The sequence below is a fragment of the Akebia trifoliata genome, chromosome 11 (genome assembly GCF_017979445.1).
Source record: "Akebia trifoliata isolate Shusen 1 chromosome 11, ASM1797944v1, whole genome shotgun sequence".
Taxonomy (NCBI): Eukaryota; Viridiplantae; Streptophyta; class Magnoliopsida; order Ranunculales; family Lardizabalaceae; genus Akebia; species Akebia trifoliata.
Window position 1 is genome coordinate 15,680,205 of NC_141385.1, and position 72,089 is coordinate 15,752,293.

The 72,089-nt window shown below is 34.8% G+C and overlaps 2 protein-coding genes across 2 annotated transcripts; one reads left to right on the top strand and one right to left on the bottom strand.

The window, feature by feature from the left end:
- Window positions 1-21,285: 21,285 nt before the first annotated feature.
- Window positions 21,286-42,509, top strand: LOC147391043 (uncharacterized). The gene is made up of 17 exons (XM_086458522.1): window positions 21,286-21,568; window positions 24,427-24,512; window positions 31,785-32,176; window positions 32,311-32,432; window positions 33,085-33,227; window positions 33,317-33,639; window positions 34,167-34,222; window positions 34,613-34,707; window positions 35,537-35,639; window positions 35,772-35,866; window positions 35,957-36,019; window positions 38,595-38,670; window positions 38,775-38,883; window positions 38,973-39,085; window positions 39,670-39,728; window positions 40,918-41,026; window positions 42,067-42,509. The coding sequence occupies exons 2-17, from the start codon at window positions 24,478-24,480 to the stop codon at window positions 42,199-42,201; spliced, it is 2,028 nt and encodes a 675-aa protein (XP_086314648.1). The 5' UTR covers window positions 21,286-21,568; window positions 24,427-24,477; the 3' UTR covers window positions 42,202-42,509.
- Window positions 42,510-43,736: 1,227 nt separating this feature from the next.
- LOC147391044 (zinc finger CCCH domain-containing protein 1-like) lies at window positions 43,737-54,028 on the bottom strand. The gene is made up of 3 exons (XM_086458686.1): window positions 53,883-54,028; window positions 52,924-53,768; window positions 43,737-44,070 (listed from the first exon to the last, which is right to left on the bottom strand). Exons 1-3 carry the CDS (start codon window positions 53,917-53,919, stop codon window positions 43,966-43,968), a joined length of 987 nt encoding a protein of 328 aa, XP_086314812.1. The 5' UTR covers window positions 53,920-54,028; the 3' UTR covers window positions 43,737-43,965.
- Between the last annotated feature and the right edge of the window lie 18,061 nt (window positions 54,029-72,089).

Sequence of the window (72,089 nt, forward strand, 5' to 3'; positions counted from 1 at the left end):
TTATCAATATACAGGCTTACCAAAACACTCTCACTCTAACATAGGCCTAAACTCTCAATCCAAAAATTACATACATCCTGGGTGAAACTGACAATACTAAGGGATGTGCCCCTAGTGCTCACCGGGTAATAAACTCTGATCGTCGATCTAATCGACCAGATACTCTTCAATTATTGACTCTACGCCTGCCTCGGTAGCTGCAAGTGCTGAAACTAAAAAAAATAGGAAGGAAAGGGTGAGTAACAATAGTTACCCAGTAATTCCACAGCCAATTCCTACTAATAACCCTTCCTAAGCATGATCGAATAAAGCATACTGAACATCTTAATACATGCAAGGTTTTACAAGATAAAATACGATCAACTGGTACATATAGCCAGGGATGAGCAACTAAACAGTTTAAAAATTACACATAACATCAATTACCCATACTCATTATACATTTTCCATTTTATGCAAATAATGTTGACAACATTAAAATAATAGACATGCTTCTCAGTTTGTAATTCGAAATATAACAACAGATACATAATACAAGTGGTGGACTATTGAAATTAAAGAGTTGGGATTCACGACTGGATCTCTCCCAGTCAGGACATGATATTCCCCAATAACATCGTAGTTCCTGATTTTGTGGCTGGTCGTGTCTACCACGCTTGCGGAACCATTTATCCGGCTCAGGCTGGCCGTTTGACGTGACCGTAAGCAATGGGTCTCTTTTCTATGTGTCAGAACGTTCGACTACTACTAGATTGTTAGTGATCACTGACTAATCATCTTCGTCTATGCCTATCAGGCGTGCATGTGATTCCCAAATGACACTCCACTCGTATACGACCACCTTTACAATACACGTTCACTGGTAAAGATAAGAAAGGAATGGACCCGGATTCCAGTTGTGACTCCACTCTCATACGCGTCCCATACCACGTATGAGTTTGGTGGTCCCTACCGTACATCCTAGGATAGTGCACCCCTCCGGATGATATGACACACTATCCCTTCAGGCATTCACAAACCCTTTAACAGCTCACAAAATAGTTACGTATATATATAGTTTTTCATTTAAAACAAAAGAGAAATTAACATAACAGGGTTGAGAATGGATATCCAGTTCCTACCATGCAACTGTGACCACCCGGCCTAAAATAAATAACAATACTCAGCGCACGCGCTAACATAATCGGAAATAAACATGCAACCCTTTCATTAATAACCTGGATATCCTTTCACCAACATACACACAACATACAATGTAAAAGGCAGACATCACCCCTCGGGTGTGATTCTGACAATTTACCGTTTCATCCCTTTCCCATTCTTTCAACATTCTCATTTTTCGTCTTTTCAAATCAACCATCCATTTCCAATCTTTCAAGGTCATTATTTCAGTCTTTCCATTGAAAACCTTCAAAGTTTATTCACAAACAAGGTCCCGATGATGCACGGGGCAAAAGCTGTTAAAAATAATGAAAGCTGGTGAAATTTTGGCTAAGTGTCGGAAACTCAATTTTTCAAAGTTCTCGAAATTGAAAATGGGTTTTTCGAAATGAAAGTCTCGCTTACGAGATTCGACACCATATAGTTTTTGAAATCTAATTCAAAGTTACGCGAAAGTTATTACACTTTGAAAACTTGTCGAAAACGTCGAAAAATACGTTTTGTTCTTAAAATCAAAATTTGGATTTTGATCCTTTGAGATTTGGATCTTAAAACCATTCCCATTGTTCTGAAATGGGGGGTAAAACCTTAATTTCATTAAAGAACTTAAAGTAAATGGAAAGTAAAAGTTAAAGAGGACATTTACTTAAATGTTTTTGATGAAATGAAGGGTGAGAAATAGTGTATAAGGTGTGAGGAGGTCAAGCCAAGAGTCAGAATACTATTCTGGTCAAAACTGTGTCTGTCGGTAGCTGTCGGTGGCAGAATCAGAATATGCTGTCGGTGGAACCGACAGAATACACATCGGCAGGTGTCGGTGGGATCGACGGTCCTGCCGACTAACAAAGTTTTCAGCGGCTTCTTGATTTCGTCGGTGGCAGAAGCAACATTCTGTCTGTGGGACCGAAAATTGGCACCGACCCTTCCTAAATCATAAACAAAACACCTACTTCTACCATGAATTTGAAATCAAACACCAATTTCTACGATTTAAATGCAAACAATAAGTTTTGTTTCAAAATCCTAAATGCACATTTCGGAAATCTAAAGCTACCAATAAGAATTGGAAGTCCCTTACTTGTTTGTGGACGCCAATGGTGATGAATCAACACTAAGGATCAATGTTAGGCGGCTCGAAGTTCTGAAAGTGGTTGAACTCGGGTGCCAACGGAGTGGTTGGTTGTGAAACCCTCTTTGAAGGTGTTCTCCCCGCTTCCTAATGACCAACAACGACTCTCCTATGATATGGATGAGGTTCCAAGTAATTATACAAAAACTCACTTGCTGATTCTTGTGGGAGACCAAGAGAAAATAAGAGGAAATGGAGGTTGGATGGGGTGAGGACGTAGAGCTCGACAACGCCGACGACTTTGCCTTCTTCGTCGAGGTTCAATTCGGACTTGATTGGGATAGATCTTGATAGGAATGGGTTCAAACCCTAGGTCTAGAAAATGGCTGAGTTGAGTTCTTTGGAGAAGAGTGAAGAAGTAAAAGGAAATAAAGAAAGTGAGTTTTCTTTTATAAGAGGGTTGAGGGTATACTTGTAATTTCCCCATCATTTCTAGTTTCGATCGTAACTTAACTATTCGGACTCGGAAAACGACAAACGAATATACCATTTCGAATAATTTTTCACTACGGATCTAATGGTATCATCAAATCTTTTCAATTCTCGCTCTAACAAAATTCCACTATTTTGGATCCCACTTAACGCGAAATTCAAGGATTTGTTAACTTTTTCCTCCGAACTCGAATTCGAACTTGCTTACAAGCTAATGTATATATTCCGATCCTTTTGAATCTAATGGCGAAGTCGGTTTTCCTCAAAATTAATCATAGCAATATTCGAGTATTTTACTCTAAATCTCTCCTTCGACATTTTCCTCTAAATCTCACCATTTAATTTCCTCGAGACATGAGTTGAAAATCCGGGGTGTTACAAATATTGTGTATAACAAAATTTTTGAGTATGTCTATCAACTTATTAACAATAGTTTAATAACGTTGTTTAAATATTTAATTTATTAATTTATTCATTGTGTAGATCTATTCTAATTTTTACAATATTTATTGATTAAATATTTTTATATTTGCAGGAGATAATTTATAAAATAAAAATAAGCAGGTTGAACCAAACTATCAATATATTTCTTCTTTGAATCATAATTCTACAAATTGAATTTTAAAATGTCGGCTTGCACATAAAGGGGAGGAACATACCTATAATATAATAAAAGGATCTAGATCAGTCATGAAATTAATTTTCGTTGATGAAGAGGTCAATAATGTTTATATTTTTCTTATTAAAAATTATGAATAAATATTTTTATAAATTTATATTAATATTTTTTGTGTGTATTCGATAGGGCCATCAAATACAAGCTATTCTATTCAACGAATCAATTAAATTCTTTAAACTAAATTTAGAATGTAATTCATTTTATTACATTTATAACGGAATTATCAAAGAAGTTTATATCGAAATTATAATGTAACACCCCATGTTTTTAACTCGTATCTCGAGGAGATCAGATAGTATTTATTCGAAGATATTCTTAAAAGATAACTTAGAGTAAATTATTCGGATTAGGCTATGTTCATTTTTGTTGAAAACTGACTTTCCCATTAGTTTCAAAACGATCGAAATATATACTTTAACCTGTAAGCAAGTTTGAATTCAAGTTTGGGTGAAAAAGTTAACAAATCCTCGAATTTCGCATTAAGTGGGATCCAAAATAGTATAATTTCGTTAGAACGAGAATCAAGAAAATTTGATGACACCGTTAGGTCCGCAACAAAAAATTATTCTAAACGGTATACTCGTTTGTCATTTTTTGAGTCCGGATAGTCAAGGTTACGGTCGAAACTAGAAATTGATGGGAAAATTACAAGTATGCTATCAGCTTTTTATAAAAGAAAGCAAACTTTCTTTTATTCTCATTTGTTTCCCTCTTCTCTAAAGAACCCAAACTCAGATTTTTTTCAACCTAGGTTACCTCTCTTCACTTCAAGATTTGTTAAGAACGAAGGACCGTTGAATTCCGACGAAGAAGACAAAGTTGTTGGCGACGACGATAGCTACAACCTCACACTCCTTGTTAATCCATTCTCATTTGTTTTCTCCATCCTCCATCAAAAACCCAGTCGTGTGGTTCGAGTGAATCTTAACACATATTCCAAGGGTTTTCATCGAATAAGAGTTAGGTCCACCCTTCATTGTGGAAGCAAAGGAGAGTGCCGTGTCAAAGGGGTGCAAACCCTTGTCCTCTTTGCATCAAACTCAGCTCAACATCAATGTTTTACCACCAACTTTGATCATTTCTCGAGTTTCATCACTTTTGGGCGTCCACAAACAAAGTAGGGGACTTTCAATTCCTATTGATAACTTTAGATTTCTGAAAATATCATTTAGGTTATTTTAACAAAACTTATTGTTTGTTTTGAATCGTAGAAATGTTTGTTTGAATTGAAATTCATGCTAGAAATAAGGATTTGATGTGTTTAATCTATGTTTTAAATGTTGAATTCGTGGGTGGATTGAGGGGTTTGAAGAATGGAACAAAGATCCAAAGAAGGGATCGAAAAACCCAAAAATTGCAAGGAAGTTCAGTGCTATCGGTAGGACCGTTGGTCCCACCGTCACCCACCGACAGAATGAACCTTCTGCCACCGCTAAAATCCTTCTGTCCGCAGGAACTGTCGGTTCCACCGACAAAACAAGGTTCTGCTGCCGACAACATTATTCTGAGTCAAAAACAGACTCTGACTCTTGGCTTGACTTCCCCATTGACTATACTTGATTTCCCACCCTTCATTGTATTAAAAACATTTAAGTTAATGTCCTCTTTAATTTTTACTTTCCATTTACTTTAAGTAAATATCCTCTTTAATTTTTATTTTTCATTTACTTTAAACTCTTTAATGAAATTAAGGTTTTACCCCCCATTTCAAGACAATGGGAATGATTTCAAGATCCAAATCTCAAATGATCAAAATTCAAATTTTGGTTTCAAGAACAAAACGTAAATTTTGACGTTTTCGGCAAGTTTTCAAAATGTAATAACTTTCGCACTACTTTGAATTAGATTACAAAAATTATATGATGTCGAATCTCGTGATCGAGACTTTCATTTCGAAAAACCCATTTTCAATTTTGAGAATTTTGAAAATTTGAGTTTCCGACACTTAGTCAAATTTTCACCAACTTTTCTTATTTTTAACAGCGTTGGTCTCGTGCATCGCCGGGACCTTGGTTTTGAATAAACTTTGATGGTTTTCAATGGAAAAACCAAAAGAATGACTTTGAAAGATTGGAAATGGATGGTTGATTTGAAAAGACGAAAAGTGAGAATGTCGAGAGAATGGAAAAAGGGAATGAACGGTAAAATGTCAGAATCACACCCGATGGGTGATGTCTGCATTTTACATTGTATGTTGTGTGTAGGTTGGTAAAAGGATATCCAAGTTATTAATGAAAGGGTTGCATTATGTTAGCGCGTTTGCTGAGTACTGTTATTTATTTTTTAGGCCAGGTGGCCACAGTTGCATGGTAGGAACTGGATATCAATTCTCAACCCTGTTTTGTTAATTTTTCTTTTGTTTTAAATGAAAAATCACATATATACGTAGCTATTTTGTGAGTTGTTAAAGGGTTTGTGAATACCTAAAGGGATAGTGCGTCACATCATCCGGAGGGGTGCATTATCCTGGGATGTACGGTAGAGATCACCAGGCTCATACGTGGTATGGGACGCGTATGAGAGTGGAGTCACAACTGGAATCCAGGTTCATTCCTTTCTTATCTTTACCAGTGAACGTGTATTGTAAAAGTGGTCATATACGAGTGGAATGTTATTTTAGAAATCACATGCACACCTGATAGGCATAGACGAAGATGATTGGTCAGTGATCACTAACAATCTAGTAGTAGTCAAACGTTTTAACACATCGAAAAGAGACCCATTGCTTACGGTCACGTCAAACAGCCCGCTTGAGCCGAATAAATGGTCACCAGTGTGGTAAGTACAGCGACTGGGCACAAAATCAGGAACTAAAAATCAGATTTATATTGTAACATCATGTCCCGACTGGGAGCAATCCAGTCGTGAATCCCAACGTTCAAATTCCATTACTCCACCACTTGTATTATGTATCTGTGTTATATTTTGAATTATAAACTGAAAAGCATGTCTACTACTTCAGTGTTGTCTACTATATTTGCATAAATGAAAAATGTATAATGAGTATGGATGATTGATGCTATGTGTAATTTTTAAACTGTTTAGTTGCTCATCCCTGACTATATGTACCAGTTAATCGTAGCTTCAATTGTAAAACTTGTATGTTTTAAAATAATGCAGTATGATTATCCGATCACGTTAGGTTAGGTTATTAGTGGGAATTGTTTGTGGACCTACTTGGTAACCATTGTTACTCACCCTTTCTTTCCATTTTTTTTAGTTGTAGATCCTACAGTTAGCGCAGCGGGTGTTGAGCTATTAGCCGAGGAACACCTGGTCGGTCAGATCGACGATCAAAGTCCGTTACCCGATGAACATCATGACTACTTCTACTAGGAGTCTGTTCGTTCTAGGAGAGGTCTATGTTTTTGAGACCGAGTGCTAGGTTTATGTTAGAGTGAGAAAAATGTTGTAATCCTGTATAACTTTATCCCTTTTTGCGCAATTCTGACCTTGCTTTTTGTTGTTCATAAAATCTATCGTCTTCCGTTTCTTATTCATTGTGGATATGTTGCTGTATACAGGATTGTTTGGATTTTGTTTATCAGGTCTGAGTTCCGTGAAACGTTAACATAAACAGAGGAGACCATGCCGAAATTTCGATGCGCCACTTAATGCCTCAAGGCGGCCTTGGAATTTGTGTTAGCGTTTGGCGGGGCATCACATATAATATAGGAAATATAAAGTATGAAATCATACTAGAGAAAAGAGTCGATTAAACAAATTTGAAGATACGACAATGAGTACTTATATGGTTAAATACAATTTTGTAACCTTAGACTCATTGTCAAATTATGCATCATCAAATCAGCCATTGATAAGTAATAATTTTATTATATAATTAAGAACATTAATTTTATATTTTTTTAATTATTATCATTATTAATACAAATAAAATAAAATTGTAATAGATATTAATTTTTTTATATTGTAAATATAGTAGTTGTCATAATTGCCGTCAATACATCTATTAGTACTATTAGAATAAAAGAAGGAATGGAGGTTTTTCGACGTCAAATAACTTTAATAGATTCATCGTAAGTAAATATATTCTCTAAAATTATTAATTATGTATTTATCTTAAATTTATTTATTACTAATATTTATTTTTAATTTGATAAGTTCGTCGTCCCCAATACATTTGATATTATAGGCTAATTTAGCAAAAATTATTAGTGAAAAGTTCAGTCAAATTGTTAAAAGCAATCCAATAATAATTACAACATCTTTGAAAGTACAATCATTTAGAAGTACATATTTTAATATAATTTATTTAGAATTATTTAATATTAAAAATTCTCATTTTAATTCTTACATTACATTTAATGGATATATTATTTCTCATTATCTTATTTTCTTTCTTTACAGGATTTTCTCTTTCTCCTACTATACATTTAATGGATATATTATCTTTCATCATCATCTTTTTTTTTTACAAGATTTCTCTTTCTTCTACTACAAATTCAATATTAGAGATCAATTATTTAAATGAAGAAATCATCAAATTGAGATAATGGTATAAAATATTTTTTTTTTAATTTAAATTTTTTAAAGATTTTAATTAATCTCTCAAAATAGGTTTAACAAATCTTTTCCAACGACGAAGAAACAAAATTTTGAATTATTGAAATGCCAACAAACTAGAAAATATGAACGAATAACATTGAAAGAACTTCTTTCATTATCAGAAGATATTAAACATATAAGTATAACAATACTACAATAGTTTAATTATTTTTTAATTTAATTTATTATATTTTTTTATTGGTTTTTTTTATTTTTCATCCTTTATTTGAAGTTAAGATAGAAATTATTGAATTGAACAATACTAAAGACCCGTAGTATATGCATGCAAGATTTGCAATACAAAAGTTGTTCAAATTACAAGAAAATATAATTGCTATAAATACAAAAAACGAGTGTTAATATATAAACGATTTATAGTGAATTATTAAATTTTTTCTTGAAGAATTGTATTCATTGAAAAATAAAATATTAAATCTTATTGAAAAATAAAATTTTAATCTTATTGTTTAACAGGTATATGTTATGTTTATATGTTGCTGATGATACTGACAAAGTTTGGATGACACTATTTTATACTGAGGTAGAAAAGTTATTCAAATGTAATGTCAATGTTCTACGAAAATTAAAGATAATAAATATTTAAATTACACTATCTACTTCAAAATTAATTATTATTATTATTAATACTATTACTAAATATAGATTTAACTTACAAATTTTATATATGCATTTACATTTTTAGAAAGAAGACTTTTTAAAATTTAGCAATATTTTGAATAGTTGTCTATTCAAAAATTACTTTTTTGACATTAAAGTTCAGCAATACCAAAGTGACAGCAGTTTAAATCTATCATATACTTGTGTGGAAATAAAAAAATCTTAACAAATGAATATTTTAGATATATACGGAGTCAAATGAAGAATAAATGGAATATAACAAAAGGTATATGGGGATGTTGAAATATAATATTATACAATAACACTGGTGGAGGTTAAGATGATGTGGATTTTTAATTTATTGTAGATGACGGTTGATGGTTGATGGTGATTTTGTATATTGATGCTCATGTTGAGGCATTGTTGTATAATGATATGGGTTCAAGAGTTGACTATGATATACTATGGTTGTAGAAGTTATGTTTTAATATCAAGTTTCTCAATTCCAGGACTCCTTGTAGGTTTTTTTTATTTTTTTCAGAATTTCAATTTTTATCTTGTATCTGTTCCAACAAATGGTGATTGGTTTCTTTCTTGAAAGTCCTCGTGATTTTGTAAATTGATGCTCATGTTGAGGCATGGTTGTATGATAATATGGGTTCAAGAATTGACTATGATATACTATGGTTGTAGAAGTTTTATTTATAACTCAAGATTCTCAAGTCCTGGGCACCTTCTACATTTTCTTGACTCATCTAATGGGTATTGGGTGAGTGGCTCTTATCGTCATACTTTTGAGTAGATCTCCACTTATGTATGTATGAAATTAAAGATATAAAATAAAGAGGGTATTAAATTTAATCTCCAAATCCAATATTGCTTACTTAAATTAAAATCAAAATTGTCTAATTCATAAATATCCTTGCCTTACTAAACATATTATTTAATTCATTACTTTTTAGTTTGAATTTTGGATCATATAGCCCGCACGTGCATCGCACGTGTAGGGCCCACTAATCCTTTACCTCCTAAAATAGAAATTAATTTTCTTACATTTTCTCTATTAAAAATTAATTTACAAATATTTTTTAATAATTATTATTAACAAATCTCTTTTTTATTTCGATTCAAGCGGATACGTCTCTTCTTATAACGTTTCACTTTTTTTTTATTCAAACGGATACATCTCTTCTTAAAACGTTTCATGCATTTATCTTACGTTTTAAAAAAAAATTAATTTAAAAATACTTTTTTAATAATTATTATTAAGTAATTTTTTTTATTCTGATTCAAGCGGATACATATACTTTCTTACATTTTCTATTTAAAAAATTAATTTAAAATTATTTTTTTTAATAATTATTATTAACAAATCTCTTTTTTATTTTGATTCAAACGGATATATCTCTTTTTATAACATTTTTTTTAATTAATTAAAAATATTTTTTTAAAATTACTATAAATTAAAAAATTTAAAAATAATTATTTTAACTAATTTTTTTTATTCTAATTCAAGCGGTCTACCTTTCTTACGTTTCTCTCTAAATAAAAAATTATTTTAAAAATATATTTGAAACATTTTCTTATGTTTAAAAAAAAAATCTCTTTTTTATTTCGATTCAAATGGATACGTCTTTTCTTATAACATTTTTTTAATTAATTTAAAAATATTTTTTAATTAATATTTTTTAAATTAAATATTTTAAAAAATAATTATTATTAACTATTTTTTTTTATTCTGACTCAAGCGAACTACCTTTATTACGTTTCTCTTTTAATAAAAAATTATTTTAAAAATATATTTGAAACATTTTTCTTATGTTTAATTTTTTTTAAATAATAATTTTTTTACTAATTAATTTTTAAAATTATTATTAATTTTTTTATTCTGATTCAAGCGGATACGTTTACCTTTCTTATTTTTTCTCTTTAAAAAATTAATTTAAAAATATATTTTTAAATAATTATTATTAACAAATTTCTTATTTATTTTAGGAAATTAATTTCTTACATTTTCTTTTTTAAGAATAAATTTAAAATTATTTTTTTAATAGTTATTATTAAAAAATCTCTTTTTTATTTCGATTCAAGAAGATATGTCGCTTCTTATAATGTTTCATACTCTTTTTTATTTGATTCAAACGGATACGTCCCTTCTTAAAACGTTTCACACATTTATCTTACGTTTTAAAAAAAATTAATTAAATTTTTTTAATAATATTATTAATTATTTTTTTTATTTTAATTCAAGCGGATACATCTACCTTTCTTACGTTTTTAATTTAAAAAATTAATTTAAAATTATATTTTTTTAATAATTATTATTAACATCATCTTCAACATAAACATATTCCAAAACCACATTCTTTTTCTCATTTTCGATTTTGTATTAAATTTGGATTCCTCCCAAGTGTCAACAAGTTGTTACTTTGGATTGCTCGAAGGCGCGAACAAGCTGCTTCTTTGAACATAGTACTCTCTCTCTCCACAAATACAAAAATTAATTCATTTATGTTGTTTCTTGGGTACATTGTGTGGGTTTTGTTTCAATTTACTTATTTCTCGTATTATTTTGGTCGATCTGTTTCTTAATTAGGGATGATCAAGTTGTTTTTTGGTTGTATGATTTTTATACAAACTTGTTATTGAAATTTATTCTTTTTATGATTTAAGATCAAATCATGCTAGGTGTTTGATCAAATTTCTTTTATAAATTTTTGTTTTTTGGTTACATTGTGTGGATTTTCCTTGTTATTTATGTTTCAAACATTCGTGAACCAATGTAGTAAAAATAAAATCACTAGGATAAAGACCTTTAAAACGTTTGATGAGTCAGATATAGTATGAGAAAGGTGGCGCCAACTTTTGCCTAAATCAAGTTGATAGTCATTAAGTTGTTGTTGTGCCGAGGGAGATAAAAGGAGAAAGGCACTAAAGTGATAACGAAATGGGGATAAAGTAGAAGGAGTGACAACAATTGTAATGATAAGTCATTTCCTTTGTGCAAAAGAAAATACATCTTCGAAAACCTATTTCCTGTTAACTTTATATTTATTCAACTTTTTGTTGTCTCTATTTATTGGGTTAATGGATTACATATAAACATGCCACATTGCATACTATTTGAAGTCCACTAACTCATGAATGTATATTTCAAACCTTGGTGAACTAATGAAGTAAAATTATAGATTGTCATTGAGCTTTTGGCATATTGTTGATGAATTAGATAAGATAATGTTGAACAGTTTGAAGATGCCAACTTTTTAAGTATAAAATCGTAAGGATTTGGGTTGTTGGCTTGATATCAATACAAGAAAGAATGGTTATAGAGACGGAAAAACCCATCATTATAGGCCATAAATCCATCATTGTATGATATAACGATGACAAATCGACCCATCTCTAAAATTCATCATTCCAATCACTATTTTTTTAGGAGAATCAATTGATTTTCATTGTGAAATATAAAATTTTCTACTAATGCTCTTATATAGTTATTATAATTATGATATAGATTTTTTTTTCATCTCATATATATATTTTTTCCTTTTGAATTGTATATATATATATATATATATATATTTAAAAGAAGGAATTGAGGTTTTTCGACGTCAAATTACTTTAATAGATTCATCGTAAATAAATATATTATCTAAAGTTATTAATTATGTATTTATCTTAAATTCATTTATTACTAATATTTTTTTTATTTGATAAGTTCATCGTCCCCAATACATTTGACATTATGGCCTAATTTAACAAAAACTATTGGTGAAAAGCTGATTCAAATTGTTAAAAGTAATCCGATAATAATTGCAACATCTTTGAAAATACAATCATTTTGAAGTACGTATTTTAATATATTTTATTTTGAATTATTTGATGTTGAAAATTCTCATTTTAATTCTTACATTTAATTGATATTATCTCTTATCATCTTATTTTTTTCTTTACAAGATTTTCTCTTTCTTCTATTACAAATTTAATATTAAGATCAATCCTTCAAATGAAGAAGTCTTCAAATTGAAATAATGGTATAAAATATTTTTATACTTTTAATTTTTAATTTAATTTCTGAATAACATATTATTTTTTGAAGATTTTAATTGATCTCTCAAAATATGTTTAACAAATATTTTCCAATGATAGAGAAACAAAATTTTGAATTGCTGAAATGCCAATAAACTACAAAATATGAATGAATAACATTGAAAGAACTTCTTTCATTATCAGAAGATATTAAACATGTAAGTAAAATAATACTACAATAACTTAATTATTTTTTTAATTTAATTTATTATATTTCTTTTTATTGGTTTTTTTTCCAACTTTTATTCTATGTTAAGATAGAAATTATAGAATTGAACAACACTAAAGACTTGTGCTATATTGCATGCAAGATTTGCAATAAAAAAGTTGTTCAAATTATAGGAAAATATGATTGCCATAAATGCAACAAAACGGATGTTAATATTTTATATAGAAAAATTTTATAAAACTTAAATAAGAATATATTGAAGATATTATTTCATATAATTATTTATATTTTTAATTATTCAAAAATATAATTTTAATCTTATTGTTTTAATAGGTATATGTTACGTTTATATGTTGCTGATAAAACTGATAAAATTTAAGTGATACTATTTGATACTGAGGTAGAAAAGTTATTCAAATGTAATGTCGATGTTTTCCGAAAATTAAAGGTAATAAATATTTAAACTACAATGCTTACTTCAAAAATCTACTATTATTATTAATAATACTATTATTAAATATAGATTTTAACTTATAAATTTTATATGTGCATTTACATTTTTAGGAAGAAGACTTTTTAAAATTCAGCAATATTTTGAATAGTTCTTTATTCAAAAATTATCTTTTTGACATTAAAGTTCAACAGTACCAAAGTGACAGTCGTTTAAATTTATCATACACTTGAGTGGGAATCAAGAATCTTGATGAATGATTATTTTATTTCGATATAAAGATAATATCACATTGCTCTTTTGAACACCTCCTTATTTAGATTGATTAATACAACTTACCATTATTGATGTATACTTTCTAGATATGTCATTGGTGATTGGTTTTTTTCTTGAAAGGCCTGGTGGTTTTGTAGATTGATGCTCATGTTGAGGTATGGTTGTATGATAACATGAGTTCAATAGTTGACTATGATGTACTATGGTTGTAGGGTTTTTTTTTTATATCTTAAGTTTCTCAAATCCTGGACTCCTTATAGATTTTCTTGACCCATCCAATGAGTATTGGGTGAGTGGCTCTAATCATCATACTTTTAAAAATGTGTGGGTCTACACGTATATATTTGTGAAGTTAATGATATAAAATAAAGAGGGTATTAGATTTAATCTTCAAATCTAATATTGCTTGGTTAAATTAAAATCAAGATTGTCTAATTCATAAATGTCCTCACCCTACTAAACATATTCATTCATCATTTTTCTGTTTGAAATTTGGATCATACACACATCCAGGGCCCACTAGTTATTTAAATATAAATAAATGAGTCTGAATCCCTTGACTCATGAAATATTAACTAAATGTAGATTAATTTGACTCGTCCAAAGCTAAACGATTGGGACGAGTCAACTCGGATATGAGTAAATCATGAATCCTATTCTTTCGATACCATCCAGAAGCAGGTCATCTTTCCTCAATTGCAGAACTTAAGAATTTTCACGTCCATGTTTGTCTTTTCCTCTGAAACACTGCGAGGTATTGTTTCTTCATTTTATTTTCTCTCCAATCTCTATTACGTTGGTTCAATTTTATTTCTACTACAACAAACCCTATATCTGTTTTGAATATTTGATTACATTAAAGATTATAGAAACCTCCGATTTCATTCATCATTTTTTCTGTTTGAAAGTTGGATCATATACACATGCAGGGCCCACTAGTTATTTAAATATAAATAAATGTGTATGAATCCCTTGACTCATGAAATATTAACTAAATGTAGATTAATTTGACTCGTCCAAAGCTAAATGACTATGACGAGTCAACTCGGATACGAGCAAATCATGAACCCTATTCTTTCGATGCCATCCTGAAGCAAGTCCTCTTTCTTCAATCGCAGAACTTAAGATTCTTCACGTCCATGTCTGTCTTTTCCTCTAAAACACTACGAGGTATTGTTTGTTGGTTTTATTTTCTCTCCAATCTCTATCGCGTTGGTTTAATTTAATTTCTACTACAACAAGCCTTATACCTATTTTGAATATTTGATTAAATGGAAGATTATAGAAACCCCCGATTTCATTCATCATTTTTTCTGTTTGAAATTTGGATCACACACACATGCAGGGCCCATTAGTTATTTAAATATAAATAAATGGGTTTGAATCCCTTGACTCATGAAATATTAACTAAATGTAGATTAATTTGACTCGTCCAAAGCTAAACGACTAGGATGAGTCAAGTCAGATATGAGCAAATCATGAACCCTATTCTTTCGATACCATCCAGAAACAAGTCCTCTTTCCTCAATCACAGAACTTAAGAATCTCATGTCCATGTCTGTCTTTTCCTCTGAAACACTGCGAGGTATTGTTTGTTGATTTTATTTTCTCTTCAATCTCTGTCGTGTTGGTTTAATTTAATTTCTACTACAACAAACCTTATATTTGTTTTTGAATATTTGATTAAATTGAAGATTATAGAAACCCGCGATTTCATTCATCATTTTTTCTGTTTGAATTTGGATCATACACACATGCAGGGCCCACTAGTTATTTAAATATAAATAAATGGGTCTGAATCCCTTGACTCATGAAATATTAACTAAATGTAGATTAATTTGACTCGTCCAAAGCTAAACGACTAGGACGAGTCAACTCGGATACGAGCAAATCATGAACCCTATTCTTTCAATGTCATCCAAAGCAAGTCCTCTTTCCTCAATCGCAGAACTTAAGAATTTTCACGTCCATGTCTGTCTTTTCCTCTGAAACACTGCGAGGTATTGTTTGTTGGTTTTAGTTTCTCTCCAATCTCTGTCGTGTTGGTTTAATTTAATTTCTACTTGTTTTGAATATTTGATTAAATTGAAGATTATAAAAACCCCCGATTTTTTTCATCATTTATTGTTTTAATATCTAAATCTAAAGTACTGTTTGTTATCTGCTAAAGTATTTGATTTTAGGGACTTGAGTTGGACCCCTTGGATTTAGTTGTGTTCAAAAGGTAGATAACAGAATGTTTGAATAATTAAATTTTTTTCTTCCCAATAGTCATTTTCAATTTCAAACAGTCCTTAAGTGAGTTGTTTCACTTTATTAGTTCCTGTCTTTTTATTTTCTTGATAAGTGTAATAAAATTATTGAAAAAAAATATAGGGGGTTGAGATGATTATGAAGAAACAAAATTTAGGATGTTGTGGATCTCCCAGATTCTTCCAATAACAATTGATTTTGAGTTCATTCCTATTCAATCATTCAATATGAAAAAAATAGAGAGAACACAAGCGAGATTTATTTATGGTGTTCGTTGTGAAGCTAACGATTACGTCTCCACGCTCTCGAAAGAGCCATTCTACTAATTTTTAGCAAAATCCTGTTACAGGTCTCTCTTCCCTCATTTCCCATTACATGGGACATGCTTAAATATATAAATATTAAACCCAAGGAATCTTAATTCATCCTAATTACCTAGTCAATCCTCATCTATGTAAGGCCATTCTTCTCAATCAAGAGTGTTAAGATCACTTTTTTTTTTCTTTTTTGTGTCAAATAAGATCAAATCTCAGTCGTTCCACACGATAGATGATATGGTACAAGTCCTGGGATATTGAGCAATATACTCCTTGAGTTTTGTACTAAATCAAGTCCTTGATAGAGATTTGCATTGACACGTGTTCAGTCCGGATCAAGTGTAATTTTGTCCCTTTACAAGGACTAACCAAACATAGGGAAAGGAACACATAAAAAATAAGTCAACAATAGCAAAGAAGCCACAAATAAATTAGCTAAACATAAACCTTCTCATTTGTCTTTTCTATAAGTGTAATAGAATTTTTGAAAAAATAAATTTGGGTTGAGATGACCAACCCAGTATAGCAAAAAGAAAAGATCAACAATAACAAATAAACCACAAATAGTAATTAGTTTGTTTGTACTCGGCTGCGGCTTGGTTGGTCATCTCGACTAACCATACATTTTTTTAATGGATTTTATTTTAATTACCAAAAAAAGAAAAATCTTCGAAGAAGGCTTATTTGAACTCTTTAAACGCTTTTCACCAAAATCAAGAAAATAAAAAATGGAAATGATGATCTCTTGCACCGATTTCTCATTTCATTAGTGGAAGGAGCATTATTTTTGTACTTTGTATGTACCCTTTGGAAGGTGGGTTTTGAAACCATCCATCAAATTTCCAACTCTTAAACTTTACTAACTTACAAAGTTGAAGCTTTTCATTTTTTGGAACCAAGGTATCCGGTCCTCTCCTGAGGGTGGCCCGTAAAGGGATATTCGAACTGATGACCTCCACTTCTTGAGGCATGGGGGTTGAAGTTAGGACTTGCACATAGTATGTTCTCTTTTGCAAACCGATTGTGACGACATGTGTGTAATTATTCATTAACAAGCATATGAGTTGAATTATTTGAAACATACAAATGTGTTAATCTTTTCCGCAAGGACTTGCATGTTGATTAATTTTAAACATACACAACACTTTATATTTTAGAATAAATTGAATGTTGTTTTATCTCTAAATATTCTTCCTCATCCACACCTCATCCCAATCACTAGAGTTGGTGACACGAATTCTTGTTTTTTTATTATTTAACTGTCTCTTGAGCTATATCTTCATTTAATTGTTGTGCCTTTGTATCCTTTCTCACTATCTTCATCCACTTCACTCTTTGCCTTTAACACCTTGATTTGTAGCAAAACGTTTCTTCTCACTCATTGGTGGTGTTACTAGTTTTCTTTGCCCATTCCCAAACCATTTTAATCTTTATACACTCTCCAATTGGTGCTATTCCTGAATTCTCTCAATTATACTCATTTTTTTTACTGTTCATCTCAAGTCTCTGTTTGTGTTACACTTATTCTACGAAAGCATTGTTTAGCTTGTAAAGCATGTGCATTCGTAAATTGTGTCAGCATGTGTGTTCCTTGTTAGGAATGGACCTGTAACAAGGAGAAATGGCTCTCTATTAGGTCCTCCAAGACCACCTCGGAGTCTAATAGTTTCGAGTCTTTCCTGTTGCCCCCATTTGAGGGGCAAAGGTGCCTTCAATGATTTCTTTTTTTGCTTACCTAGCTGTCTCTAATAAGCTTCTCACCCTAGATCACATACTTAGTAGGGAATTCATTTCGCCTAACTTCTGTGCTTTTGTCATCCGAGTAGGGAATCAATTGATCATATTCTCATTCATTGCTCTTTCACGACAAAAATTTGGTCTTATTTCCTACAGTTGTTTGGAATTACTTGGGTCTTTCCTTCCTCAACTTTGTTTAATTTTCATAGCTAGAAACATAAGCTTTTTATTGGTAGGAAAAGATTTCTTTGGGCCTTGCTTCCCTTTGCAATTTGCCGAGGTTTGCGGAAGGGGAGAAATAGGAAACAAAATTCGGGGGTTGAGAAGTCTCACTATGATATGGTTCTATTTATTCTCGGGTTGTTGTTTTACTGGCATAAATTATATGGGGCTTTCAGAGGGGTGTTTTTGAGGAGTTTGTTTTTAGATGGGAGTCTCTTTGTAATGAGTAGGCTTTGTGTCGGTATCACTTTGTACTTTTGGTTGGTCATCTCGACCGCCCTTTTTTTAATGAAATTGTTTTGGTTATCAAAAATAAAATAAAAAATTACTTAGAAAATATTCTTGTTGCATAGAATCCCAATTTATAAATTCGATTTTATCCCCATTAAAGCTTTTCTAGGTTAAATAATAGCTAGAAAAACATCCCTTTTATGCCAAAATTAGATCAATATTTTTTTTTTCATTGCAACTTATCCTAAATTTCTTTTAGGCTTCAGCCCACGTTTGATTTTTTCATTCCACGTGAAAGATGATAAGGTACAAGTCTCAGGATATGTATCAGTATACTCCTTGAGTTTAGTACTTGTCGACAATCAATTTTAACAAATCTAACTCGAGATTCGTGAAATATGATTGCAAATAATTTTATTGATTTTTTATGAAAAGTAGATATAGATCTCAGTGTTTCCTTTAATTAACAGTCAAGTACAAAAAAATAGTGATGATGACGTATGTAGCTTTTCTTCTTTCCGAGCTTTGCACTTTATCGGTTGAGAATGATGTTTTGACGTTGACTTTGTTTTGTGCTTGATCTTCTGTAGAGGCTTCTGTAGATTTTCTTCTCTCCGGACTTCACGGTTTATCGATTGAGAATATTTTCTTAACTTCTGAAGAAGGGCTTTATGCTTGATCTTCTCTTTAGTTGGAGTCCGAATTTTTGAAGAACCTTGTTTTATCTCTAGAGGAAGGCTTGAGAGCTTCTTCTTCTCTAGAGGGAGAGCTTTTGTTTTCTAAGAGAAAGTGATCCAGATCCCCTCTTCATGAGAAAGTCTCTTGTATTTATAGACTTAAAGGTCATTTAGCTTTCCAATTATACCCTCAACTTAAAGAGGTTTAATTGCTTTATTTAAAAGGCTAAATTTATCCAAATTTAATTTTAAGGATTCTATGGGTTATTATTGGGCTAAACCCATTTATTTGGCTGTAGGGCCCAATATTTATGTGGATCACTTGGTTTTGTTTAAATCATGGGTTTTATCTGTGAAAATCCAAACTCAAACATATAGTGCTCGTCCTGATTAATGAACCCCCAATTTAGACTTGTGGGCCCAACTATGATGTTTAGGATTTTATTTTGATTTATAAAATTTATGAGGGACTCTTTAAAATTTTGGTGCCTACAAATGCCCCCTCAAGGATGCATGGTCGGTAATGCAGGTGGCGATAATGTATTATTGATTATGCTGTCAGACATGCGAATACTTTAGCGAAAGATTAACCTTTATGTTGGCATTCTCATCCTCACACTGAGTACAACTCAAGGATCTCCTTGTTGCACCTTTTAGTGTATTTGTCTTTCAAGCTACTGAAGCCTAGTGAAGATCTCAAATTTGAGATCGATCCCACTTTGCTTCTTTGATAATTTGTAGTCGGAGAAAGCAAGCGAGACGAACTTCTTCTATCTTTTCGACTTGGTCTTTTGAAAGATTTACTTGGTAAATTCATCGGGTTTACTTGAAAAATTACAAGTATCTTAGCTTAAAGGAGTTGGTAACGCACGGCTTTGATTTGCAATCATGAGAGAAACGACTTTGATCAATCCTCAAGAAAAGATTTTCTTGATATTTTGAACATATCTTTTCATGAGGATTTTTTTTACATATTCTTTCTTCGAACCATCAGTTAATTATTCCTGTATGCCTCGTTTTATCTTCGGTGTGGGCTTGGGTTATGTCTTCAAAGTGTTGGACTAAAACATTGTTTGTGAGGGTCATGTGCTGTATTACCCAATCATGGGTATTGCTTAAGAGATACTAAGGTCCATTGGCCCCCAAATGCTTAGACTCAAACTTGATGTACTTAGGGTGCATGCGGTCAAACCACTTCCACTCCTCACTAATGGAAGAGATTGGAGTACATTTTGTTTTACAACAACTAGGATTTGATATTAACGGAGGTAGTTGGTTATACGGTTTGAGTAGTGGAGTTGTCTGACTTGGAAGTGAAACATTTTTTTATTTTTATTTTTTTAAACCATAAATGTGAGGTTATAAAAGACAAAAGACAAAACAGACTCAAGTGTATGGGCATTAAAGGTACGAGTCATACAAGACAATTTTGTATCTCTACACATGATGATGGGCTTTGCCACGTGTAATACTATATCATTGTAGTTCGGGTGTAAAATAATGAAAATTTCCAATTTTTTATTCTTTTCTTCCACCGAAGACTGAATTGAAGGAGAGGCTCGTGGTAAATAAAAATGTCAGCAGAATTCGAAAAAGATCAATTCGAATTTTCAACTCAGACACTAACAGGGTTTAGGTAATAAAATCGAATTTTCCCTGATGGTGATTGACGATATGACTGGGGGATTTATCCACAAAGATCTCTTATTTCTTTTTAGAATTAATTTGTCCTTATTGATGATAGTAACGACCATGAAAGGGGATTTTAAGTATTGCACACCCATTGATCAGTTTGAATCTCAATCAACGATTATTATTCTTGATGGTGATGATGTCCTCAGGTGGTGAACTCAAAGCTCGGCCTCTAGAAGTTCAAAAGGAAAAGTTTTGAAAAAAATGAGTTTCTTTTTTTTTTTTTTTTCAGATTTTTAACCCACTTCAATTGATATAGCTCGTTTGACATGTCATGACTACGTCGCCTCAATATCCGATTGAGTCGGTTTATATTAATTGAGTCATCTCGTATCAGGTTGGGTAGCTTTGAATGGACTTACAATGGGTTTTAGGTTTATTGAAAGTGAACCAAGGACCTTTAGTAAGATTAGCCTACTATCTTTTTTTTTTTTATGATTTTCTTTTTTACCGAATTTTTTTTTCTTTTACGATTTTGTGGAAAATCTTTGAGGTTTAACAATTAAAAATTGGGGTGCTGATATAAAGTGGGAGTTTAAGAAATAAATAGTTGGAGTGCCGATATAAGTTATATCAAAACTAAAATCCAAAATCTCTTCCATGGTTGCTCATTCTTGAGAGTTTGACGAATCGATGTGCTCTGTCTTGCTCTTTGGCGAATAACGGTGATTCTCGTCGTCTCCTCTCTCACAAACCTTCTTTTCTTCTCTACTTCTTCACGTCTCTGCCCCACAACCGTGTCCAAGAAGGACTTCTTCTACAAACCGATCGAGCCGGTTAGGTGAATCTCTTTCAATCCTTCTGCTGTTAATGGCTGATCTTGAAGGGCTGTTGCTGCTACACATCGATTCTTGGACACATGCCCACAGGTACCCTCTTCTTCTTCTCCTTCTTCTTTCAATTAAATTTTTATTTTAAAAAAAAATTGATAAAACAATCTGAATCCAAAAGCCAATAGGTGATCCGCAATCATCGATTTCTTCAAAATAATCTTCGACTTGCAACGTTAATGGCTCCAAAGATTCAAAAAAAAAATTTATTCAAGCCAAGAAATATTTTTTCTGAAATCTTTCCCAATTAAATGATCCCTTGGACCTTGAAAATCGAAGAAATCATCAACAAACGGAACATCTGACGGTAAAAATTTACCAAAATCTTTCGATAACAACAGTTAATGTGTGTGGGACCTTATTATTTTTTTTGTTTTGTTTTTGGGTGAGATTCCATGAAAAACCATTCTAGAATTAATATTAAGCCAATTTCTGCAGAAATTATGAAGGCAGAAATGTGAAATTGTTACGTACCTACTTAGATCGGATCGGACCTCCTAAGCCACCAATTCGAGATGGTGAATCTCCAAATCCCAAGGGACTTTTTAATAATAATAATTCTCTTCTTCCTTTCATTAATCTAATAATGAATTTAAATACAAAGAAACACTATCTTAACTACCCAGTTATTCAAACTACCCACTCTCCTATTCATTCAAATAACTATTCCATAACCATAACTCCATAACTTCTACACAATTCATAACTACCCTTACCCATTACTTAAAACTCCTTAACTAATTGAAACTCTAAAACAATTAAAATAAAATACATCAAGATGCATCAAATCTTGATACAAGATAATAATTTCTAGGCACATAACATTCTCTACCCCTTGTAAAAAAATCTTATTCTCAAGGTTTCAATCTAGAAAGTATTCCCTCCCCCTTCATCTTCAATTTCCTTTCCATCATCTCACTCGCCAATTTCCTCCATTTCTTTTGGCCAATTCCCCTCTAAAAGGAAAAGATGCTGAACTTTACATTTATGAACTTGGGAGAATTTCTCATCGTAATTATAACATAACCCACGATCTCTATGCTCTTTCATCTCTACAGGTGAGAGTCGTTTAAGAGCAACTGATAATGGTTTTCCTGAATGAACGGTTGTGTTGGTGTCATTTGTAGGGTTGTTCATCCGCTTTTGAGCCAATATTTTTTTTTTCTTGCATGCAAGCGAGGTCGATTGCATCAATGAGTGTTGTTGGTTTCAACATCTGAACACTCAAACGAATTTCTTCCTTCAATCCTCCCACAAAACAACTCACCATGAATGACTCATTAAGACCTTCAGTTCTGTTTGCTAACTCCTCAAACTGAGTTTGATATTACTCCACCGAAAACGTTTGTTGCAGTTTAGACAGCATAGCCGTTGGATCCTCGTATGGTGAAGAGCTGAATCTAACTTGCAAAGCAGAAGCAAAGGATTCCCAATTTGAAATCACTCCTGACCGTTCCATACAACGATACCATTGGAGTGCCTTCCCTTCCATGTGAAAGGAGGCTATAAGTAGCCTTTGTGTGGAGGGTGTCTGTTGGTGTAAGAAGAATTGCTCTACCCTATAAAGCCAACCATCTGGATCCACCCCAGTAAACCTTGGAACTTCCAGTCGTACTGTCCGAGTTTGAATTCCCTTGTCAATATCAAATTAATAAGGTTCATCAAGTCTGTTAATTGTCTTACTGGAACTCTCTCCTATCTCCTTGCCTTTTTCTTTAGAAAGGTGCTCAATTTTGGTGTCCAAACTTGAAACCTTCATCACTAGCTCATTAAGCATCTTCCCATGGACCTCTGTGGTTTCCTTAAAGAAACCCATCATCTCATTGAGTTTGGCATTTCGTGTTCCTTCCGCCATTTCAGAATCTACTGCTCTGATACCAATGTTATGTACCTACTTAGATCGGATCATAAAAAATAATAAAAAGAAGAAAAAAGATTGAAATTGATCTCGTTCGAGGGAGATCGGACCTCCTAAGCCACCAATTCGAAATGGTGAATCTCCAAATCCCAAGGGACTTTTTAATAATAATAATTCTCTTCTTCCTTTCATTAATCTAATAATGAATTTAAATACAAAGAAACACTACCTTAACTACCCACTTTTCTATTCATTCAAGTAACTATCCCCTAACCATAACTCTTACACAATTCGTAACTACCCTTACCCATTACCTAAGACTCCTTAACTAATTGAAACTCTAAAACAATTAAAATAAAATACATGAAGATGCATCAAATCTTGATACAAGATAATAATTTCTAGGCACATAATAGAAATAGTTGGAACACACCCAACTGTTTGGTAGACAGTCAACGGGGTCAAGCCGAATCGGGTCTTAAAATTTTAATCCCGACCTGTTCTATTGATGTCGAACTCTTCGATTTCCTTTTCACTCTCTTTCCTCTATTGATGGATGTTGATGAACAGAGATTTATAAACCCTTTGGATCGACTGGTTTTGTTAGAGATTTTATTGTCACACCGACTTTTTCTTGTAACAGACCAAAAGAGTAGGGTAATTTGCCCACCAATTTTTTTTTTTGTTGTAACAAACCAAAGATCCATATCTGTCAACAAAGTAAAGTCCTTTTTGGACTCTCTTTGAGATTGGGATAGGTTTGAAAACTGAATTAATTGAGAAGAAACAATGTTGTTGAATCAAGTATCGACTCCTTAATTATTTAGACTTGCTTACACTTTCATCATCATCTACGAAGAAGAAAATTCTTTTGCTGATTGATCAATTTAAATCAAATAATACTGATTAATTTGACAAGAAACTTGATTCCAATTTTGATTATTTTGTCATACTTGATCTCTTTTCCTTATTGGGTCTTGTTTTTTTATGATCAGAACTTGTAAATGAATTAACATTGGAGCTTCTCTTTTTCTTACAGATCCAAGACTATCAGTAATATTGATATAAAGATCTGATTCTTTTGAACCAAATGCAAGTTGACTACAACTTTGAAACCATAGGAAGGTATGGACTTTAGTCATTTATCCCCTTTTTTTTTTTTACTTTATCATCTTCGCATATCTCTTTTTATGAATTGTAGTGAGAATTACAAATCGAGAACTTATAATCCTTGTCAGTCAATTTCTGGAGCATTTATCTATTAGTCTGCTTAATGGTGGACAATGTTAAATTGTTAAAAGCGTTGCGTGATAAACGATGTACACGCAGAAGAACCATGTGACGAACTATTTGTCTTGTTAGTTGGCAAATCTCTAAAGTAGTGCTTAGGAGTGGACAACGTTAACTGGCTGACAAACGTCAACTGCCTTGTAGAATCACGAAACGCAAAATTTGTATATGCAGAAGAACCATGCAACAACCTATTTGTCCAGCTAGTTGGCCAATCTTTAAGGCAACTGGTCATCAGTAGTGTTTAGGAATGGATAGTGTCAACTGGTTAACAAACGTCAATTGACTTGCAGAATCACAAGACTCAAGATTTGTATACGCAAAAGAACCATGCGATGACCTATTTGTCCAGTTAGTTGACCAATTTCTAAAGCAATTGTTCATCAGTAATGCTTAGGAGTGGATAACGTCAACTGACTGACAAACGTTAACTAGCTTGCAGAATCACGAGACTCAAGATTTGTATAGGCAAAAGAACCATATGACGACCTATTTGTCCAGTTAGTTGGCCAATCTTTAAAGGAACTGTTCATCAGTAGTGCTTAGGAATGGACAACGTCAATTGGTTGACAAACGTCAACTGGCTAGCAGCATCACAACGTCAACTGACTTCTATTGTAGTATATTGTGAAGAAGTCGTCTTTATCTTAGAAATTTTGATTGAAGCCTCTTGCGTATACCCTACCCCTACTCATGTGAATAAAACTTTTTCTCCAACTCGAACAAGTTTGACTTGTGTTGCGGTTAAGACATGAATTTGATCAGTTTATGATAGTTTACCCAATCGCACAGGTTCACCTTTCCCATAACCGGCAATCTCGAATAACTTTGAAGTCTTAGAATCGAACCAACTTTTGGAGTCTACTTTTGTGAGATTGTCTTCATGACTTTTCGTGATTGACGTAGCTGGGAAAACATTTTCCACGGGTGTCCTTACCATGTAAGATTTCTGGAAAGGTGTAATCGGAAGGGTTAACTCTTCTTTCAGCATCTCCAATTTGACTTTAGAGACATAAGGCTTGGTCTTTGAAGAAATCTCTTCGAAAGGTGATGGTCCCGGCTTCTGTCGCGATTGCGGCACGTAACGAAGCATTGGGGTTCGCAACACAACTGTGGATGACGCATCCACCATTGATTGACTCATCTTAACCCGTTGAGTTTCTAGTTCTTGCTTCTTTACTCGTTCTTTCTGAAGTTGAGGGCCGGGAGAAACCTTCTCGACATTATTCATAGTATGCTTTCCTTTGCCAGGTATTTGTTTACTGGAAGTGGGTATCGAAACTTGAAGTGCTTCTTGAATGACGTCGCTTTCAAAATAAAATTTTGCATCAGCAAAATATATTTCTGCCTTGTCAAATGGTTAATCTTCAGCTACTATACGTTTCTGCACACCATCTTGGTAATATTTGAAACACTGGTGTAGCGTGGATGGTATTACTTCAGTTTCATACAGCCACGGTCGACCAAGAAATAAGTGATACGAAGTTTTACAATCAATCATGTGGAAAAGCGCTGTTGATTCCAAATCTGCGATAGAGAACTTGACTCTTATCATGCCGATAGTTCTCTGACCACCCAAGTTGAAGCCTGTGATCATCAACTTACTGCGAGCAAGTTGATCCGACGAGATCGCAACTTGATTCATGGTACGAATTAGCATGATGTTGACCGCAGAACCACAATCCAGGAGGATTCTTTGAACTTTATTCTCCCTCCATAACCTGTGACGTAAAAAGACCTATTGTGAGGTCGAAACCCCAATTGGAGATCCTCATCAATGAAGGTAATTGTGGTCATGCACATACTGTCTTGTTGTGGATCTATGTCAGGTTGAACTTCCTGTTTTGATTCAGTTGAGCTTTGCTTCGAAGTATGCTGAACTTTTTGGAATTCACTGGAGAAATCCAAGTCAACTTGTGAATCATTTGTTTCTGAGGTGCTATTGTCTTTCTCAAGTTGTTGATCTACATCACTAGAAGTAGTAGGATGTTCTTTGGACTTATCATCAATATCATCTTCTAGCACTTCCGTTTCCACTTGATGACATGAAACCGTGTAGACTTCCTTTAAGAGTTTCTTGGGTAAGAATTCTAGAAGAATAACCGGCACACGGGGAGGTTGCTGAAAGATGTCTTCGGGGTTTGCGGGCGGAACTTGGAAAGTTTTCTTCTTTGTTGCTCTATTTCGTTTCTTTGACCCTGTACTTGGTTTTGACTTTCATCTCTTTCTCTTTGGCTTTGAAATAGAAAGAGTTGGCACATATGTAGGGCGTTTTTTTCGACGAGTGACAACTGTTCACCTTTCGTCATCAACTGAAGCAGACTGTGAGATATTTGAATTTGAATTTGAAATTGACTGAGATTGTTGTCTTTGTTGAGGTGGAGTGGGAAATGTGATGATTTTTCTTAGATTTGGCCTTGCCCCCTGCGTGGGATGGGCATTTTCAACATCGGAATATACGGGCATGAGTTGTGATGGTTTAGGTAAAACTTTGGTGATTTGAGGAAATGGAGTCTGCGTTGCATATTGACTTGCCAAGAGTATTGGATCAAAAAATCCAAAGGTGACAGAGGTCATGTTGGAAGTAGCAACATTTTCAACACAATCAAGTTCAATTTTCTCTTGACGTGCCAAATCCATAATCTTCTCCTTGAAGACGAAGCATCTTTCAATCGGATGACTAATCACCCTATGATAGCGACAATACTTTGGATCATTGCTGCGACCTGCTTCCTCGGGTCGTTTGGGCATTGGAAGTTCAATGAGCTTTAATTTCAACGGTTCTTCAAACATACCCAAGACGTCAGTATCAGGAAAATGGTACTCTTTTGTCTCAAGCTCTTTGAGAGTTTTCCAAGCTTTTACTTTTTCTTATGTTGAATCCGTTCTTGGCTGATCTTTTCTTCTCTTACCTGTGATCTTGACAGGTTTGGTGGTGGTGGTAGACAAGACTTCTTTAGTTTTGAAGGACTTGCCATCCTTCTTTTCCTGCCTTCGAGAGTCGCTTGGTCGTGGAGTCTGATGCACAGTTATTCTCTGTTCCATGTCGTGAGCTCGAGTAGCTAGCTCTTCGAAAGTATGTGGTTTAATTCCTTTTAAGACGTAAAGGAGTTGCCAGTGCATCCCTTGAACACATATCTCAATAGCGGAAGATTGAGAGAGTCGATTCATGTAGTTGAGGGAAAGATTTCTCCAGCGTTCAATGTACTCGATGACTGGTTCATTTTTTCTTTGTTTGATGGCAGCAAGCTCCACCATACTCACCGTTCTTCTAGTACTGTAGAAGCGAGCGAGGAACACTGTTTCAAGTTGATCCCAACTATCTATTGAGTTGGGTTCCAAGTCGGTGTACCAATCGAACACATTGCTGTGGAGGGAGCAAACGAATTGTTTCATCATGAAGTCACTGAATGTACCGGTGTTGTTGCAAGTTTCGATGAAATGGGCAATATGTTGTTTTGGATTGTCTTTTCTTTCGAATTGTTGGAATTTTGGCGGCTGATATCCCGCTAGAAGACGCATTTGTTCGATGCGTTGAGTGTAGAGTTTGGAATAGACCAATGTGAACTGTGGCATGCCCCCATACTGAGCACGAATGGTGTCAGTAATCATTGCTTATAACTGTTGAACGGAAAGTGAGGCAACAGACCCCTGTGGTGGGTTTCGCGTAGTTTTACGTGAGTCAGCACAGTCTTTTCGTTCTTCTTCACGCGAAACTGTGTACGTTTCAGGAGTAAATCCTGGAGGATGCGAAGGTCTAGCACTTGATTCATTCTCCTTGTCTTTATGCTCCAGACGACTAACAAGAGTTGTAATCTGAATGTTTTTATCCTCCATTGCCTTTGTCAATTTGTTGATGGTGTCTGTCATCTGAGCCACTTGTTCCTCTATTGTTAGCGCTCCAGCTGTCATCACTGCTCTGATAGAGGTGTGAGTTTGTGACGGAGAAGTGATCGATAGAGATCTAGACGATCCCTCGCTTGACTTCGAATCAGATCCATAATCTAACAAGTTGTCTTCTACAACATCCGCCCACAATGCCTTTGTTGTAAGTGCCGTTTTTGTGGCACGCTTCTTGGAGTGATGCTGGAGAGGTTCCACTAGCTTGGATTCACCAATTTTCGTCATTGTTCGCGTTACATGATGATCGCAACTGATAACCTGAGCAAACTCAAGGTTGGAAGAATTGATTTTCTTACCTTTCTCAGCAGTAGCTGATGTGATAATATTGACGTTGCGAGATGCCATCGATGCTTTGGTTGATGTTCTTGCAGTTGACTGAAAGACGAGAGGTTGAGATAGTCCCATCGGGCTTGCCATAAATTTGTCGACAATAAATTTCAACAAATCTAACTCGAGATTCGTGAAATATGATCGCAAATGATTTGATTGATTTTTGATGAAAAGTAGATACAGATCTTAGTGTTTCCTCTGATTAATAGTTAAGTACAAAAAAATAGTGATGATGACGTATGTAGATATTCTTCTCTTCGAGCTTCGCGCTTTATCGGTTGAGAAGGATGCTTTGACGTTGACTTTGTTTTGTGCCTGATCTTCTATAGAGGTTTCTGTAGATTTTCTTCTCTCCGGGCTTAGCATTTTATCGGTTGAGAATGTTTTTTTGGCTTCTGGATAAGGGCTTTATGCTTGATCTTCTCATTAGTCGGAGTCCGGATCTCTGAAGAATCTTGCTTTGTCTTTGGAGGAAGGCTTGAGAGCTGCTTCTTCTCTAGAGGGAGAGTTTCTGTCTTCTGAGAGAAAGTGATCCAGATCCCCTCTCAATGAGAGAGGCTCTTGTATTTATAGACTTAAAGGTCATTTAGCTTTCCAATTATACCCCCAACTTAAAGAGGTTTAATTGCTTTGTTTAAAAGGCTAAATTTTTCCAAATCTAATTTTAAGGATTCTATGGGTTATTATTAGGCTAAACTCATTTATTTGGCTGTAGGGCCCAATATTTATGTGGATCACTTGGTTTTGTTTAGATCATGGGCTTTATCTGTGAAAACCCAAACCCAAACATATGGTGCCCGTCTCGATTAATGGACCCCCAATTTAGACTTGTGGGCCCAACTATGATGTTTAGGACTTTATTTTGATTTATAAACTTTATGAGGGACTCTTTAAAATTTTAGTGCCTACAGTACTAAATCAAGTTCTTCATAGAGATTTGCATTGACACGTGTTCAGTCTGGATTAAGTGTAATTTTATCCCTTCACAATGACTAACAAAGCATATGGAAAGGAACAAACGAAAATAACATCAACAATAACAAAGAATCCACGAATATACTGGCTAAGCATTGACTTTCTCATTTTTCTTTTTTATAAGTGTTTTAGAAAAAAAAATTTTGATTTTTTTTTAGAGAAGAAATTGTGGATTGAGATGACCAACCTAGTATATGAAAGGAAAACATCAAAATACCATCAACAATAACAAATAAACTACAAATAATAATTAGTTCATTTGTACCCGGATGTGGCTTGGTTGGTCATCTCGACTAACTATGTCTTTTTTAATGGGTTTTATTTAGTTATAAAAAAAAAAAAAACCGAAGAAGGGTATTTGAACTCCTTAAACGCTTTGCACCACAAGCAAGAAAATTCAAAATGGAAATGATGATCTCTCGCATTGATTGCTCATTTCATTAACCTCATTGTGGAAGGAGCATTGTTTTTGTACTTTGTGTGTGTACCCTTTGGAAGCTCGGTTTTGAAACCGTCCTTCGTATTTCTACTCACAAACTTTACTAACTTATGAAGTTGGCACTCTTTTTTTTTTAACCAAGGTATCTAGGCCTCCCTTGAGGGTGGCCCCTAAGGGGGGTTTCGAACTGATGACCTCTGCTTCCCAAGGCATGCTCTTGGCCATCTCACCAACCCTTGGGGGTTGAAGTTGGCACTTTCATATGTATTATGTTCTCTTTTTCAAACTGATTGTGACGACATATGTTTATTTATTCATGAACAAGCATATGCATTGAATTATTTGAAACATACACATGTTAATCTTTTGAACAAGTGTACGAGTTGAATTATTTGGAACATGCACATATATGTTAATCTTTTTAGCAAGGAGCATGTTGAATAATTTAAAACATGAACATCCCTTTATATTTTAGAATAAGACAATTGCCATTTTATCTCTAAATATTCGTCATCATCCACGCCTTTTCCCAATCACTAGAGCTGGCGACAAGAATTCTTGATTTTCCATTCAACTGTCTCTTGAGCCATATCTTCCTTTAATTCTTGTGCCTTTTTATCCTTTCTCACTATTTTCATCTACTTCACTCTTGGCCTTTTAACACCTTGGTTTGCACATAAGTGTTTCTCCTCACTCATTGATGTTGTTACTAGTTTTCTTGGACTATTCTCAAACCATTTCAATCTTTATATATTCTCCAAATGGATTTATTCCTAAATTCTCTCAATTGTACTCCTTTTTTATTTTATTTTGTTTTATTTTTATATTGTTCATCTCAAATCTCCTTCTGTGCTACACTAATTCTATGGATGCGATGTTTAGCTTGTAAAGCATGTGCCTTTGTAAATTGTGTCGGCATGTGTATTACACATGGGTAAGGCATTGTTACATAGAAAATATTTATCAATTCAAGTTTACCCCATTAAAGCTTTTCTAGGTCAAATAATAGCTAGAAAAACATCCCTTTTATGCCAAAAATTAGATCAATGTTTTTTCAGTGTAACTTATCCTAAATTTCTTTTAGGATCCTGCCCTGGTTTTTCATCTCATTCTTTGGGCCATTGGAACATTTTGTCCATCACCCTATTTAATCTGTCTGCTGGATTCTTGATCTGTAAATTATTTTTTGACAAGAAAATATGATAGTGAGAAATGCAAATGAGAAAACATAAGTAGTATTATAATATGAAATATGTTTTCATTATAAGTGTCTGTATGATATGCATATTATATTCTAGAAGTCAATAATAATATGACCTCTTTCAGACTTTGTCTCTTTCTTGAAGCTGTTTTAAGTGTTAAATTGCACACGGTAAAGAAAAATTAGAACGAGACCATACTAGATGTCATTTGTTAACAAGGCCTTAAAGTATCTCTTCTTTGCATGGCTCACTGGATAGGATGGAGAACATTCAGTATGCAGAGGAGCTTGTAAGAGAGTTTCTTATGTTCAGAGGTTTTACAAATACTCTCAAAGCTTTCGAGACGGAGTTGTCCACTGATATTGGTAAAGGGTTTCAAGTTGATAAGATCTTAGATTTGATATTCTCAGTATATGTGCCCAATTTTCAGGCTGAAAAATTAGTTGCTCTACTGAGTTTCTTCAAGCAGTGTTTCTCTACATCCACTGAAGCTGTACTTATTTCTACTCTAACAAAATTAGAGGTGTCTATTCTGCGATACTATGTTGTTTATGCTGTACAATCAGGAAGGATGGACAAAGTTGTAGAATTTTTTGGAACAAATGGTAATAATTTGTCGCAAAGAGGCCAGGATTGGATTCCATGGTTTGGTGGGTCCCTCTCTTCCTATACTTGATTTTTTATTTCCTCTGGTTTTTGTTATAAATTCTATTTAGTCCTTTTTTTTAGATAAGTGTATTTGATCCGTCTCTTATTTCTCATTTTTGTACCATTGACAATGCAGCCATTCCATATATAAAGAACCCAAGTTTAGATCCTCTATTTCGCATTTACTTTTCGAAGGAGTGGTTTGATGCGTTACATCTTTCATTCAGAAATTTTCTAAGCGAGATCTTCAACGGTACTCATATCCTTCAAAAAGTTAATTGCTATGGTACTGATATGAACTTGATAAGTTTTTTTCAATAACCAGTTCACTTGTATTTAGATCTTATGGGACTACGATAAACTTTTACTTTTGTCATATCTATGGTGAGCTCATAGTATTCAAACATGATAAATTTATTAAGAAATTTACATCTTGGACTTGGGGTATGAATTCTTTCCGAACATGATAACAAATATTGGATTCTATATCATATTGGTGGCGGTTTTATCTGGACTTTATCAGGGAGGCCATTTTATACTTTATCTTAAAGTGAAATTTGATAGATTATGATGTGTTAAACCTAGTTATTGTAAAATTGGTGAGTAAGAAACTAGTTTTTTTTTCTTCAAGTTGCTTAACACTTGAAATATCATCTTTGAATTTGATGTTGTATTTAACTTTGTTTTAATAATCAAATTGAAGGTTCTAGATTTGAAGTTAACATACAGAAAAAAGAAAAAAAAGATGGTAGATTGTTGTGATGTTATTGAAGAAAGGTATTTATCTTATTAATGTCATTCTTATACAAATTATTATATGGTAAAAACCAAGTGGACATTTTTCAGGATAAATTGATATTGCTGTTAAACGTTTTTCTTGACTTCCCAATTATTTTCCTTAACCATCCCACGTACCCCTGCCCTACTAAAGATCAGTACTGAGAAGAACACTGTCAAATGTCTCAAGAAAGACATTAAGCAACTTAATCTTAAGTTGTCACAACTCCAGGCTTTATTAGAGGAAAAAGAGGTTCAAATATGCCAGTTACGGAGGTAACTATGTTTCATACGGCTATCTATCAAGATTTTAATTTTTTTTACTTATGTTTCTTATTATGTGTTGATGTTTCTTTCCCTCTCAGTACTATCCCATTGGCAAAGGAAGCAAGCATATTTCAAAAGAGTAGCTCTACCAACAGTCTAATAGGCACTCAAGGAATGGGTGTAAATAATGGTAATTTTCCACCCAAGAGCTTTATTGAAACTAGTGCTTCACATTCTAGTTCCCACTTAGGAGAGAAGGAACTCGGGGCTTGGGAAGGGAATATTGGTGGCTCTGCTAAGCTTTCAACAGGATCGTCCACATATGAGTCAGTACATGATTCCAGTTCTTCAGCAAAGCTTCCTGTTGGAGATAGTGGAAGTGAGGATACTATTCAAATGTTTCGAGAAAGCGTTTATTCAGGTTTGTTGTTGTTCCTAACTTGATTCTTGCCATCTCTTGATGGTTTGAAGTAAATGCGCTTGTCTTTTTGGTTAAGCTATCGGTGGTTGATGGGGGGCATCAGAAATCATGGGCCGTTAGATAAAACCGGGGTTGTCCTACATCAGTGATTCACATTAATCTACATCTTTACTAAAGGGATATAGTTGTTGAAGATAAAATATTGGGCTTCCTTTTTTATTTATTATTATTTGGTTGTATTTAGGTCTAGGGAGAATGAGAAATCTCTTAGACATCAAAGAGAGATTTTCTGTTTAGGCCTTTATTGAAAAGAAAATAAAAGAAAAATGAAGCAAGGCATCTCATTTTACAGCCCAGGTAGAAGCATTTTTCTTTCTTAACCTAAGCGCTTTGTTTCAGGATATCTCCTTTTCATCCAATGTCTCTTTCTTTTATGCTCGAACCTCTCAAATAATGTGCATTTTTCTACTATATTTATTCCTTTTATCTATGCTCAACTAAGTAATTTGTTGGCTGTAATGCAACAGAAAATGGTGAAATGCAGAGAGAGGATGACTTCCCGGAAGTGAAAGTAGAATTCCAGGTTAAATTGCTTGTCAAGTGTTTTTTATATTGCTTGGGATCCATAGAGTCATGTAAAAAATAAACAACAAAAAATCCCGGCCGCTAAAACACAAAATCCAACAGTTGGCATAAAAACATATCTTGAGGATTCATCAAGTATCCGTAAGGTAAATATCCCAACAGTTGGATTTCACGTTTTAATGGTTAGGGTTGTGTGTTTGTTTATGAGCTTTTCTTCATGAGTCTACTGATCCCGACCCTTGTTTCTGAAACCCGAATCCATTTTTGTTTTACATTTGGTCCCTCACCCTGTAATCCAAACAATGATGTTTTCTACCACAGACATCTTTCAGATTTACTTTTTTGCTAGTTTATGTCCAAAGCACTCATTCAATTTTTTGGCTTTCAGGAAACATTCCTAGGCCACACAAGTCCAATTAGTAGGTGCCGCTTTTCTTCATCTGGAAACAATATTGCAAGTGCATCTGTGGATGGCACAGTCAGGTAGTTACCATGAAAGGAAGGTCAATTGTTTAAAAAGAGAGCTTCTATTGCCACACCAACATTTGCTAATGCCACCTCAAGATGTGTGCTAATTCTTTGGTGATTTACATATGCATTGGGGTGGAATTATCAAAAGTTGGTGTGGCAATAGAATCTCTCTTGTTTAAATTACATAAAAGAAAATAAATGTGACAGCCTTGGGGCCCATTACATTTATCAACACTGGGTTTTGTGTCATGCACTTGTACATGTTCATTTATCTGGATTACCAATCAATAGATCATTATGTCCTACTGCAATCCCATTGTTCCTCACTATGTTACCTGATTCATGGGTTCGCTTGATTCGTTCGTGGTTTGCCACTCGAGAATGTACCTGGTTCGTTGGGGTAGACAGAGATGAGGGCATTTGAAGGTTGAAGTGATGAGTAGGGTAAAAAAAACAGATTGAAGATAGCAGATTTTGGAAAGAAAGAAAAAATCAATGTTTTTTCTTTTTATGTTGAAAATGAGGGTAAATGGTCATTTTTATTAGTCTATTAATAAAGACCAAGGTCAAATGGGCATATTATCAGTCTGAAAATTTAGGGGGACATCTCAAATATTAAGAACATGTGGAGGGTGATGAAAAAATGTTAAAGTGTAAAATGAGTCGCATTAGTTCGCTACATATCATGAACCCACAACGAACCATACTGCGAACTGGTTCACGGTTCGGTACCATATCAATGAATTGGGTAACCTAGGTTCCTCAATACAGAATTTTGTTCTCCTTGATTGTGTTTCAAACTAAATTAACACTCCTTTTTCACTACATGTTTTTAATGAAGGATATGGACATATGATTCATCAACACCGACATCTAGAAATGCAACCATATATTGTGGGGCTGAGATTACATCACTTGACTGGGACTGCAAATCTGATCGCTTGGTGGGTAAAATAGAACATCTTAGTGATGTGTAATTTAACTAATCTTTTGCAGTATTTGTGATGTTGATGCTTGGATACTTTTGATGCTAGAAATTCACGCTTTCCAAGTTCCCTCATTCTTCTTGACAATAGCTTCTCATAGGCACAGCTGATAGTGGCATTAAAGCATGGAATGTTGATGCTAAGAGAGTTGTCTGTGATCTCAACACAACTGAAGCATATCCGAGGTCCTTATTGCAAAATCTTTGCCCATGATCTCAATTATTCCTTTTTGTGCTTGTTATTTGTGTATTTTATGTAAATTTTTTGTATTGCAGCGTCTTGGATCTGAAGTGCAGCCCCGTGGAGCCGATTTTTGTCTCTGCTGCAGCATCTAGACGGTACTTTACCAGCCATCTTACTCCTTCCCTTGAAACCAGTTGAATTCTTTCTCACTTGTTACAATGATACTAAGTTGGATTATCTTCATGTTCTGCTTCCTGTATTGAAGAATTGTTGGCTTCCAAGCTTTACAGAGAATGATGCTAGATGCCTTCTCTTTTTAGGTATAAATTTAATTATTAGAAAAAATAGGAGGAGGTTGAGAAGACCTACATGGAACAAAGGGGAAAAAGAAAATGAAGAGAAAAAAGACAACAGACCAGGAAAGAAAAAAACCACCACACCTTACATTCTCTCCTCTCCTTGCACAATCTCCTATTTGAAGAGAGAATCCTACAAGAAAGCCTCTTAAAACTCATCAAACACTTTGCACCAAAAGAAGATGACCCACACAGTAGTGGTAATGACCTCACGCATGGAGTGCACCTTCCCCTTGAAGACCTGCTGTTGTACTACTTCCAAATGTCCCAAAATGCAATATTAGGGAACTTGACCTTCTGGTTGGGCTTCCAAGAGAACTTTTTTTTGTGTGGATTTAACATGGGAGATCTCATGTGAACAAATTAACACAGTTGAATCACAACCATCTCATCTATGGAGCAGAAGTCTCTCTCTCTCTCGTCAAGTGACGAGCTTGGGAAAAGAGGCGAGCTTGCCACTTCTCATTGGATAGATTTTCTCGAAATACCCGAAATGCATATATTATCTTGACATATATTATCTTGACGAAACATACTTTTGGATCAAACCCTAATCTTAGAAAAAGTGTTTTGGTCTTTCGAGAAGATCTATCCAATGGTGAGCTCGTCACTTCTCAAAAGTCACGAGCTTGTTGCTTTTCCCAAGCAATGACCTCACCATTGAATAGATTTCGAGCTTGCCACTGGATAGGTCTTCCCGAAATGCATATATTATCTTGGCAAAATGGATATTTAGATTAAACTTTATGTCTTAATCTTTTCAAATGTATGATACCTGTTCTTCGTTTGTCATCACAAATCATGGGAATTGAATAAGTTAAGTCTAAATATTTGAAATTATAAATATGTTTTTCTCTTTTCGTCGGAATGAATCGCAACAACTATTAAAAACTCAGGTAAAGGAGATGAGAAAGGGTATTTTGGATACTTTTCACTGTTAAAAATGAAAAGTAGATTAGGTTTTGTGCATCTGGTAGATTCGTGGGGTGAATAGGATTCGATGTCCACTTAAGCCAATCGCGTGCCCGTATGGTCACCCGTTTGATTGAGGAAGAAACAGAATAGGATTGATTGAACCTGAACCAAGGGGGTGTGACACCAAGTGGTGGAGAGTGGGAATGAGAGTGAGAGTGAGAGTGAGAGAGAGCTTAGGGGATCAAAAGAATATGCAGAGAGTTGAGGGTCTGATGACTGATGTCCCATCTTAGGGACCACTTGATTTATATAGAGGGCCCTTTTCTCTCTCCTTGTCTGAAACAAGTGGTGCCAAACGAGGTGACAGGTGGAAGGTAGGATGCGTCACTATCCCAGTCTAACCTCCTTTCTGTCGTCGTCTGTGTCAGTAGGGGGTCAACGTGGGAGCATGCTAGGGATGGTGTCAGTGACTCTGACACCTCTGCTACATGAAGCAGTAGCCCCCAGGCTTTCCATGCCAACTTGTTTGGCGATCTTAGATCTCATTAAATCCCATTGAACCCTGACCTCATATTTCCCCCCTACTTGGATCATTCATGTGGGTACCATGCATGCCATTCGCCTGTAAGACAATGACCATCAACGTGGGCGCATTGGTACTGTGCTGTCATGACTAAGGGAACGCACTAGTGTAGTGACCATCGGCAACCTGAGATGTACAATGTAGCATTGTGGCCTCGAGGGGTTGAAGTGTACGTCCTAGCTAAGAATTGTGCCAATCAAGGTTCGAAAATGCCTATCAACAGATACTTTAAAATTTGTCTTAAGATGAGGGGGCATTTAGAAAGAAAGATTTAACTAATTGGGCTATCAAGTTACCACCCAAAAGTTAGGGGGTATTTCGAAAGAAGCCCCTACATCATGGTCCATTAAGTAATTTTCCCAAAAAAGAATCTCTTTCATTTATTTTATTTTTTTATTTTATAGAATTTACTGTAAACATTGCAAAGAGAATTAGGCAACAAGAAATTATTTATTAAAGAATAGTATCCAGTTAGGCTTATATACAGGCTTAGAAAAACTTCCTCAAAAAAGAAATGGCTGTTCTTTGTGAATTCCAAGAAGGTAGAAATTCCATTTTATGGATGACATAATTTCCTTGGAAAAGTTTTCTAAGCTTCCATACTGGATCTTAGAGTCTGGATCTAGCAAGAACGAATGTGGAGAAATAAGTAAAATTTTAAAAGCAAAGGAATTGCCAATGAAGATGCATGCTGCTTTGTGAACAGTTTTTTTTAGGACATTGGTTCATCTGCTTTTTAGTTCCCAGCTATGGTAAAGAATCAAATAATCTGAATGTGGTTCAGTAAATGCTTGCAGTTTTTTTTTTTGTTTTTTTTTTCTTTTTTTTGTTCCTCCTTGGTTGCAAGTGATTCGTATCATGTGGTTATTCTTGTAGGCATGGCTCGAGTAATCTTGACAAAATGGGGTTTGCTTCATTAACAGTTTGGAACATGAAGACATGGAAGGCTATGGTACATGTTTAACTGTCCAAGAAAACTTTGAATTTTGACATATTGTTGGTTTCTGTTTTGAACTGGAGTTATTGAGCCATAACGAAATTTTGTCTTTCATGAAGACAGTCCTTCCTCTTGGTGAAGATCCTCCTGCAATTACTTCTCTTTGCTTCAATCACAATGGGAAGATTTTAGCTGCTTCGGCAACTGATGGAATGATTCACATGTTTGGTATCCTTGTATAACTATATTGCTTTTATTCGCTAGGGTCCAATATTGCATACAAAATACAAGCACATATAATTCTTAACTAGCTGAAGACATGTCTGCGGGCCTTCAAATAACGGGCTGGCCTGCCCATGATTCCGCTGTAAGCTCTGTTCTATTTGGACCTGATGAAACAAGCATTTTTAGCTTGGGTTCTGATGGAAAGGCAAGTACCTCCCTCCCTTTCTAATTACTCGTTTTTTACTTTTGGTTTGATGTTGGGCTGCATGTTGGAAAAGCATTCAGACTAGAAAAACACTTTCCTTACTTTTTAAGATTTTAACTCTTACTAAGAGTCCTTGAGCTCAAATGGATTACCACATTGGCAATCCCACACAACATCCCTCTAGATTTCATGGAAAAACTCAGATCCAAAAAAATTTCTAGAAACAAATTATTTTTTGGACTTGATCCAATGTTTTGAAAATGTACAATTTATCGAACTTCCACGGAACTCCCATATTAAAAAGTAAAATTCAACGGTAAAAAAATAACATTTTTTTTTCGAAGTTCATAAATTTTTTTCCTCTACAACCCTGTGGCATCGGATCATGTTTTTGGATGCCACAAGGTGAGCTCAACGACCCTTAGTAAGAATTGAAATCTTACTAAGGCTAGACAGACTCTTCAGTTTATCCTTTAAACTTGAATTATTTCGTCAGCCTTCTCGCTCGAGGTTTTTATTCATAGGTAAGCCCCCTTACTGTGATGTTTTGTGAAATTCAACTCAGGATTATTGTGTGATTGCAGATATTTGAATGGAGCCTACAGAACCAAGGTCAAGTTCTTTGGTCAAGAGATTGCAGCAGGTACATGCACAACTTGACACTCCTTGCATATGGTGTAATGCATTCCATCTGAGTATTAGAAAAGTTCAAATGGATCTTAATTTTCTCCCATATTTTTTAAGGGTTCTAAATCCCTGCAGACTGCAGCTGGTGTAACTTAGTCAAAAGCAATGTTTTGAGGCATATCTGTGGCTTAAGCCTTGAGGTTGTATGAGGCATAAGACTCATTTTTTTTTATAGAGAAAAACCTTCACAAGATCATATGAAAACAAGATCATATGAAAATCTAAATAAACGAAACAGCACTAAAGAAACAATAAGAAACAAAGTTATGATCTCTCTTTTTATTTTATTTTTTAATATTTAAAGTAAAACTTAATCACTTAAAAGTAAGATTTTTATAACTCTTATCTAATTATAGCGCGATGTCCATGATGGTTTTTCTTGCGTGTTCTTGCATTTTTATTATTTTTTCTTTTTCTCTTTTTGTTTAGCAACTTCAATCCAGTAATACATAATTACATATTGCTAATGTGGTATACTGTTGGCCACCTTAATGATGTTGTTGATATGGTCAGTAATGGGTTAATGATTTATTTCAGAGCATATTATTTCTGTAGCAAAAATCTTTGTCCTAACATAACGCTCAAGTTTTTCAGAGTTTGATGCACAAGCATTTTTTGTTCCTCGACAACTTGAAATTCAAAAACACTTCTAGTTGATGCTACCTAGATCATGTAAGTCATATTTACATAAAGGAGGGGAACAGATGATTCGAATTATTTTGATGAGGGTTCTTTTTTGGATAGAAGACCAGGGCAATTGTTGAACACAATTGAAAATATATTAAAAAATAACCTTTTATAGGCCCAGTTGGTCACTTGCACCTTATGCCTTACACCTTGTGGTGTTATATGTGTGCCTCTTACAAACTAATGAGGCTAACTAGGTTAATCTAACAAATAAATATTTATTGACAAGATACTTGTGGTCGGCCTACACATCTGTACAGTCCAGATTGGTACACCTCCGTTTTCTTTTGCAAAATGGGTGCCCTTGTTACATAAGTCATTTTTCCCCAAACACTCGGCTTTTTGTTGAACTTACATTAGGTTATTACATCCTGCACATTGTTATGTTCATATAATCCGCATAACGCATCCAACCAAATATGCTGAGAGAACCTTCAAAACCTTTGTGTATCACGTAGGTTCTTCAACAACGAGAGTGAGAAAATCTGCAGACATGAAATGGTGTTGGATGGTAACGGGAGGAGCCTATTAGTCACATCTGATTCAGTTAGATCACCAATATATCAGGTGAACTTCTGTGGAATTTTTTTTTCCCTTTTGGAATATACATGTAATGGGGTTGGAGAACTCCAGAAAAAAAGGGAGAAAACAACGGGAAAACGGGATCCTATATATATATATATATATATATATATATGAGTAGCGTTCAATGGCCAACAGTTTGGCAAACATTTTGGCAAACACATTTTTCAAAACATGGGTTAGAGGTCTTGGAATGGGCTGATTTTTGGTGAGGATGATCTCTATGGTGAGGAGATCATCATCACCAAAAATCAGCCCATTCCAAAACTTCTAACCTCATCAAAAATGGTTTACAAAAAATGGACGGTTCACGATTTTTCAACTTGTAAAATGGGGCTAGAAGTTTTGGAATGAGCTGATTTTTGGTGAGGATGATCTCCTCACCGTAGAGATCATCCTCACCAAAAATCAGCCCATTCCAAGACCTCTAACCCATGTTTTGAAAAAGTGTTTGCCAAAATGTTTGCCAAACTGTTGGCCACGGATAGGGACCCTATATATATATATAATATTAAAAATTATGAAAAAGGTGAAATATTGTGTATATGTGTCATACATTAGATATTTATTACAAGTTTTCAACATATTTTCAGTGAAAAACAAGCTTATTAAATATTTATACATTATGACATGTTTCATATATAATTGTCATGCTAAAAAAGTCTTGACCGTCAACATATCTTTTTAGCAAAATAATGTGTTAAAAATAACAAAGAATAATGTTTAAAACAAATAATCAGAATTTTTTTTCCTTCTATTTCTATTTAGAATGAAACAAAAAAAACATTTTTAACATATTTTTTTTCTAGAAAAATTTGCTTTATCATTTTCTTTGTTAGAGCGATAAAACACGTGTTAAACATGACCTTGAAAAAATAGAAGGTTTTGTGCGACTAATGCCATTAAAGTAAGGACCTTAGTGTACACAGTCTAATTGATCCTGACCATCCTATTTGTCACTGAAGTGAACTTTCTGCCTGTGTTCTCCATCCTAATGCAAGCATAATATTTAATTTGGCTCTCAGGTTCAAGGTCATATGAGGGGTTTGAGAACACTTCCACATACTGCAGCTATAACGACAGTGGACTGGCATCCCACCATGCCAATCTTCTTGACTGGATCAGCAGACCACTCCGTCCGAGTCACATCCATTTCTTGAACTACTTCTATTCAATTTATTTATTCTGTATGTTGGTTGGTGAGCTCTGATTGAATTTGGGACTGACAAGGTCATGGAATGGAGTGTCTTTCTGCTCAAGCAGTTGGTTCAACCGAATTTTCATGAAAGTTGTTAGTTTCTTTAGGGGGAGTAGGGCATGGTTTGTGTTTTGTGTTCGTATTTAGAGGTGTGATGGTGGTTTATGTGCATAATATTACATTGATTATTTATTTGGTGATTTTTAGACAATGAAATCTGATCATGAGCTTGGGATACATAACCATGTACCTATGTTGTATTTATCTTTCTACCCTGATTTTGATCCAGAAACAAACCTTAAACCCTAAATATAGTTGATGCTTTTTCATAATTTTGGAAGAAAAATATGGTACTTTTATTTGAGGATCACTGGAAGGCCTAAAATTAAAATCGCATAGGTGACCATACAGACTGCTCATTTTGGTAAAAGTGAATAAATATCAAAATGGGTAATACTCTTTTGATAAATACTTTATAAAACATGACGGGGTCCAGTAATTTTGGATTTGGCCCCATACATGACCATTGCGGTGCTTTCTCCTTTCATCATTGGTTTGTATTGCGATGTATTTATTATTGACAAGTCAATACCAATTGGTGCAACAATACAGAAAACCTTCTGAAAAAAAAAAAAAAAAAATTCACAACTGAAAAATGATTATCAATGAATTTTAATTTCTTGATCATTATTTATCAAGTACAGCTCTGTGATCTGATCACAAGATCCAAATAATCTCATACCTAGACGTATGAGGGATGTCCTATAAATTGATTAAACTGTTCACAGAGATAGAAATTGTTGCAGTATTCTGAATCATTTGTTAAAACTGCACTGCAAATATATTATTATATGACTTCCACATAACTACCAGGGATTAGTTGAGATGGTAAGGACGACTGGGTCTGCTCCCCAGGCACACCTTCGAACCCCTATACGTCCCTCCGTATAAAAGTGACTATATTTAACAGCTGAACACGTGCAGGGTGATTGGAATTTGCCAACGCTAAAAAAAAATGCTTCCACATAAATAAAGAGATGTGGGACTACAAAGTTGAGTACAATAGATTTTTTACCCCTCTGACGAGCAAAATTACTAATTAGAAAGTGTAGGCAGGTGGGTGGGTTTAGAACTCAGGTCATGATATCGACACAGACTTTAACCAAGCAAGCAAGCTAGCACTTTTGGAGAATAATGTAATGTAGAAAAAGAATTAAAAACACACCAGTTCTAATGAAAAGCCAGAATAATTGGATCAGACTTTCTCCTAGACTGCCCAATGTCGATCCAATTTCGAAAATACCAAAAGAAAGTCATGCACCAGTCTCAATGGGCACCCTATTTCTCAAGAACAGCAAGAGATCTTAAGCCATGGGGGCTTCATCTGGAAAATAATAGGGACTAATTCCGGTTCATCACCCAAGCTTAAAGAACTGAACTATATAACCATAAGCCATTCAATTCAAAAGGTGGGCATCTACTAAATCGACCGATGAATGAGCAAGTACACAATATTTACAATAGGGAAACAAGGTCATATGTTAGCACAACTAAAAAAATTCTTCCACTTGAACAAATCCCCCATCAAAAAAGATACATTGTGTTTTTACACTAGCAATAATGCTATTATGTAGAGTACTATACAGAAGGAAATTGATCATTAACTATCATCATTAAATCTAGAATTGACTCTTCTTGGGTTGATGCTTGAGTTGTTGACAAACCATTATTTTCCCTCTGCTGCCATCTTTTTCCGAATCTCATGGGCTGTGTTGAAGATCCCAAGAGTAGGCGTGTTGCACACAAAGCACTTCTTGTTCTTTGAATGATGCTGTGGACCAAAAAAAAAAAAAAGCAAGTGAGATATGAAGACTTTTAATACCGAAACTACCAAAACACTCCACAAATCACACCAAGTAATAAGCTGGTAAGCCTAAACTAAAGTTGAGAAACTTTAATTTAAATTTTAAAAAATAAAAATTTATTAATAATCTCCATCTCAATGTTTAGCCATAGGTTGCAGTTTTAAAGACTTCCAGATGGCACAAAGCATTAATTCATACCATAGTACACAATTTGGAAGTCCGAATGCAAAACTTAAAAATAAAAATGAAAACAGACTAATCTATGTCCACTGCTTTCAAGTTGCATTTAAAAATCATAGGACGAAAACATCACAAGATTTTCAAGATGAAGGGTTAAGGAACAAATGTGACAGATTACAACAGCATTATATTAGGATTTTGATATGTTAATTTGCTAGGTAATTCAGTCACTTTCATTAACCTTTACACCAAAACTTCCCTAGAAGTTGCAATTGTTTAACTGTTAATAATTTATATATATCAGCACATCGTCTGCTACAAAACCGAGCATGACTCGATCCAATTCAAAGAGACCGAGCATAACAGATGGGAATGGTTCAAGGTGAAGGATAAGAAGTTCTCTGTTAAGTCTTTCTATTATTGTTTGTTGCCGTTGGGTGAGGTTTCGTTCTCTCCTTCTATCGTTTGGTCGAATCTTGTTCCTGCTAAGGTATCTTTCTTTATTTGGCTTGCCTCTTTGGGAAGAATTCTCACCTTGGATAATTTGATCTATCGGGGGTGGATTACTCCAAATTTTTGCTTTCTATGTTCTAGGGATGGGGAGTCTATCAACCACATTTTTGTTCATTGTCCTTTCTCCAGAGTTATTTGGATGTTTTTCCTTGATCTTTTCTTGCGCTTCTAGAGGGTTGGAGTTCCAATATATTCGATTCTAGAAAGAGGCTTCTCTGGGCTATCCTTCCGTTCGCCATTGCTTGGGGTCTATGGAGAGAGCACAACAACAGGGTATTCCATAGCAAGGAGAGTTCATCGCATACAGTGATCTTGGAGATCTTGGGTTTTCTTTTCCTTTGGTCTAAGATGAGTAAAGACTATGAGGGAGTGGATTTTCAAGATTTTGTTTTCAACTGGGATACCATTTGTGACTCCTAGTTCCCCGACGGGCGTGTTTATTTGCTTCTTTTCTTCTTTTTGTTTGTTGTATTTCTGTTTTTGTTGTTTGGGAGCTATCTCAGCCTCCTTCTCTTCTTTTCTTGAATACAATTTATATTTATAAAAAAAAAAATATCGTTTGCTACAAAACCATAAGATGAATAATTAGTAGAAATCTCAAAATATGAATATAGCTCTTCTTGGAAAATGGAGGAGTTTGGATATTTCACGAGGAATGGATTCTTTGGAAGAGGATTACTGTGAACAAATATGGCAGCAGGAACTCTAGGTATGGCAGGGGCATAGTCTGGGTGACTTATGACAGCAGTGTTTGGAGAGGCATCACAAATGTTTCCAACGAACTCAAATTTAAGCCATTATAAGGTAGGCAAAGGGGAGATTGCGGTTCCAAATCAACCTTTGAAAGGGAGATATTGTTCTTAAAGGAGCAAATCCATGTATGTTTGCTCTTTTGGTACAAGAGTGCTATTGGAAGAGGAGATATAATTCAAAATGAATCTCAATGGATCAAGTTCGCTTCTGTGGCTTGCTTGCCACTACTACTTATGGGGCCCATATATGGAAATGGAATAGGAATGGGAATTTCATATTGAGATCGGTATATATAGCTTTGTCTTTCTCTACACCCAAGATCAAGATTTCCAGCCCCATAGTCCTAGGTTCTAAAACTCCATCTATGGTAGCTTTCTACATTTGGAGCGTCGCTTTGGATGGGATCCTAGCTGTAGACCATATAATTTGCCATACAATGACTATTATTGACTCTTGCTTCATGTGTAAGAAGAGTGGTGAATCCATGAATATATATATATATATATACATGGAGGAACTGAGAATACGAGCATCTGCTCATGTGGGGGAAGAAATAAAAAAAAATATCATCCAGAGCAAATACCCTATGGCAAAGAAGTTCAACAGTTCTAGGCAAGTGGCCAAAGTTGAAAAAATCTTCACCTGAACCAGCTTCCCTATGGAGGTGGGTGTATGATTTGGGGAAAGAGCTTTGGAAATTTCAACGCTCTGACTTTTGTGAAGTGGATGAGAGAGAGATACATCTCCAGTAGCCTTATTGGAAGGCCAAGGGAGCTGAGATTGGTCAAGGGATGCACAACCAAGAAATGGGGTGTTGAAGGTTGGGGTTGTGGTGAAGAAATTGCTTCAGGACCTTCTCTTTCTCAACCTTCCCTTCGCCTTAGAAGCCACACAAAAAAAAAATCCTGAAAGAGGGAGAAGAAAGGTGTGGGGATTGTGGTTTATCGGGATCACAATATAGGGATTACGGTCTTTGGCAATTGTGGAGCACCAAAACATTCCAAGCCATTGGAGAACAATGTGATGGCCTTATTAAAGTCGGTGATGATACAAGGTGAAACTTGCAAACAATACACCTCTACCTGCCAATACCATTGTAGACAATGGTAAATAACATTCCACTATGGAATGAGGAGTGTGTCATAACTCATAACCAGGCCGGAGCATGAGGTTGTCTCATGTATGTGGGAAGGGTGGCTAGAATCCCCGATTTTTACTATGAGCATAAAGACCATTGTATTGACTCTGTGATGGAAGAGGAGACAACCTTGGCATTCTAGATGTTAGTGGCGATAACATGGCAAGTTGTATTTTTGGTAGGGTTGATAAGCTGGAGCAAAGACAAAGGGTTGAACCTTATCAACAGGGCCCATGAACATAGTGGGGATGGAAGAGGAGACAAACCTTGGCATTCTAGATGTTAGTGGCGATGGCACGGCAAGTGTATTTTTGGTAGGGTTGATAAGCTACACTTTGGTAGGGTTGATAAGCTGGAGAAGAGAAAGGGTTGAACCTTATAAACAGGGCCCATGAACAAAGTGAAGAGTGCATACCTCATACTCCTCTTAGGTTGATAAGCTAGAGAAAAGACAAAGGGTTGAACCCTATAAACAGGGCCCATGAACACAGTGGGGAGTGCATACCTCATATTCCTCTTAGGTAGTCTTCCATTTAGATCCAATAATTATTTAGAGGCTATCACATGTTGGATTCCAACACTCCACGGACTCGTGTATCATTTCCACAATTTTTTCATATATTTTTTTCCCTTATACCAGGAAATTGATTAGAATCATATATTATGACTTCAACCCTTTCCAGTTGAATTTACCTTTTAGCAAGTACTCATCGAGTGGATAATATCTCTTGCGATATAATACATAGTTTCCCTCATAAAATACATTGTTTTTTTTGTCTCATTCTATAATATAATTTCTTTGTTCCAATTTTTTTTAACAGGTATGGGGTCAATGGTTAGAAAATGAAGTTGTGTTCAAGGGGGTTAAACCTAGGATGTGGGAACAACACTCCACACGTTTTACCACTTAGCTAAGTTGGCATTTCTTTTTTGTTCCAAATTAATTAAAATATACTATTGAATCTATGAATCATAGGTTTTAGGGATTGGTTGAATAACACTCATATATATCCGTGAAACATGCCAACATAGTTTATAGGAAAAGCCTTTTTTTCACTGAAGAACTAAGTTTACCTTCATTAGCATATTGATATTGTAGCTTCAAACTGTTAGCCTACTGGAATCAACCCACATCAGATATGTGGGTTGGTTGTCATGGGTATGAATCTCTTTGAAGGAATTTTCCACCCTTAAGGGTGAGGGGGAGTGTTGTGTTATCCGCATTCGTTCCTAGGTGTCACGTGTTTACGTATCATGCCCCAGTTCGACCCAACCCTCTTACATTCATAGTTGCGCCTTCCCCATCAGATCAGTCTTTTGGGGTAAATGGTTTGTCTGACATGGTATCAAAACAGGTTGCCTTACCATGTTGTGCAAGCCCAGGTGTAACGGCCACATCATCTATCACCTAGAGTTAGGTGTAAGCTCGCCCCGGAGCTACCCGGGAGCGCCCATGTAATATCATGTAAGGCTCGTTATGAAGCCATGTCAGCCCCCGTACCAGGGCATATCTGTTAGCTTAGGGTACATGTCAGCCCCGTGCCAGGGCACACTTGTTAGCTTAGTGGCATTTTCGTAATAAGGGAGTATGACCGGCCTCTACTTTTGATGTTTCCTTCTGGAAATCTAGTAAAGACTTAGCATACACTTTGTAGGAAGGGTGTCAGTGCTATCCCAATCCCCGGCCTACACCCACGTTGTTGAAGCCCTTGAAGCCCAGCTCCGTGGAAGTCCCGCGTGTCATAGGATCATCATTTGCTTGTAACGCATCTATTTGCTTTTATAACGCGTTACACCGTGTAATCAATATTATATCAACAAAGTTGCCTCCGGGCTTTATCTCGTGTTGCCTCGTTTACTTGTTTGCTAGCTACGTGTGTGTGGTGTACGATCATTTTACAGGCTTGCAAGTGGATTTGACCCCCTTGCGCCGCACGACCCCGCTTCGAAAGAATAGGGCCGTGACAGTTGGTATCAGAGCAGCAGTTGTTTGAGCACAGTAGATATTCCCCCTAGCTATTTCCCCAAGATTCCATTTAGTTCACGCGAACGATGGTAAGAGGAACTACTAGTACCGCGGATCTACCCGCTCCAAACACACCAGCACCACGTACAAACAAGGAACGCATTGAGGTATTGGAGGAAAAGATAGGTATGCTATCCGGTATTGTTGATGGTATTGCGCGAATAGATGATCGCCAGAGCACGCTGGAGGAAGGATCCGAGACATTCAGAGCTAGAGTGACAGCCCTCGAGGAAGATACCCGAGACAACCTAACCGTCTTACAGGAACAGATTACGGAGCTCACTACGAAAGTAGGCCTCCTGGTCAGAGCCGTCGGTAACGAATGACCTACCAGTAGTGATGCTTCTCCCTCGCGCTTTCGAGTACCCGAGCCACGTACCTTCAATGGTGTTCGCGATGCGAAAGAGCTCGAGAATTTCCTGTTCGACATGGAGCAGTACTTCCGTGCAGCTCGTCCGGATTCCGAAGAGGTAAAAGTAACAACTGCTTCTATGTATCTTGCAGGTGACGCCAAGCTATGGTGGCGGACAAAGTACACCGAGATGGAAAGTGGCCAATGTTCCATCGATACATGGGAGGACCTCAAGAAAGAATTGAAGCACCAGTTCTTACCAAAGAACGTAGAGTTCATTGCCCGTAGAAAGTTGAGGCAACTCCAACATACAGGTACAGTTCACGAGTACGTCAAGCAGTTTTCCGCCTTGATGCTTGATATCCGTGATATGTCAGAGAAAGACAAGCTGTTCTCATTCCAAAAAGGACTCAAGCCTTGGGTTCAGACCGAACTTCAACGGCAACGTGTGGAAGATCTCGCGTCTGCAATTGCAGCAGCCGAGCGGTTGACTGATTATACTCCCGCGGGAGGGAGCCAACAGTATGTACATCCTCAATCGAAGGGTTACTACCAGCAACCTGAGTACACAAAGAAGTCTTCGAATGGCAAGAATGGAAGGCATAGAAAGAGTTCCAGTCCGGGATCATCACGGAACTCCTCTCCTTCACAGAGCAGAAGTACCTCGCCAGTCAAGCGTCGTCACAAGCATGGATGTGTTTTGTGTGGTGGGCCTCACAAGACATTCAAGTGCCCACAGCGAGCCAAACTGACTGCACTATTAGCTTCCCAGAGTGACCCTAGTCACAAAAGTACGAGTGGGCGAGATTATGAAGATTCTCCTCACATGGGAGCCTTGCATCTTTTGAATGCAATGAAGCAGACATCTGAGACTCAGAATAGCCAGAAACGGAAGGGTCTTATGTATGTCGATATTGAAGTTGGTGGGAAGACCACCCAGGCAATGGTTGATACAGGAGCTACTCACAACTTTATTACCCCTGCAGAGGCGAAGCGTCTCAATATCCGGCTCGATAAGGGTTCAAGCCGTATGAAAGCTGTAAACTCCCAAGCCACTCCTATCCAAGGTTCGGCCAAGTCAGTGTCCGTCAAGATAGGTACATGGAAGGGTAAGTTTGATTTACTCGCAGTTCCGCTCGATGAGTTCAGAATTGTCATTGGGATGGATTTCATGCGACAGAACAAGGTTGTACCGATGCCATTCGCCAACACCTTGGGCATGCTAGGTGAATGTCCAAGCTTTGTTCCCGTCTCCACAGGCAAGGAAGAGGGAAAGTTAATTTCAGCCATTCAGGTGAAGAAAGGGTTGAAGAAAGGTAAGCAACCGTACATTGCTTCCTTGAGAGTTGAAGCCGAAGAACAGGACCATAGTTCAACTCCCACACAGGTTACACAGGTTTTAGCAGAAGTTGATGATGAGATAGCGAATTTGCTTTCGAAGACACTACAGCCACGTAGGTCGAATGATCATCAAAATGAATTGCTACCTGTTGCCACACCTCTTATAGAGAGGCCTTACAGGATGAATCATCCAAGACTAGCTGAGTTGAGCAAGCAGCAGTATGGGTCTTCAAGACGTTGTATCGATTATCGAGCAGTGAAGAAAATCACCATCAAGAACAAGTATCCCATCCAGCAGAGTGCCGACTTGTTTGATAAGCTTGGGACAGTCAAGTGTTTTTCAGAGTTAGGTCAGAGATCAAGTTACTGTAAGATTCAAGTTGCAGAAGAAGCCCCTCAGCCACTTAGTCAGAGTGTCAGCAAGAATTGTGATGTACCTCAGAGTGTTGTCAGCGTCAGAGATTCAAGAGTCACAGGGAAGTTATGGAACGGACCATGCAGACTACTTAGATTCCAGCTTGATTTTCCAGGCAGTGTACATCATCAATCAGTTTGGCCAACGGAGAGATTCAGTTCTGCGTTGGAGTATTTTAGGCATCTTGCCAATGCCGATCATCCGAATTGGGCGAATTTGTTCAATTCCACCACTCAGAAGAACTCTTCCTCCAACAAGAGTACTTTTGAACTTATATCAGGCCAACAGTATTTAACTTCTCACACTATTGTTTCAGGCTACAGGAGACACAGTCCAAGGACGTACAGGTTTGCTAAACTCTGGTTACCGTACAGGTTACACAGCATCTACTCTGTCATCCATGCAAGAAGTCTCGTACCAAGCAGATCAAGGAGATCCCGCGCGCAGCATTCCAACACGTACCACTTCTCATTCAGCTTTTCAGCCAGAGCGTGTTGTCGACAAAGTTCTTGAAGACGTCATTTCAACAGCAGCAGCAGCACGTGGAGTACGTCGTCACACAGGACATGCTAGAATTTGAAGCTACACAGGAGAGTGCAGAGAACCTACAACCTTTCAAGCAGCCGATTGAAGAGTTTGCCAGGTCAATGCGACGAGGACGTCTGCAGAATAGGTGGGGGAGACTGTAACGGCCACATCATCTGTCACCTAGAGTTAGGTGTAAGCTCGCCCCGGAGCTACCCGGGAGTGCCCATGTAATATCATGTAAGGCTCGTTATGAAGCCATGTCAGCCCCCGTACCAGGGCATATCTGTTAGCTTAGGGTACATGTCAGCCCCGTGCCAGGGCACACTTGTTAGCTTAGTGGCATTTTCGTAATAAGGGAGTATGACCGGCCTCTACTTTTGATGTTTCCTTCTGGAAATCTAGTAAAGACTTAGCATACACTTTGTAGGAAGGGTGTCAGTGCTATCCCAATCCCCGGCCTACACCCACGTTGTTGAAGCCCTTAAAGCCCAGCTCCGTGGAAGTCCCGCGTGTCATAGGATCATCATTTGCTTGTAACGCATCTATTTGCTTTTATAACGCGTTACACCGTGTAATCAATATTATATCAACAAAGTTGCCTCCAGGCTTTATCTCGTGTTACCTCGTTTACTTGTTTGCTAGCTACGTGTGTGTGGTGTACGATCATTTTACAGGCTTGCAAGTGGATTTGACCCCCTTGCGCCGCACGACCCCGCTTCGAAAGAATAGGGCCATGACACCAGGGCCCATGCATTGGGCCTGGACTTGAGGGGGAGTGTTGGCGTACTAGAATTATCCCACATCGAATATGTGGGTTGGTTGCCCCGACTTCATATATCTGGTGGGCCACTCCACTTAGTACCAATTGGTTTTGAGCTGGAATCTGACACAAACAACCTAGTTTCTGAGTCACAAAATTGTTATAAACATTAAGCAAGCTTAGAAGGATCTCCCATTTAGAGGGAAGGCTATGGAAAAAATTATCTTCACACGGTTTCTTCAATCATAGTTGTTCATTAAAGAGGTTTCCCATTCAATTGGTAGACCAATTAGAGAGTTTTTGACCAGTCATGCAGATGCCATAATTTTTTTCTTATTGAAATTGTTTAAACCCCTTGATGTGGTTCCGGTATTGTTATTAGAAGTTAGCATACTTCATCAAAACATCTAACATTAACTACTCTAATTCATGAGCTTCTTAATGAACTTTAAATGCTTCTTGTCTCACTTGCTAAGGACTACAATCATGAACAATGTGCAGGTTTTAGTCTCTAGCTACGATCAGATCCTTTATGAACCACCTATGACCACAATCAAAAAGAAGCTTTTTCTCCGAGCTGTGGATCACATGGCTCCCCAACTTGATCTTATGCGGGAACCATATGTCCAAATAGGCTTGGAAAAATTGGTACGGTCTTGCTTCTCAATTGTTTTTTTAAATTAATTTCAATTTGTAGCACATATTAACACTACGGTAGAGAAAAAAAAATACAAATTGAAAACAAACACGCCAACTTTATCAATGTAACTTAACAAACAAAGATTGAAGTAATTAGGCTGAAAAAAATCTTACCTTCAGAGCACAATGCTCGCAAAAATAGTGCTTGCACTTGGTAATAACAGGATCCACGAAAGATTGCCGACATATAAAACATGCAAATGGCAATGGATCGTCCTCTTCATCGTCACTCTGACCACCTACTCGTCCTTCCTCATCCTCATCATCCCCTCCTAAAGCTAAATTCCTCTTCCTTATCTTCTCTGCTTCCTCCCATTCCCTCTCCATCTGCCAGCCCGACTTATAATCCCCTCTATCATGCATAAACTTACACGCATCTCCAAACCCACAATAACCAGTCTCCTTATAATCCTTACAAATATCTGGTTGATAATCAAACCTCGCCGAAACCCTAATATGAGCAGAAGCCCTAAGAGGCCCATGAGCTCCACCAGCTTTCTCACCCGAAACTGTCTGTTCTCTTCGAAACCCAGCTTTATAATCCTTATACCCATGAATTCCTTTATATATCTTTTCATCACTAGAATTCGTGGATTTCCCCTTCAATCCATCCTTAGCTTGCTTAAGAACTCTCTCTCGGATCGCACGAGCATCTCTAGAAAAATCTGTCTCTGTTTCTAGGGTTGCTGTTGCTCTACTGTCGTGTTGAACTTGAATTTCCTTTGAAGATTCGAAATGGAAGATTGTTTTGTTATTGGGTTCTTGAGTAGATTCATGTTGTAAGGGTTTTTTCGATGATTCGGTTGTGAAGTGGAGATTGTTGTTAGGTTTTGGGGGTTTTTTCTGCTTGTGAATCACTGAAGAACCCTCGGTTTTCGAATATTCTTCGTTGTCTTCATCTTCGATTGTTCGTTTTCTGATGTTTTTGTTCTTTGATGGTTTTCGGAAGAAATTGCAGACTAGAAATGACGAAAAGAGATTTTAAAAAAAGAAAAAAGAAAAATTCATAGTGTGAGAATAAAATAACATAGGGATTTGAAGGAAAAATGGAGAAGAGAAAGCGAAAATCAAACCTGTATCCGACGGTTGAGGTTCGTTTGAGTCCTCCATTAACGATCTTCTAGGGTTTTATTCTTCCCCTTTTGTGGTGGAGAGGGAGAGCTGATTCTGAGAGAAGTCGCTTACTTCAGAGCATTGTTTTTAACCTCGGTATCGCGTCTCGTCTCGTTCAGCTCCGATACCGAGTTGCCTCGGACGATACGTCTCGTCTCGTTCCATGTTGAGACAATGGTTTCTAACCATTTAAAAAATCTGAAAAATTCTGAAAAAATTCAGAAATTATTCTTATTAAAAAATGAATCAAAAAAATATATATAATTAAAAAAATCATAATATAATTATCAAAATAAATAAATTAAATATTTACGTTATTAGATATGTTTCATTTTCATTACACAAATGCACCAAATTTGTTTTTCAAACACAATATTTAAAAAGTATCAAACTTATCATCAAAAATATCAATCAAAGCACTAATTGCAATTCGTTAAAATGTAAATATATGATAATGAGTAGGTTTATACATGCAAAAATAATTTAAATACTAATATAACATTCAATTTGAGTTTAGGGTAATTCGAATCCAAAGCAAACATTAACTAAAAAAAACTTGTAAAAATAGAAATCATGGAAGCAAAGCGCCACAATGACATGAGTTGAAATTTGCACCGATGTCCGATAGAACATGTAACATACTTACCTACAAAAGATATTTGATAATAAGTTAAAATCACATATACAAAATACAATCATATAAAAGTAATTTTAAATCAACGTATTACTCTTGTTCCTCGTGGTGTGGATAAGATCGATAGTTTTCAAGGAAGAAAAAAGAAGTAAAGGCGTCAGTTATGGTTTCGCTTATGTTGGTTTGACTGTGCTTCCTTTGTTCATACCTTGAGCTTGTTTATCCATGATATGAATAAGAACGTCCGTACCCATACACATCAGTAAATTGGCCATAACCATAATAAGAATCATCATGTCCAAACTCAACACTCTAGTTGTTGGATGCATCATTTTCGTTCATAACCATCTCTTAATGGTAGCTATAATGATCATAACTTCTATCACCGTCACCATAATATTGAGTCTGAGTTCCATCATCATTACCATTACTACGAAATTCTGTCAATCTGGCTAATCTCCCACGTCTCTCTTTGAATGGTCTAGCACCATAATTGGTATCTTGTGTCGTGATCACGATATCAGGTTCACTATCATCCCATGCTCTATCATGTATTTCTTGACTACCTCCATCATCATTATTACTACCATTCGGAGATGGAGATCTACTTGTACCTCTATCGGGTTGAGTACCAATCTCCCTATCCAACCAAGATAAGTCGTTATTATCCATAAAAAGATCTTTCATCTCTCTCAACTATTGGTCTAATACATCATCATGCTCAAATATGAGATCTAGATCAATAGGATTGTAATAATTATCTTCTGATCTACGGTCCATGATATTGCGAGTTCGTAATCTCATGTTATAATGCACAAACACCAAGTTCCCTAACTTTTTCATTTTGAGTCTATTACGAGGACAAGTGTGGATTAAAGCAAAGGTACTCCAATTTCTTTCACAGCCTAAAGACGAGTAAGTCTGACTCAAGATTTTAATCATTATTTTTCTGAGGTCAGGTGCATCATGACCATAATTATACCACCAATCACCTGATAAGAAGAAAAGAAAAATGTTAAATACTTATTATTTGTTATTGTATAAATTATTATTAGTTATATTTTACCTGGTAAAGAAGTTTTACTTATGTTTCTAATTAGAGCATCAGCGAAATCCCATGTTACGTTAATAAATAATTTAATCTATTTAAAATGCAAAGAATGATTCAAAAATAATAATAAAAAATTATATACTATAGTTAAATTATACATACAAAAATTTTAAAATAACTTTGAATTATTTGACAATAGTATGTATTGATACTTAGTCTATCGCCTTCCTTTGATTAATCATATCTGATTCCAACTTTTTGATAACCCTTTTCGTTACTTGAAAAAGTTCATTGTTTTCCATTAAAAAGTTATCATACCGAAACTGAGGATTTAAATAGTACGTTGCAATAAATGACAATATCAATTTTCTTAATATCAAAATATTAATATTTAAATTATATTAAAAATACTTAATTATTACCCGCCATATGAAGATCTGATTTAAGATGATCTTATCACCTCTTTTCAATAAATTGGATATACGGTCAATGATGTCTTACCGAGTCTATTATTGATTGTTTGATTCTTCCTTGTATTCATAAATTACAGTCAGAGTGGGCTTTTTATCTTAGTCAACGATTTTCAAGAGTTTAACCAAAGGTTCCATGACCTTACAGACCTCTTCTACCTTCTCCTAGAATTCACGTTGCATGATCAAATCTAAAATCTTTTTTGCTAACTCTCATTTCTTCCTATCCCTCATAAGTTCCATTCGTAATCATTTATCAGATGCAAACATGATTTTCAAAGTCGATTGATGTCGAATAAGACTTTGAAGAGTAATGTATTGCGTAGCAAACCGTGTGATCCCAAGACGTAACAAATCATGCCCCTCAGTAAATGTTCTCATCAAACTCACGAGTTTGTTACTATTGTATATGAAACCTATAATTTTTCGACCATTTGAAATAACAAGAGTAAATAACGACAATTTCCCATGTCCTCAAAAATTAGGTCGATGGTATGTGCAGCACAAGGTATCCAATACAAATGAGGTTTTCTCAACATTAAATCCAAACCTGTAGCCCAATATGATGTTTCATTGTCTGTTACAATCTGAATAACATTATTTTCACCTATTTAATCTGCTACCTTCTCCATTAATCCAAGTAAGTACTATAATATCTTAGTAATTTCAGTTGCATTGATTGATTTGTGAAATATCATATTTCTATCAGAATATATCATAAAGTTGATGATGGACATCCTATTTTTTAATGTCCAACCGTCACATATCACGGTACAACCATATATTTGTCATTTCTTTTTAAGAGATCCAATATAATCTCTTAACTTTTCTACTTCCATGTCCAAATATTTTCCTCAAATCTCATATTGTGTATGACCCCTGATGCCACTCCCTGCTTATGCAATAGAATTCACTATAGTTTGAAAATATGAACTTTTTGTTGCATGAAATAGGACTGAGTTGAAGAGAACAAACTTTGTAATTGCTCGGCCAACCTTGTTTAATAATTTTTTCTCACTCCATGTTCCTTTCAATTCTTTCTATGTAGCTTCTTTTGACCTATACATATAAAGATCCAATCCTCTATTCGAAACATTATGTACATTTTTTTCTGCCCGTCTCAAATCTTGTTCGGCAATTTTAAATTCTTTATCTGTTTTTCGCAATTCATGACTATCCCTAACACTGAAAGTTCAGAATAATCCTCTACTTTTCTTCATTGTCCTAGATGAAGTGTCAAGTCCTCTACCCCCACTTTTAGAACTACTAAGGATCTCTGAAACTGAATGTTTTCTTCGATAATCATCTTCTTGTAAAGATCGTTAACTCATATCATATGCCATTCTCATCTGGGCATTTTCTTCTCTTTCATCAAAATCAAGCGACTCGTTATTTGAGTCATCTATAGGTATACTATCATCAAACTCAATCCCACCTTCAAATATTTCATGTAATCTTTTCATTGATATATTTTTTTTTGGCTACTTTTAATTTCGATTTCCCTATCATTTGCTTCCTCATCAACAATCGAGTCTCTTTGGGATATTTTGGACAAGCCGTCACTTCTCCTATTTTAAAAGACAAATGTTCTTTAAGACGTATAATGTCCCCATTCATTATTATATCACAATAATTGCATTTTATTTTTCTTTTATTCCCTTTAAATGTAGTACCATGCTACTAACCAATGTTTTCTTCCCTAGGCATCCTATAATTTATAAATAAATATATAGATCAAATATATTGTAAAATTAATCAATATAAGTAAAATACAACAACATGATGCCACATGCAACGAAAAATTAAAATTTTTAACACATTATTCACTATAATCATACTTTATTTGAAAAAATAAAGTAAATATGTTGTAAAATTAATTAACATATGTAAAATGCAACAACATGATGTCACGTGCAATAAAAAATTAGGATTCTCAACACATTATTCACTATAATGATACTTTATTTGAAAAAAATATTTTTTAATTATCAAATTAATACATAGATGATTCACATTTGATCATTTTTATTTTCTAGCAAAATAAAATTTTCAACTAAAAATGTTATTTTTAATTATCAAGTTAAAACATTGATAAAATTATGATTCATATTTCAAAATTTTTATTTTTTAGCAAAATAAATATCTCAATTAAAAATGTTATTTCAATTATCAAATTAAAACAGAGATAAAATTATGATTTACTCTTCAAATCATAATTTTTTAAAAATTACTAAATACCAATTCATAAAAAAAATACCTTAGACCCTAACTATTAGAAATTAGAAGTTAAAATACACATTACAACATAAAAAAAATTAAAAACTAGAAGTTAAAATACACATCTCACAAATCCACCTCTTAACCATTAAAATACACATCTCACAAATTAAAAAAAAATTGGTAAACCCTAATCCATAACAAAATACCCTAAACCCTAACTTATCTCACAAATCTATCTATTTTACCCATCATTTTTAATGTTGAAATCCATCGAAAAATAAAATAATTTCCACTTCTTAAATATTAGAAATTAGAAATTAATATACACATTAGAAGTTAATACACATTACACAAAATATTGAAAAGAAAGAAAAAAATCAAATGCTCTATTAAGGAAAAAGATAAATTTTGCTTGATGTGAAGGAAGATTGTGACGTCCCGTCGAACACTAACACAAATCCCAAGGTCAAATCTCAAGGTACCAGGTGGCACCTCAAAATTTCGACATGATTCCCTCTGTTTATGTTAGCGTTCCACAGAACTTGAAAACCTGATAAACCAAAATCCAACAAATCTTGTATATAACATAAGCCAAAAAAGTATACAAGGTGTGGAAGATGATAAATTACGAATAACATAAGGTTAGATCAAAGTTGCGCAAAAGATGACTACATACAGGATTACAAAATTTACCCTCACTCTAACATAGACCTAAACTCTTAGCCCAAAAATTACATACACTTCTTGAGACAGACAAGCTCCTAAGGGAAGTAGTTCCAATACTCACCGAGAAGTGGACTCTGATCGTCGGTATGACCCACCAGAAGATCCTCGCTTCGCTTGATGGCTCTACGACTGCTTCTCCAACTGCAGGCTCTGAAGCTAAAAGAAATATGAAGTAAAGGGTGAGTAACAAACGTTACCCAGTATGTCCATAAACAATTCCTACTAATAACCTCACTTAACGTGATCGAGTAATCGTACTGAATCATTTCAAAACATGCAAGTTTTACAAATTAAACTACGATTAACTGGTACATATAGTTAAGGATGAGCAACTAAACAGTTTAAAGTTCCACATAACATCAATCATCCATATTCATTATACATTTTTTTATTTTTATACAAATATCATTGACAACATTGAAAAAGTAGACATGTTTTCAGTTGATAATTTGAAATAGAACAATAAATACGTAGTACACAATGGTAGAGTAATATAATTAGAGAGTTGGGATCCACGACTGGATCGCTCTCAGTCGGGACATGATGTTATAACGTAAATTTAGTTTTTAGTTCTTGATTTTGTAGTCGGTCGCTGTGCTTATCACACTTGGTGACCATTTATTCAACTTAAGCGAGCATCTTCGTCTATGCCTATCAGGCGAGCATGTGATTCCCAAAGTAAATAACTCCATTCATATACGACCATCTTTACAATACACGTTCACTGGTAAAGATAGAAAGGAATGAACTTGGATTCCAGTTGTGACTCCACTCTCATACACGTCCCATACCGCATATGAGTTTGGTTGTCCCTACCATACATCCTAAGTTAGTACATCATTCCGGACGATACGACACACTACCCCGTCAAGCATTCACAAACTCTTTAACAGCTCAAAAAATAGATACATATATGTATATTTTTCTTTTGAAATAAAAGTGAAGTTAATATAACAACGTTGAGAGTGGATATCTAGTTCCTACCATGCAACAGTGGTCCCCCGATTTAAAATAAATAACAGTACTCAACGCCTCTGCGCTAACAGAATTTAAATAACATGCAACCATTTATTATCCCTAGATATCCCTTCATCAACCTATACGTAACATACAATGTAAAATGCAATCATCACCCTTCGGGTGTGACTCTGACATTTTGTCGTTTCATCCCTTTCTCATTCTTCGATGTTTTCACTTCTCAATTTTTCAAATCAAACGCTTTCATTTTTAAGCTTTCAAAATCACTTTGATCATTCAATCAAAAAACTATCAACTTTTTGTTAAAACGAGGTCCCAATAGGTACGCGAAGGCAATATGCCAAAATTGAAAAAACTAGTGAAATTTTGGCTAAGTGTTAGAAACTCCATTTTTCAAAGTTCTTAAAATTTAAAATGGGTTTTTGAAAATGAAAGTCTTGAACATGAGATTTGACACCATATAATTTTTATAGTCTAATTCAAAGTAACGTGAAAGATATTAACTTTTTAGAATTTACCGAAAACGTCGAATTTTACGTTTTGTTCTTGAAACCAAAATTCAGATTTTAATCATTTGAGATTGAATCTTAAAATCATTTCCATTGTTCTGAAATGGGGGGTAAATCCTTAATTTTTAATGAAATAAAAGGTGGGAAAACATGTGTAAGTTATGAATAGAACAACCCAAAAGCCAGAAGCCATTTTGAATAAAAAGTTATGTCGGTAGCTGTCGATGGCAGAAACATGATTCTTTCGGTGGCACTGCCAGCTCCTATTGACAGTACTGAAACATTCACGAAATTTTGGTTTTTCGATCCATTTTTTCAGGTTTTTCTTCCGTTCTTCGAATCCTTCAACCCACCCACAAATTTGTTGTTAAAATTTGATAAAACACATCAAATCTCTAATTCTAACATGAATTTTAAAATCAAATACAAGATTTCTACGATTAATAAATACCACACATATTCGATAAAAGTTTCCTAAATGCACATTTTGAAATGTAAGACTACTACTAAGAATCAAAAGTCCCCTATTTGGTTTGTGGTTGTCGAGGATGATGAGCTAGCATAAAGGTCCAAGTGAAACCGCAAGGAACTTGAAATTTGACGAACTTGGTTGTCAATGGTTGGGTTGATGTCGAAACCCTCGGTGAAGATGTTTATCTTCTTGCTATGACGATGAATGACTTCTCTAAATGGGTAAAATTCTGAATGGGTAATATCGAACCCACATACTATTTTTGGGTGAGGAACCAAGATAAAGAAAAGAAAATGAAGATTTAATGGGGTGAGAACATGAAGCTCGACAGTATCGACGACTTTTCCCTCTTCGTCGACGATCCACACGGGCTTGATCGCGATGGATTTGGATGATATTGGGTTGAAACCTTAAGGTTGAGAAAAGTGCTGGTTTGGGTTCTTTAGAGAAGAGAGAAAGAAATGAGATAAAAAGAAGGTCAACTTTCTTTTATAAAAAGCTAAGGCACTTTTGACATTTTCCTCTCATTTCTATTTTCGATGGTAACCTGACTATTCGAACTCGAAAAATGGTGAAATAATATTTTATTTTGAATATTTTTTTGTTGCAGAGCTAACGATGACGTCGAATTTTTCTAATTTTTGCTCTAACGAAATTTCACTATTTTGGGTCTCACTCAACAAGAAATTCGAGGATTTATATAACTCTTTTATCCGAACTCGAATTCGAACATGCTTACAGGCTAAAGTATATATTTCGACCTTTTGACCTTTTTAAATCCAATAACGAAGTTGATTTTCATTGAAAATGAACATAACAATATTCGAGTACTTTAATCTAAATTTTCCTTTAGAATTTTTCCACAATTTCATTATCAAATTCCCTCGAGATGCAAGTTTAAAACTCGGGGTATTACAAAGATGAAGCAAATCCACTTTTCACTTCGATTTCGTCTTAAATCGGATAAAGAAGATGGAGTTTTCCCTCAAAACCTTGCCTTCTTTGTTCACTTGGTGGAGAAGATGAAGAAATAATAGAGGAAAATTGATTTGGGGGTAAAATAATAGAGGATTGAGGCATAACTCGTTTGTATCGGTTAACTCGGACGAGATTTTGAAAATCTCGTCTGAAATGTCTTGTTTAACTCGCGAGTTAAAAACTTTACTGCGTTGTCTCATTCGTATCGTCGTATCACCCGAGATAATCGAAAATATCATCCGAGACGACTCGCTTCTCTCACGATACGCGGTCGTCTCATAACACTTTGTGAGTTGGTCTCGTTGGGTTTTGATAGTGAGTTAACTCGAGTGATACATCTCAGTTTCGAACGAGTTTAAAAACCATGCTTCAGAACAACTCCAACTGGTTTTTATGTCTCTATATTTAGAGATAGAGAGATCCAAAACTAGCTCCAACCGGTCTCTTAATTTCTCTCTATCCACATCTCTTTATTTTCTAATAAGACGAAGTAAAATGATAGAGATGGTTTCTATTTCACTGCATCTTGTACAAAAACCAATTGTATCCCCATTAGTATAATAAAATAAAAAATTATTATAGAAGACCAATACCAGTTGATGTCCAATTTGAAGAAGGATAAATCCAAATAAACATTATAATGAAAACAAAATATATGAATGGAACATTGTTGGACAAACATACTATCAAATTATGAATACTCTATCTCAAATGATATGTGACGCCCCGTCAAAACGCTAACACAAATCCCAAGGCCGCCTCGAGGAACTAGGTGGCCCCTCGAGATTTCGACATGATCTCCTCTGTTTATGTTAGCGTTCCACGGAACTCAAACCTGATAAAACAATAACCAAAATAAATCCTGTATATAACATGTGACAAAAACATACAAGGTATGGAAGAGACTGAGTGACGAATGGCGTAAAGTAAGATCAGAGTGGCGCAAAATGGTAAAATATACAGGATTACAAAAATTTATCCTCACTCTAACATAGCCCTATCACTCGGTCCAAAACACTGTACACCTCCTAGGATAAACTAACTCCTAGGAAAAATAATCCCAATGCTCACCGGGTAATGGGCACTAGTCGTCGATTTGACCAACCAGATGCTTTTTGACAGATGGCTCAACACTCGCCTCCCCAAGTACAAGATCTGCAACTAAAAAAAATGGAAGGAAAGGGTGAGCAACAATGGTTACCTAGTAGGTCCACAAACAATTTCTACTAATAACCTCACCTAACGTGATCGACTAATCATACTGCATCATTTCAAAATATGCAAGTTTTACAATTGAAACTACGATTAACTGGTACATATAGCCAGGGATGAGCAACTAAACAGTTTAAAATTTTCACATAGCATCAATCATCCATACTCATTATACATTTTCCATTTATGCAAATATAGTTGGCAACATTGAAATAATAAACATATTTTTCAGTTGATAGTTCGAAACATAACAACAGATACATAATACAAATGGTGGAGTAATGGAATTTGAGCGTTGGGATTCACGACTAGATCGCTCCCAGTCGGGACATGATGTTACAACATAAATATGGCTTTTAGTTCTTGATTTTGTGGCTGGTAGCTGCACTTACCACACTGGTAACCATTTATCCTGCTCAGGCTGGCCGTTTGACGTGACCGTAAGCAATGGGTATCTTTTCGATGTGTCAGAATGTTCGACTACTACTAGATTATTAGTCATCACTGACCAATCATCTTCGTCTATGCCTATCAGGCGTGCATGTGATTCTCAAATGACACTCCACTCGTATACGACCACCTTTACAATACACGTTCGCTGGTAAAGATAAGAAAGGAATGGACCCGGATTCCAGTTGTGACTCCACTCTCATACGCGTCCCATACCACGTATGAGCTTAGTGGTCCCTACCGTACATCCCAGGATAGTGCACCCCTCCAGATGAAGTGACGCACTATCCCTTCAGGCATTCACAAACCCTTTAACAGCTCACAAAATAGCTACGTATATATATATATATATATGATTTTTTATTTAAAACAAAAGAGAAATTAACAGAACAGGGTTGAGAATGGATATCCAATTCTTACCATGCAACTGTGGCTACCCGGCCTAAACATAAATAACAGTACTCAGTGCACGCACTAACATAATCGTAAATAAACATGCAACCCTTTCATTAATAACCTGAATATCCTTTCATCAACCTACACACAACATACAATGTAAAATACAGACATCACCCCTCGGGTGTGATTCTGACATTTTACCGTTTATTCTCCTTTCCCATTCTCTCGACATTCTCACTTTTCATCTTTTCAAATCATCCATTCATTTCTAATTTTTCAAAGTCATTCTTTTGATCTTTCCATTGAAAACCATCAAAGTTTATTAAAAAACAAGGTCCCAGCGATGCATGGGACCAAAGCTGTTAAAAACAAGGAAAGCTGGTGAAAATTTGGCTAAGCTAAGTGTCGGAAACTCAAATTTTCAAAGTTCTCGAAATTGAAAATGGGATTTTCAAAATGAAAGTCTCGATCACGAGATTCGACACCATATAGTTTTTGTAATCTAATTCGAAGTAATACGAAAGTTATTACATTTTGAAAATTTGTCGAAAAATGTCGAAATTTGCGTTTTGTTCTTGAAACCAAAATTCGGATTTTGATCCTTTGAAATTTGGATCTTGAAACCATTTCCATTGTTTCGAAATGGGAGGTAAAACCTTAATTTCATTAAAGAACTTAAAGTAAATGGAAAGTAAAACATTTACTTAAATATTTTTAATGAAATAAAGGGTGAGAAATATTGTATAGGCAATGGGGAAGTCAAGACAAGAGTCAGAACACAGTTCTAAAGAGAACTGTTTCAGTCGGTGGCAAAACCATAGTTCTGTCGATGGAACCGACAGAATACTCATCGGCAGGTGCCGGTGGGACAGACGGCATCTGCCGACAAAACAAAATTTTCAGCGGTTTCTTGATTTCGTCGGTGGCAGAAGCTCCATTCTATCTGTGGGACTGACAGAATGCCTTCGGCAGGTGTCAGTGGCACCGACCTTTCCCGCCTACAGCCTGAACCTCACTCGCAATTTTTTTTTTTGGGTTTTTTGATCCCTTCTTTGGATCTTTGTTCCTTTCTTCAAATCATTCAACCCACCCACGAATTCAACATTTAAAACTTGATAAAACATCATCAAAACATCTACCTCTACCATGATTTTGAAACCAAACACAAATATCTACAATTTAAATGCAAACAATAAGTTTTGTTTCAAAACCTAAATGCACATTTCGGAAATCTAAAGTTACCAATAGGAATTGAGAGTCCCCTACTTGTTTGTGGACGCCAAAGGTGATGAACTCGTACAAGGATCAAAGTTGGTGGTGAAAGAGTTGGTGTTGAGCTGAGTTTGATGCAAAGTGAATGAGGGTTTGCAACCCCTTTGACGATGGCACTCTCCTTTGCTTCCACAATGAAGGGTGGGCATAACTCTCACTCGATGGAACCCTCGGTGAAAATGTGTTAAGATTCACTTGAACCACACGGCTGGGTTTTGATGGAGGATGGGGAAAAACAAATGAGAATGGGTTAACAAGGAGGGTGAAGTTGTAGCTATCGTCGTAGCCAACAACTTCGTCGAAGTTCAACGGCCCTTCGTTCTTAACGAATCTTGAGGAAAAGGGAAGAAATCCTAACTTGAAAAAATCTGAGTTTTTGATTCTTTAGAGAAAAGGGAAACAAATGAGAATAAAAGAAAGTTTACTTTCTTGTGTAACAAGTTGATGGCATACTTGTAATTTTCCCATCATTTCTAGTTTCGGCCGTAACTTAACTATTCGAACTCGGAAAATGACAAACGAGTATTCCATTGCGAATAATTTTTCGTTGCGGACCTAATGGTGTCATCAAATTTTCTTGATTCTTGCTCTAACAAAACTTTACTATTTCGGGTCCTACTTAACGTGAAATTCGAGGATTCGTTAACTTTTTCACCCGAACTCGGATTCAAGCTTGCTTATAGGCTAAGTATATATTTCGATCGTTTTGAAACTAATGGCGAAGTCGATTTTCAACAAAAATGAACGTAGTATAATTTGGGCACTTTACTCTAAGTTTTCTTTTCAGAATATTCTTCGAATAAATACTATTTGATTTTCTCGAGATACGAGTTAAGAACACGAGGTGTTACATGATAGTATTTGGAAATGCTTGCACTCGATATAATATATCAGTAGAATATATGACCAAAGCCATGGTTAATGGTTTTACTGGTCAATTATACGGTTGGTGGCATAATATGTTAAGCGAAACTGACCGAAATGATATATTAAAACATGTCAAACTAAACGAACAATGCGATCCAGAATTAGTAAAGATGGAAACGAACAACCAGATAATTTTATAACGTTATATCTCAACAATTTTCCTTCATTCTAATGGAAAGTTATACAAATTAGGACAAAAAGATAAAGAAATATTAATGAATTTAAAATGTCCAACATTAACTGATTTTAGATGGTATACAAATGTATATTTATCAAAACTATATTCGTTAACTACCGGATGTAATGATATATTTTGGAAAGAAAAATTTATATCTGGATAACCAAAACTATTCGCAGACAAAGTAAGAAAAAGTCTCAAAGGTAATAAAGAAAACATAAATTATTATCAATATTCATTTGGAATGCTTATACAAAGAGTTAATATAGTAGGATTAAAGCTTTGCTAAAAATTAAAACTCAAAAAATAATTAGAAAAATAAAAATCTCAAAAAGAATTAGGAGATTTTTGTTATCACTTTGGAAAAGAAATGTTTAGAACACCTTGACAAAAAACAAATAGAAGACCTAAAAAACTCAATAAGTTTAAAACAACTTCAACAAATATCTTCTAAGATTTCAAAGAAAATTTTCAAAATGAAAAAGTGATTTAAATACTAAAGTTAAAATAGAAAAATAATCTAAACCAATAATCTGTTACAAATATAGAAAACCTGGACATACTGCAAACAAATGCCATCTAAATTTTTTTAAGAAAAAGGTAAATGAATTACAAATATCTTCTTTTAATGAAGTTTGTACTTCTTTAGAAAATGATTGTGGATGTCCATGGCATTTAAACTCAGTCTCTTCCACTTCATCCTCTATAAATATGCTTCAATAAAATGTGTTATAAAAAAAAAATTAATATTAAAAATACTCGATAAAATACCAGACAAAGATCAACGTAATCAACATCTAATTCAAATAATGGAAAACATAAAGAATTAAGACCAAAAAAATAAACCTGAAAAAGAAAAAACTCAAAAAATTTCAACATTAACTTAGTTATATTCCTTAAAAGATGTTTATTCAAGAGTAAATAAAATTTTCTCAAAAGAATCTACTTCATCTATAATCCTTTTAAGTTTACAACAACAAATTAATCAATTAAAAGAAGAAATTAAAGACTTAAAAGAACAAGTATCTGAGTTACAAATGTCTTCAAATCTTTCACAAAAATCAAAAAATTTTCTGACACAAAAGAACAAACTAATCAATTCCTTAATACAATTACTCACTATAAGTATTAAAAGTGATATACTACAATAATTATAAAAAATAAAAAAATTCTTTAAAAATTTATAGCCTTAATAGATTCAGGCGCAGATCTAAATTGTATACAAGATGGATTAATTCCTATATCTTATTGTGAACCAACTCAAACTTCTCTAATGACAACAAATGAAAAAAGTATGTACATTAAATACAAATTAATAGACGCTTTTGTTTATAAACAAAAAATCTATATTCTTGTTCCCTTCCTCGTGTTACCTAATCTTCAACAAAAAACAATCTTAGGAAATCATTTCCTAGATCAAATACAATAATTCATAATGACTCCAAAATGAATCCTTTGCAAAATAGGAGATTCTAAAGTACTCTTTAACTTCATATCACTTCCCACTTTTGGACAAGTCAAATTACTAATAAACCTGATTCAATCTAAAGAAAATCAACTTGATTTTGTAAATTAAAAAATGAATTTTAAAAGATAAAACAAGATATTAATAACTCGAAACTACAAAAAAAAATTTGAGGAAACATTGGTAAAAATTGTTGTTCAGATGTTCCTAATGCTTTTTGACATAGGAAATCTCATCAAGTTGCTCTTTCTTATATTCCATACTTTAGTGAGAAAGATATTTCGACAAAAGCTAGACCCATTCAAATGAATTCTAGATATCTAGAAATATGCCAAAAAGAAATTCAAGATCTCCTTGATAAAAAATTAATAAGAAAATCAAAATCACCTTGGAGTTGTACCGCTTTCTATGTAGAAAACACAGCAGAACTAAAAAGAGAAGCTCTTAGGCTTGTAATAAATTATAAACCTATTAATAAAGTCTTACAATCCATAAGATAACTTATTCCAAACAAACAAGATCTTATTGATCGACTTACAAGTGCAAATGTATTTTCAAAATTTGATTTAAAATCAGGATTCTGGCAAATTCAAATTCAAGAAGCTGACAAATATAAAACAACATTTACAATCCCATTTGGGACATTACGAGTGAAAAATAATGCCTTTTGGATTGAAAAATACTTCATGTGAATTTCAAAATATGATAAACGATACATTTTCAAATTACTCAAAATTCATCTTAATTTATATAGATGATATACTAATATTTTCACAAAACATTGATTCTCATTAGAAACATTTGTATATATTCAAAAAGGCAATATTATAAAATGGAATAGTTTTGTCCTAAAGAAAAATCAAATTGTTTCAAATAAAAATCTAATTTCTAACATTTTATTTAGAAAATAAAATATATACACCAGTGAATCGTATTATACAATTTACTGATGAAATCACAGATAAAAAATAATTACAAAGATTCTTAGGATGCCTTAATTATGTTCTCAACTTTATAAACAAATTTAAAGAAGAAAAATATTCTTTTTTACTTCCTTAAAAAAAAACCTAAGAAAAATGAAGTAAAAAAGACATGTACTCAAAATCATACTCAATCTGTTCAAAAAATTAAACAAACTGTCAAAGTTTTACCTTGCTTACTGAAAGTGCCCTCGATCCACGGGGTGTGCGGATCTGCTTTTGACCTTTGAGGTTTGGGAGTCACCACCTAGTTCTTACAGTCTAGGAACCAAACTTTGACTCTAAAATGCAAATAAACTAATCTACAAAAGAAAAATACGGGTCTAGGGATCACGTTACGGGGTTGGAAGGTGTTAGACACCAACCCTGCCTGGCAAACATCGGTCTCTACTAATTCTCAAATAAAACTACATTGCTAACAAGACCTAAATAATAATAAAAAAATAAAAATACTCACCTTTTTTTAGCACAACGATTATTTTCTCTCAGATCTGATAAAATCGCTCCTTGTACCGTACTCCTTGTTTCGTTCTGTCTTCGGATCTTATTTCTGATCTCTGAGGCAAGGTATCTCTTTCTTAGATCTGGATTCTTCAAATTTTTTTTTATTGATTTTGGGGTGTTTTTGAAGGACTTCTAGGTGTTTTTCAGGCTAAAATCGAAGTATGGGTGTTAGGTAAGGAGTTGGGACTTCAAAATTAGGGTTTTGAAAAGGTTGTGGAGGCTTTTTAACCTACTTTTTCTAGGATTTTTTCTTTGATACAAAATAGGGTGTGAGGACCCCTATTTATAGATTTTTTTAAGGATTGATTTAGATAGAATTAGTGTTTAATTAGAATTCTTTTAGTTAGAGTTGTATTTTAGTTAGAATTCTGTTAAATAGAGTTATTATTTAATTAGAACTCTATTAGGGTGTTGACTTTTGGTCTTACTTGATTGACTTTAAGATTTTGCTTTTAGTCTTACTTAATTGACTTTAATTTGACTTTAGTCTTACTTGATTGACTTTAATACCTTGACTTTAGTCTTGCTTGATTGACTTTAATTTTTTGGAGAAACCCCCTCTATTATATCTTTAATTCTTTGGACCCCCAAATGGAGGGGTCCTTGAAAAAATATCTTGGCAACCCTTAACAATTTTGCCTGAGAGCTTGATTGATCGATTTTTTTAGTTTAAAATTTTAAATTAATTTTATTAATGTTTCACTTTAATTATTTAATATTTTATTTATTAATTTTAAAAATTTTAATTATAAAATTTGTGAAATTATCGTTTTACCCTCGGAGATGACTTTTTGCGTTTTAAGTCGACTTTTTATGTTCTAAGATGTTTTAGAATCGATTTTTCATAAGGAATTCAATGAAAATATTGGTTTGTATCATTTATAAAATTTTATGTGTGGAATGATCATGAACTTTATGAGGGGCATTTTTGTAATTTTATCAAATTTTGTGAAAATTGACGAAATGATTTATTTGATTTTGATTTGTTATTTTATGTGTTTGAATGGATTTTCCTAAGCTTAACGTAGGCTCTAGGGATATTTTAAGATTAAGGGTATTTTGGTAATTTGATCATTTTTAGTGATTTTTATCGTGAAGCTTCTTTTTGTCTGAAAAATGATGATTTCTAAGCTTCTGGGATTATATTTTCCTAGCGTAGCATGATTTCTACATTTTTGTCAGTTCAAGATACCTCATCCGGATTTCTGAAACATATTAAGTAACAAAATGAAGCGTTGGAATAATCATCCATCATTGGGAACCGTAGTGATCAGGTTGACGAGTTGATTAATCAAGCGAGTGAAAAAATGGGGTGTCTACAGATGCCCCTATTTGGCAGAGGGTTGAAGCAAACTAGATAGCAAATCTATTTTGGTAGATAGTGCGATATCTGAATGCCAAAGCTAGTGACAGTTCATTTTGCAGCCTGATTTAATAATTCGTCGGGGTGTTCGGATCCTTGAGGGTAAAGCTCTTCCCGAACTAAAAAAATGTCAGGTCTTTGAGGGCGAGCTCTCACTGGCAATGTCAGATCCTTGAATTTTAGAAAATTCTCCTTGACTAATGTAACAACTGTGCAAGTGTGTGGACTTAAAATTTGAGATAGATTTCAAAGAGTTTGAGTAAAATCTAAGCACAAAGTGAATATAAATTAAGTATAAACTAAGCATAATCTGAGCATAATCTGAGCATAGACTGAGCATAACTGAGCATAATTTGAACATAAACTGAGCATAATTTTGAGAAAACCCTCGGCGATAACTGAGCATAATTTCGAGAAAACCCTCGACGGCATCTGAGCATAATTTCGAGAAAGCCTTTGGCAGCATCTAAGCATAATTTCGAGAAAGCCCTCGGCGGCATCTGAGCATAGTTTCGAGAAAGCCCTCGGCTGCATCTGAGCATAGTTCCAAGAAAATCCTCGGCGATAACTGAGCATAGTTCAGAGAAAGCCCTCAACGGCATCTGAGCATAGTTTTGAGAAAACCCTCGACGGTAACTTAGCATAGTTCCGAGAAAGTCCTCGGCGGCATCTGAGCATAGTTCCGAGAAAATCCTCGGCGGTAACTGAACATAATTCCGAGAAACCTTCGATGGTAACTAGCTGAGTAAAACTGAGAATGAAGGAATAAATCTGGGAAAAAACGATTGTAAATGAATCTAGAAAAGAGAGATTGAATCTGAGAATGAATAAATCTGGGAAAGAATGAATGCCCTATCTCTTATTCCAAATATGAGATCCAAAATGCTTTTGTTTGAACCTCAAGGTTTTATCCAAAAGTTTTATGAATTTAAAACCTGAGTTTTTACTTCTTTTGAACCTTAAGGATTTTTTGAAAAACTGTTATCAAGAGGGTAACCTTAAGTTTGGGGTTCCCATTATCTTTTAGGATTAACATTGCTCAAAAATAAAATACACTCAATTTGACAATAAACATAGCATTGAAGATAATTGACACATCGTGCAAAAATTAAAAAAAATGCCCTAGTATAAGGGGGGAAACTACATATTTAGAGGAAAAATAAAATGTCCCTTGTATGAAGATTTGAAATATTTGATTACCACAAGTGCAACAATGATCCAACTTTTAATTTTGATTAATTTTATTGAAGATTTTGAGTCAGGTTCAAGATAACAAAATATTTCCTTTTGAGACTCATTATAGAATTCACGCTTCTCTCCATTGGTTCACTTGGGGAAGTAAAAATTTTAAGATCGATCGTAGAAGAGATACTTATGGC

Bases quoted from the DNA above. Each gene is read 5' to 3' on its own strand.
- LOC147391043 (XM_086458522.1), top strand. From the start codon at position 24,478: ATGCAAGTTGACTACAACTTTGAAACCATAGGAAG. The intron at 38,671-38,774 runs GTACATGTTTAA...TCTTTCATGAAG, and splicing joins TGAAGACATGGAAGGCTATG to ACAGTCCTTCCTCTTGGTGA. The intron at 41,027-42,066 runs GTGAACTTCTGT...TTTGGCTCTCAG, and splicing joins TTAGATCACCAATATATCAG to GTTCAAGGTCATATGAGGGG.
- LOC147391044 (XM_086458686.1), bottom strand. From the start codon at position 53,919: ATGGAGGACTCAAACGAACCTCAACCGTCGGATACAG. The intron at 53,769-53,882 runs GTTTGATTTTCG...CGTCATTTCTAG, and splicing joins ACCTCAACCGTCGGATACAG to TCTGCAATTTCTTCCGAAAA. The intron at 44,071-52,923 runs GTAAGATTTTTT...TTTGGTCCACAG, and splicing joins GCGAGCATTGTGCTCTGAAG to CATCATTCAAAGAACAAGAA.